Source organism: Cibotium barometz, chromosome 20, assembly GCF_041138505.1.
Source record: "Cibotium barometz isolate CiBa-2024 chromosome 20, ASM4113850v1, whole genome shotgun sequence".
Taxonomy (NCBI): domain Eukaryota; kingdom Viridiplantae; phylum Streptophyta; class Polypodiopsida; order Cyatheales; family Cibotiaceae; genus Cibotium; species Cibotium barometz.
In genome coordinates, this window is record NC_141065.1 from 22986372 (window position 1) to 23058460 (window position 72089).

At 38.7% G+C, this 72089-nt stretch overlaps 1 protein-coding gene across 1 annotated transcript; it reads left to right on the forward strand.

Annotated features, from left to right (window-relative positions):
• The first annotated feature begins 11662 nt into the window (after nucleotides 1–11662).
• LOC147627672 (uncharacterized) lies at nucleotides 11663–53541 on the forward strand. Its single transcript, XM_086814258.1, has 3 exons — nucleotides 11663–11901; nucleotides 11996–12094; nucleotides 53483–53541. The coding sequence occupies exons 1-3, from the start codon at nucleotides 11736–11738 to the stop codon at nucleotides 53539–53541; spliced, it is 324 nt and encodes a 107-aa protein (XP_086670384.1). The 5' UTR covers nucleotides 11663–11735.
• Nucleotides 53542–72089: the final 18548 nt, after the last annotated feature.

The window sequence follows — 72089 nt, forward strand, 5'->3', positions numbered from 1 at the left end:
GGATGAGAGTGTCATTAATTCTCTTGAAGCTAATGTGCATGTGAACTTGCCACAAGCAAGTTCTAGTTCTACTTCTATGTCTGGGCTAGCAGAGTCAGAGTAGCACTGTACGTCAATGGTCAGGACGCTTGAGGCATGACAATGTGAGCACTGGGAGTAGTGCTGTGGATAAAGGGAAAAAGAAAGTCGAAGGAATTGGAATTACAGGTTATGAGTCGTCAAGTTCAGACAGTTTTGGATGAGGAACTTGGCATACCTATTTTACGCACACATGGTGCTAGGCAGGATAGATATGTGCCACCACATGCTAGAGTGATAGGTGTTCAGAGTGATCCGCATGCATTATTGTAGAGATCCCAAAGGGTCAGGTATCTAGTTGACAGGTTGACATATCGTGATTTTGCTATGCATTATGCATATATGACTTCTTTGGTGAAGCATGTGAAACCTACATGCTATACAGAAGCTATTGGAAAGCATGTATGGGAGAAAGCAATGGATGTTGCGATGGATGCATTAGTTCATAAATGACACATGGGATTTGGTTGCATTACCACAAGACAAAAATGTTATTGGTTGCAAATGGGTTTACAAAGTGAAATGCAAGTCAGATGGTTCCATTGAACGACATAAAGCGAGATTGGTAGCTAAGGGTTATGCACAAACCCAAGGCTTGGACTATGATGAAACATTTAGTCCAGTGGCAAAGATGGAAACAGTGAGAGCAGTCATTGCTATGGCTGCAGCAAATGGTTGGGAAATGCATCAAATGGATGTGAAAAATGCATTTCTAAATGGTGATCTACAAGAAGAAGTTTATATGGCACAGCCAGAAGGGTATGTACACCCAAACTACCACTCATGTATGTAGATTGAAGAAGGGTATGTACACCCAAAGTATCCCACTCATGTATGCAGAAGGGTATGTACACCCAAAGTATCCCACTCATGTATGCAGATTGAAGAAGGCATTATATGGTTTGAAGCAAGCACCTCATGCTTGGAGTGAGATGAGCAGACATCTTATCTCCCTTGGATTTCAGGTTTCTACAACAGATTCTTCACTCTATGTGAAGAAAACAGATCATGGGATTGTTTTACTTGTCATCTATGTGGATGACTTGATTATCACAGAAGATCATGGTACAGATGTGATGCATGTCAAGAAAGCATTGAGTGGGCAGTTTGACATGAAAGACTTGGGTGAGTTGAGATACTTTCTTGGAATTGAAGTGATCAAAGACCATGCAGGTACATGGTTAGTGCAACGCCAATATGCATTGGATATGTTGGCAAAATATGGAATGACAGGGTGTAAGCCAATGAGTACACCTTTGGAGCAGAATGTGAAGTTGTGGGCTGAAGTTGGTGAGGAGTTGGATGACCCATCTATGTACAGAAAGATGGTTGGTAGTCTCGTTTACATGACTATTGTTGAGATTCAAGCTCGATGTCAGTGTGAGCCAGCTATGCTATGTGCTGGCATGTTAGGTAGGAACATGTGTGAGACATAAATGACCGCGTGTCCACCTGGTCATAGTGTGTGGACATTAGCTAGGGTTAGAGGTGTGTGGACACAACTCATAGTGTGTTGTGTGGATTATGGATTATGGCATTATGCTTTGTGTGAGAGTGGAGATGGCTTCCCTCTATGGTTAGGGTTTGCAATATACATTAGGGTTTGCTCCTGTGTGTGTGTCTCCTCCCCCTCTACCATTCTTTCAACATGGTATCAGAGCCTTGTGCCGTTTATTAGGGTTTATGAAAGAATGAAGAGAAGAGGGAGAAGAAGCTGTGAAGAGAAGCTGTGAAGCTTGCCATTGGAGCTATGAAGCTTGGAGCACACCAAATACTATTAGATTTGAGAGCTTGGCCTATCGGGTAAGGTCTTCTAAACATCCTTGAGCGGATTGCAGGTGATACAGGCAAAAACAAAGCAAATCAAAGCAAAGAGAAATTCTGGTTTTTGGAAGCTTTCCATTAAAGCTTGGAAAAAGCATTGATGTGATGAAATGTTATCCTGCTCCTTCAAACTATGTGTATAGAAGGTTAAATAAGGATTGGGTTCGTATTTTGACCCAAGACTTTATTGAGGACCCAAAGCAAGAGGAGATACTTGCAATTTTGATGCCTTGTAATCGTGCTACAAAACAACCCCTTGATAAACTCGCAAAAGAAGATATTCACAAAGTTGAATATTAGATTATCTCTGGTCAACACTCCATTAGTGCTGCAAAAAGCTTCCAAGCTCTAAATATGGCTAAAGTGACCCCTCCACTGCGTCAGCAATTCAGGTTCAGGAGATCTAAGATAATTGTAAATTGTCCGCCCAAGATTTCTCGTGACATTTCCAAGGATGCGAATTTATCTGTTGCAAAGTCAATGCAAAAGGAGCCATTCCTCGATCAACTTCTACAAGCTCGAGCACAATGGCATGCAAACGGTCGTCCTAGTAAACCTTTGCCTGGTGTCAATCAACCCAAGATGGACGAGTCTTGGAAGGTACTCTTTTGATTCTTTGCTATATCTTGGTAAATCATAGACCTACATTACTTCTTATTTACTTCTTCATAGATCTATAGTTTTAAGTATAGCAGTAGCATAAGAAAGATGCATGTAAGGCTTCTTCTCAAACTACATAAACTTAATAGTTTCGTTTGAAATTGAACTTCAAGCCTCACCTCTCTGTGATGGTGTAGCACTTGCATATCTAATTATGGCTCGAACTTAAGTTGGAGCCTCACTTGCAAGTGCTAGATTTGCATACGGAGGTGATGCTCAAACCTAAGATCGAGCATCACCATTATATACTAGTTTAGCACTGCAAGTGAGGCTCAAACTCAAGTTTGAGCATAAGCTCCAAATGATTGAAAACCCATAGATGCATAATTCCTCCTAATATTTTGTGATATCTATAGTGAGGGGGCTAACTTCTTACTTTGCAACTTTGCAGGCCTTTGTGGAGACCACGGAGCACACATTACATAAGAACTTTGTCAAAAATGATTTACACTTGCTTCTATGTGATGATGATGTATGGCAGAACTGGGTTGAGATCATGAGGCTTTATGCAAAAGGCTTGCTACCAAATACAAAGGGCGAAACTCAAACTAAAGGTCTTGATCAAAATCCCAGATTTCCAACTTTGAAGAGTGGGCAAATTCAGCAGGCACCAGGAACAGTCCAACTAGGCCCAACGTTGTTTAGGTGCATTTTAGGCCTTCAGAAGAGTGAAGTTTTGGACATTCAAACATCACTTCTTGACAAGAGAATATTGCTTAAAAAGGGAAAGCAAACCCATCAAAGAATGGATATGGAGGAGATGGCTTGGAAGCTAAAAACAGATCGAGTTCTCAAAGATGCAATAACCGCCTTCTATTTTGATCTGACAAGGGAAAAGATGACTTGGGAACAGGTGTGTGAGACATATAAGCTAGGGGAGTATGAGTATAATCAATTGAGGAGCTACAGCTAGTCCTTTGTTAGGGATGCTCTCAATCGTTAAAAAAAAAATCCTTCACTTCCAAAAAGTGTAGTAACTTTACTGAATCACCTATATAGAGCTCTATGGGTATTGTATCTCAACAAGAGTCTATTCCTTGGAAAATTAGGGGGGTGGGTTTTGATATGACAAAGATTATAGCCTTCTGTAGTGAAGAGCATGTACCATTTCAGCTGGCAATCATGGACCTACATGGTACAAAGGAGCAGCTCTCGTCAAAATTTTTCTCCAAGTTGGCACTTGCTTTGAACACACTAAACTCACAATATGAATATATTCTTGTGTGTTTTGGTGATTTCATCACCATTGGAATGCTTATCGAAGGGATTTCTAGCCAGTCAACAAAGGTGCACTATGAATTTGGTGTGATCCACACACAAAAAGATGATTCCTGGACATCTGGAACAGTTGAGATTGCAACTGTTATTCTTTTCATCAGCAAGGTTGACAAGTTTGAGGCCATTGATAAGGTTCTCACAAAAAATGTATTCATCTCAGGATCTAGTGCCAAAATAGAGAATTCATCGACAAAGGCTTTATTAATGGTCTCATCACAAGGTTTTGTCCTGAACAGAGCTATGTTGTAGAGATATATTGTGGTGGAGTTGTGCTAGAGGAGAGCTTGCTAAAGAATGTTGAAATGTCAAGCTCGTATACAGCTGGAGGATAGCACATGGGTGCTGACAGAGTGACAAACAGATTGACAGTATGGTAGATAGATATCGTGTGGTGTGTTTATGACCACGTCCAGCTGGTCATGTGTGGTGTGGACATTACATTAGGTTTATTTTGTAGTGTGGACATAACACTATGTTGTGTTTTTTTCTCTAAGCTTTCATGGAAAGCTTGAAGTGAATGTACTCTTGGCAAATGTATACACAAAGGCACGTGTATTTGAACTAGCACATGTATTAGCAAAGTGGGCACAAGCAACATACTAAATCTTGAAGCAGATTGATGCATACAGATTTGAGCAAAATCAAGTGGAAGTGAATTTTTGCAAAAAGTTCTGGTTTTTCACAAAAACAGTGGACATACCCTCCGTGGAGGATTGATTGCAGGAGCTAGAGAGAAAATTGAGCTAAACCCTTCATACCCAAGGTAGATTAGGTCATTGCTAAGAAGCCTATCACTTCAATTGTGATTTCCCCTCTCTCTACAGCCCACAGGAGCAGGCGGCGCATATCTGTGCAGAAATCTGGAAAGTTTGATTTGATTTCATGCAATTCACTCATTTCTAAGCTATTTGATGCCATTCAAAGATTGGAGAGTTTAGCAAAGACATTGCTAAGGCCTTGTGATTCTTGGTTGCAGCTCATTTGATGTATTTGGAGCTCATTGAAGTGATTTATCAGAGGTGTGCAGGTTTGCAGAAAGTCTATCCAGAAATAGAGCATTTTTAATCAAGGCATTAATCCTTGTCTATATCAAATTGGCCTAATTCCTTTGGTACAAGTAAAGTCCTATGAGTTGCTAAACTTTTGATTCAAAAAGTTTTGAATTTGGATGAGGTTTGAAGGAGATAGAGCACTTTTAGTGAGAGGTGGTACCTGACAGATGCAGAAAAAAGCAAACCAGGGAGCTACAAAATTTGGTGGTTCTCATTCACCTTGAAGAATTTGATCAAACCCTTCTAGGATATGTTGGAGAAATGTGTTGGGAAGCTAATGCAAGTTGAATCATTGAATTTGGACAAGATTTGAAGGATTTAGAGCATAATCTTGACTGGTTACTGGCGAGAAATTACTGGCGAGAAAAAAACCAGAAATTTTTTTGTGAAGGAGTATCATTTGGTTTCAACTTTGATCAAGTGTACATTGTTGGTGAATCATTGTGGGATGTTAATGTACACAATTTGCAAGCATTTGATGTGATTTGGAGAAATTTGAAACTTTACAAGTCCGGCATACAACTTGTCAAAGGGGTACATCTACTATATTTTTTGCAACAATGGGAGATGGTCCGATACAGATTGTTGGAGAGAAGCTTGATCGCACTAACTTTCAAGTGTGGAAGTTTCGAATGAAGAGTTTTTTGAAAGGCAAAGGTTTATGGAGTCTCGTCTCGGAGGAAGACCCGGAGCCATATCTACCTCCTCAACCAAATAATGCTCAGTTACTGGCTCACAAGCAATGGGTAGAGCGGTCTTCGAAGGTGTTGCATTATTTTTCCATATGTGTAACAGATGCCTTGCTTATTCACATCCAAGATGCAGATACACCGAAAGAAGCATGGGGTATCTTGTGCCGAATGTATGAGACAGACACTGGTGCAAGGAAGATACAACTAAAGCAACAGATTCACAGTGTAACACGAAGGAATCGGAGTATACATGAGTATGTACAGGAAATCAAGGGTTATGCAGATTCCTTGTCATCAATCCATGCCCCAATGGATGATGATGATTTGGTTGCTCTCACATTGCATGGTTTAGGCAAAGAATACAAATCTTTTGACACTTCCATCTCAGTAAGGTTGGGAGGAATGCCAGACTTTAATGAGCTTGTGTCATTGCTCATTGTGGAAGAATTGAAGCTTGGCCTTGGTGGTCTGAGTGTTACAGGTGGTGCATCCTCGTCAAGCAATGATGAGCATGCAAGGAATCAGGCTTTTTACTCATCTAGAGGCTTTCGAGGTAGGGGGAGATTTACCCCTCGAGGCCGTGGAGGCCGTGGTTGGAATGACAGGTCTACTCAACCACAATCAAATCAGAATTTTCCGAATTCACAGTCATCATTTGGATCACGTGGAGGTCGTGGATTTCAATCCCATAGGGGGAGATTTGTGAACAGGTGCTCGTGGTAGAGGACGATGGCAAGGTCCTCAACAAAATTTGAATGGCATTGAATGTCACTATTGTGGCAAACTTGGACATATGGCAAAAGATTGTTACAAAAAGCAGAATGATATGAGGAATGGAAGACCACAACATGGAAATTATGCATCTACTAGTAACAATGATGGGAGTTCAAATCACCTTTTTGCAATGAAGCACATTATGGGGACAATGGATTCTCAGAATGCAGGAGATGAGTCATGGTATATGGATTCAGGTGCCTCAAACCACATGACATGTCATGGGGAGTGGTTTGAGAAGATGCAACCATTGGATACAAATGGTTATGTAGTCACAGGAGATGATACTCAGCATCTTATAACACATGTTGGTAGTGTGCCTTTGAGGATGCATGATGGAAATGTGAAGAATATGTCAGAAGTGTTATATGTACCATCCATCACAAAGAATTTGGCATCAGGAGGCCAAATGGTTGAGCAGGGACTACAAGTAAGATTCAATGAGAATGGCTGTTTTGTGGAAGACTTTAAGCATGGCTGTAGATTGATTGCCAAGGGCAAGAAGGAAGGAAGGTTGTTCAAATTGGATGCAGGCATACCAGAATTGAGCTCAGCCATGTTTTCAAGAGCAATGGGATTGTGCAGGATATTGACATGTGGCACAAGAGGATTGGCCATGTCAATATACAGAGATTAAAGAACATGCAAACAAGAGGCATTGTCAGTGGATTGCCTCGATTCAAATATGATGGACATATGCATGTGTGTGAAGCCTGTCAGTTTGGAAAGCAGGCAAGGTTGAGGTTTCCTAGAGAAGGAAACATGAGTAATAGACCACTTGAGATAGTGCACAGTGATGTATGGGGCCCAGCACAAAACCCATCTATCAAAGGAAGTCTATACTATGTGACATTTATAGACGATTTCAGTAGGATGACATGGATATATTTTCTGAGAGAGAAGAGTGAAGTGCTGGAAAAATTCATGGATTTCAAAGCTCTTGTAGAAAAACAATATGGCTGTTGGATTAAGTGTCTGAGAACAGATGGAGGTGGTGAATACACCTCAAAAGCTTTTGAGCATTTCTTGCGGAAGCATGGGATAAGGAGACAGTTGACATGCAGGTATACACCTCAGCAGAATGGTGTGGCTGAGAGAAAGAATCGAGTCATATGTGAAGTGGCAAGGGCAATGCTCAATGAAAAGAGCATGCCAGATTACTATTGGGCAGAAGCATGTGCTAGTGCAGTGTATATCCTGAACAAAACACCTACAGCAGCCATTCATGGAAGCACGCCAGAGATGCGGCTTACAGGTTACAGGCCAGACATTGGACATCTCAAAGTCTTTGGTGGATGCGTAGCTTATGTCCATGTGCCTGATGAAAGAAGACGGAAGTTGGATCCTAAGGCAGAGAAATGTGTATTTGTTGGATATGCACAGGATCGAAAGGCCTACAAATGTTATAACCCTCAAACTAGACAAGTAGTCATCTCACGTGATGTGGTGTTTGATGAGCTTGCTAGTTGGTACAAAGCAAGAGATGAGGGAGTCATTGACACACTTGAGGCTAATGTGCCTGTGAACTTGCCATCACAAGCAAGTTCTAGTTCTACTACTATGTCTGGGCCAACAGCAGAAGCTGAGAGTAGCAGTGTACGTCCATGGTCAGGACGTCTGAGGCATGAGAGTGTGAGCACTGGGAGCAGTGCTATGGATAAAGGCAAGAAGAAAGTTGAAGGAATTGGGATCACAGGCTATGAGTCCTCTAGTTCAGAAAGTTTGGATGAGGAGCTCGGAATACCTGTTTTACGCACACCTGGTGCTAGGCAGGACAGATATGTGCCACCACATGCTCGTGTTACAGGTGTACAAAGTGACCCGCATGCATTGCGGAGATCCCAGAGAGTCAGATATCCAGTTGAAAGATTGACATATAGAGATTTTGCTATGCACTATGCATACATGACATCTATGGTAAAGCATGTGGAGCCTACATGCTATACAGAGGCTATTGGAGAGCATGTATGGGAGAAAGCCATGGATGAAGAGATGAATGCTTTGGACAAAAATGATACATGGGAATTGGCTGAGTTACCGCAAGGAAAGAATGCAATTGGTTGCAAATGGGTGTATAAGGTAAAGTGCAAGTCAGATGGCAGCCTAGAGAGACATAAGGCAAGGCTGGTCGCCAAAGCATATGCACAAACTTATGGTCTTGATTATGATGAAACTTTCAGCCCAGTGGCTAAGATGGCTACAGTGAGGTCTATCATTGCACTAGCAGCACAAAAAGGTTGGGCTTTACATCAAATGGATGTAAAAAATGCTTTCTTGAATGGTGAACTACAAGAAGAGGTGTACATGGAACAGCCTGAAGGATTTTTTACATCAAATGGATGTAAAAAATGCTTTCTTGAATGGTGAACTACAAGAAGAGGTGTACATGGAACAGCCTGAAGGATATGTACATCCAAAATATCCGACTTTTGTTTGCAGGTTAAAGAAAGCAATCTATGGTTTGAAGCAAGCACCTCGTGCTTGGAGTGACAAGATCAGCAGATATCTTGTCAGTATTGGATTTGTGGTTGGAAATGCAGACTCTTCACTTTATGTGAAGAAGACACATGATGGTATCGTGATGATAGTCATTTATGTTGATGATTTGATTATCACAGGTGATTGTGGGAAAGGCATTGATGAGGTTAAGGCCTCTTTATGCAAAGAGTTTGATATGAAAGACCTTGGTGATTTAAGGTTCTTTCTTGGCATTGAGGTGATTAGAACAAGCAAGGGTATATGGTTGGTGCAAAGGCAATATGCACTTGACATGCTGGCAAAGTATGGTATGACAGCATGCAAACCAATGTTGACACCATTAGAGCAAAACATGAAGCTTAGGGCTGATTTGGGTGATGAGCTTGATGATATCACCATGTACAGGAAAATGGTTGGTAGCCTTATCTACATGACCATTACGAGGCCAGATCTCAGTTATGCAGTTGGTTTGGTGAGTCAGTTTATGCAGAGTCCTCGTAAACCTCACTTGGATGCTGTGAGACGGATTCTGAGATATGTCAAAACTACCGTGCATTATGGTCTTTTCTATGAGGCAGGTAAAGACATGCATGTCTATGGATATACAGATGCAGATTGGGCCGGTAGTGCATATGACAGGAGGTCTACCAGTGGCTATGTTTTCAGCCTTGGTAGTGGAGCTGTGAGTTGGAGCAGTAAAAAGCAACCTACAGTTGCTTTATCTACCACAGAGGCAGAGTATCGTGGAGCAGCCATAGCTGCATGTGAGGCTATGTGGTTGAAGAAGTTGCTAGATGATGTCAGGTTACAGAGTGATATGAGAGTTGTCATTCATTGTGACAACATGAGTAGTATTCAGCTTGCTAGCAACCCAGTTTATCATGCCAGGACCAAACATATTAAGGTCCACTATCATTTCATCAGAGAGAAGGTGCTAGATGGGCATGTTGATTTGACATATGTGCAGACAGATGAGCAGGTTGCAGATATCTTTACCAAAGCACTTGGTAAGGATAAGTTCGAGTATTTCCGTACTAGATTGGGAGTCCTAGAGATGGACATGTCGAGCTTGAGGGGGAGTGTTGAAATGTCAAGCTCGTATACAGCTGGAGGATAGCACATGGGTGCTGACAGAGTGACTGACAGATTGACAGTATGGTAGATAGATATCGTGTGGTGTGTTTATGACCGCGTCTAGCTGGTCATGTGTGGTGTGGACATTACATTAAGTTTACTTTGTAGTGTGGACATAACACTATGTTGTGTTCTCTTTTGTGTGTGTGAGAGAGATGGTGACTATGGCTTCTCTCCTTCTTTATGATTGATGGTTATGGATTAGGGTTTGCTTCTCTTGTGTGTGTTCCCTCCTGCTTCTGTTTTTTATCAAAGAAGAGACGATGTATTGCTTTATGCAAAGATGATTTGGAAGCGATGGCATTAGAATAAAAGTGCTCTGCTCTTTTAGATGGTCACCCATCCTTGCAAGAGTGGTGTGGTGCAAGTGGCGGCACAAAAAAGCAAACACAAGATGATGCAGAAAAAGAGAACCTTCAAAATCTTCACATTGATGACCCACCAAGTACAGAGGACAAAGAGGAAGGTGATGATATTGACAACAAAAATGACACAGATGATGATAAAGAAGTTGGGATGCTATAGACTTTGAAGATGCAGGGCAAAGGAATGAAGAGGACCAAGGGAATGATGCTCTATTCAATGAGGATGCCGAAGACAATTTTGAAGATATTGGAAGGCATGAAAATGATGATGAAGGTGGGAATGGTGATGATATATTGGATTCTGCAAAAGCCATGGAAGCTACAAATGTTGGGGTTGCTATGGCCGTTGAGAAGATTGGGGATACAGATGTCAACAAGGCTTTCCATGCTCATAGCCCATCAAGCTCTCAACCAAAGAAAGGTAGAAAAGTGCATTGATAGTGCTTATTATAAATGTACAACGAATGGTGATCATTGAAAGGAGCTTATCAACAACTAATATTAGCATAGGTTTTGTTCAAAGTGTGGATTTGTTGAAATAATTATTTGTCTTTTGATTAATACATTGGCTTTTTTGGATTCACTTTTAACATTTTTCTATTAAAGTGAATATTTCTATTCTATTTATCCTTTATTTCATGCCAACGTCTAGTACAAATGATGATGCACACTTACTATTAAGAAATTACTCCATATCCTAGTGTAGCAGTGAGGCTCAAAATTAAGTTTGAGTCTAATACAAATGATGACGCACACTTACTATTAAGAAATTACACTTACTCCATATCGTAGTGTAGCGGTGAGGCTCAAACTTATGTCAAACTTATGTCCAACCTTGGGGATGTCTTCCAACACAAGGCACAATCTCAAGTTGAGCGATCTTTACGTTGCCCTTGTAAGTGAGGCTCAAACTCAAGTTTGACTCTTATGTTATGGCTCCTAATTCATTATGGTACATCAGTCGAAGTTTAGTAATCTAAGTTTGGATACAAAGTATATGTGTAGATATAAAAATGACTAGTATTGTATTAGCCTTGGTGTATTATTTAAATCCTAAAAGTAATAGCATTTTATTTTAATCTTACAGATATATACAAAGAAGGGAAAGACGAAGATAACATTGCTCAACTAGAACATCATCACATGAAAGCCCTACTAGAGAGATCAACTCTCATGATTTAAATGCTAGAAATAATGAAGACAACATGGTGGCGGTAGATCACATCGATGATTCAGCTTTGCAAACATCTTCAAGGCCTTCAAGTGATAGGACTAAAGAGACTAAGGACATTCCTAATTTGCAAGTTAATGTTGAGGTTAGTGAGAATAAAGATAAAGTTAATGAAGAGCTTCAAGAGACTTCTGCAACCAAGGAGAGACAAGAAGAGATTGTTGAACAAATGGATGAGGCTACATATGCTACAAATAAAGGGAAAATAGTTGAAATCAAGGACTCTGTGGCAGAGGGTGTTGAAGAAATTGATGAGGCTACATATGCTACGAATAAAGAGAGAATAGTTGAAATCAAGGACTCTGTGGTGGCAGAGGGTGCCAAGAAAACTAAAGGTATATCTTTTTCAATAGGATGTTATTTAAGATGATTTATTCAGCAATTTTGTGTGTTAAAAAGTATGTTTCTCAGCGAGAGTTGTTTTTGCAGGTATAGCTACTTCTAACAATCACAAGTTAAGTACGCAAGAAATAGAGCAACGTGTTGAGGAGCTACGTTCCGATACACAAAAGAGTAGGCCTCTAGGAAGTTTATATTCTTTTGAGAGAGATGGAGATAGATTAGTATTTCAATCTTCACCAATCAATAGGAAAATGCAATCAAGTCTAGCAGCCATCATCATAGATGAATATGGGAGCATGAAATGAAAGTAAACTTGTGGATGTTTTGTTGTAATTAGCTCTCATTGATAGTATAGGATCACTTGTTTTAATATTGTTAAGTATGTAAACACATTAAAGTGTTATCATTCTCCTGTATTGTATGCAAAAAATATTCCTCGTGCAATCACCATAAAGAAACATGCACTTATACTTGATCTTAATGGAGTTTTACTCAACAAGGAAGAGAAGAGGCATCCACAAACAAATTGTATTCGAATTGATATTGGTCGCACCACAGTTGTTATTCGCCCCGGGTGTTTTGAATTTTTGGATGAGATTTGCCAGTATTTGGTCCACCATGCTACACAAGAATGTTTGTGCCTATGTAAACACTCTTGAATAGTATGCACATAAGAAATATCATTTCTTTATGGTGTGGGGACAAGAAGAATATTATATCCATAATCTTCAAAAAGTGTATAGGCTAGATAAGCCTACTGTTGAGGCTATGTTTAAACCTTTACTCAAGGTTTGGAATCAGTTCCAAGATATTTGCAATAAGAAGAATACATTGCTTATTGATGATAGCCCTTTCAAGGGATGTGTTAATCCAAAAGACAACTGTCTCTTCCCTGAAAGTTTTCAAGGAGAGCATGACTACGTACTGTGCAATGACCTTCTACCCTACCTTTTAAATCTAAATAATACAAATGACATTAGGTCTATTATTTTGCTTAATCGGCTAGATCAATCTTCTATCACACATGGCTATAATTTATTTATCGATTTTCAAGATGTACTGGAAGAATGGCTCCAATTCACCTCCCTATTTTGGCGAGAAGAAGTGGAAAACTCATCTTCTGCATCTTCACACTTACCATTATATGGTGATAAGCTAAAGTATGTCCAATCAAGAGGGGGAAAAAGAGAAGTAGAATCTATAAGCAAGGATCTAGCAATGTTGGCATCCAAAGCTGGAGTACCATTACTATCCAAAGACCAGCTAAGCTTGTTAAAAGTGTGTTACAAAAAAAGGATTTTGAGTGATCAACACGCTATTCCTTATGCTACTCGCTTGGGATATGATCGTGGTCATCTCATAAGTGGAGTTGCAGCAAAAGCATACATATCAAGGCTACAAAAGGCTTACTTGAGCTTATGGGTAGGATAATGTCTGGTTTCATTAAACATTGAGTGACAGTATAATCAGATTCCAACCTAACCCAAACTAGTTGTTGCTGCAGGTCGAAGGAAACCATTTCTGAGGTCTAAACGTGCAGTTTGAAGTATGGGATCTGCACAAATATCAAGACTTGTTGGGTGCAGAATGTTTGGAGCCATTTTGTATCTAAAAGCCCATAAGATAGACTATGTTTTGGCCAAAACAATGTGCTTAGATGGGTTTAATTTTTGGATTGTACGAGCCAAATCTTTACACTATTGTATCAAGAAATCAAATGCCTTCAAACTTACTGTCATTTTATTATCTCTTTTGTCAATATTTGCAATTCGATTGCAATAAAGATGTGTTTGTTTTTTATTGAATATATTGCCTTGTCAAGGTGTAAGGCTATGAATATCATAATAATTTAATTTGGATAGACTCAATTATCTCAATAGTGAAAATCTTTATACATCATATTCAATAAATTTGATGAAATTTAGCATTGACAATATACTCGCTCTTTTATTTTTTTGGTTGAACTAATGAGGTATTGGAGCATTTGTCTATGAAGGTTTAAGACCATCCATATCATGGATGAATTTATGTTGTTGGCACATAATATATTTATTCAAAATTCTGAATGTACATTAACCAAACATTTTGTTTTCAACAGGATATGTTGAAGCATATAGCTTTGATTTCAAGTGTACAGAAAACTTACTATTGAGGTGGCACCAATCATTGGTGACTTATGTACCTAGAGGCAAAAGAGTTCCACCACCCCCAGATACAATAAGGAAACAAAGAAGAGTATTGATACTTGAACTCAATCATGGTGTTTTACTTAAGACCATTGAGATGCAACATGGTGATGTATGTCTAGACTGGGCCAAACATATGCATCTTATGGAAGAGAATACAAGTGTTTGGCATTTGATTCGCAAAGATGCATTCACTTTCCTTGATTTTTGTATGCAATGCTTTGAGGTATGGATCTGGAGTACTAATAGACTACAAAGGACTCGACGCATTCTTGAGTTGTGCTTTCCTCGGCACCATCAAAAGTTTAAGGTCGTAGCAGAGCATGCAGCATGTCAAAAGATGGATCTTCTTATTGGATATCGATTTGTATACCACAAAAACTTAGATGTAGCATGGAGAATTTTTCATGACCTGGATGGAAATAACACACTAATTTTTGATGATACCCTCTACAATGTAATGTGGAATATGCCCGGAATCTACTTGATTTTTCCAAAGATGTGGAATCAAAATATAGAGGAGCTTCAAAGTTTTTTGGAGACAACAATCAGCGCATGGTTACTTGGTTGGATTTATGCAAAGAACAAACGGGAGTATACTTGCAACACTTTAGTAAATGAAGCAGCTTATGATAGAGAAACTTTGTATGTATTGGATCAATACATGAGAAAATGCTATGTTTGAGATACAATTTGTACTCAATTATTATCTTGATGAAGGGTTTTTGTCTTCGGATAAATTGTAAACTTGAATGTAACAATCTCATTGAATGTAACAAGTGTTCTTTGGCATTATCATCCCATGTTTTTACTTCAATGTCCCTCAAATTTGAGCATATATATCATGATTTATAATCTTGATATAGTGTCTAAGATGGGTTTTTATCTGTGGATCAATTGTAAACTTAGCATATTGTTACTGTCATTGAGATTTACTTTTTGTTTTGTTGTTTCTAACACCACACCCTTTAGAGATCTCTCATTTCTAAGGTTCCTTTTTATAATGATATTTAGAATTCTTTTGGCAAATTAAATAAACCCCATGTTTTTACTTCAATGTCTCAAAGTGGAGATAGTATTTAGCATTATCTTCTTCATATGAAAGGTGTTGTATAATCTCAATTAAGTTTAGTGTCACGTATGTATCTATACAACTACAAACAAATACGCCAAATAGTTGTGTCAAGATATAATCTATTGGCACAAAGAGTGCACCAACAAATAGATGTTAGCTCAAACTACACAAAAATACCGAGTTTCCAACCAATCCTATAAGAAATGGGACTCGAATAATTCCCAAAATTCCTAAATTTGTCTTTTATAGGCATTTTATGGGATTTTTGACAAAACAGCTTCAAATTTCAAGTTAGAGTTTTTGGTCAAATTTCTAATATAGCTTGTGTTTTGACATCATGAAAAATCTCCCTTTTTTTGACTTTTAACTGACCTATGGTTGAAACAAGGTGTAGAAATGTTGTTTCTAGGTTCCCCAAAAAATTCCAAAGTTTTGGTGAGAAACAGGACACTAAAGTGTCCTCGGGACACTTTAGTGTCCAATTACAGAACTAGTGTTAAGGGATAAACACTCAAAAATCCTCAAGATACATGGAACTAGACTTGAAAACTCTACCCCATAGTAGGAGAGAGCTATAAGTAATGTGGAAAGATCACTATCATCATAGTATTCTCACAAACATGACCTATATAGAGGTGTTGAATGCCTACACATGCACTAGCATAACTTTAGCTATTAATTATTTACCACCCTTGTGTGATTGGTATGGATCCAAACACATGTATAGAGACTAGTATTTGTAGGTGAAATCAAAACAAACTTGATAACAAAGCTAAAAGTAGTTTTTTGGGTCCAATTCCAAAGATTTAGGTTGAGGCAAGTCTGACTTATGGAAACTAATTTGGTTTTTGGAATATACGACGTGATTTGTTTCTTTTCTCCCTGTTTTCTACGTAGAATTTCATTTCAATATTTTATACCTCTTCCTTTATAAACTTCAGGGGGTTATCAAGGAAGTAGAAAAAAAAATCAAACTCACAATAGGTGAAAGAATATGCCATGACCTAAAAAGTGGCTAAAGACAAGCAAGCTACAAAAGGTTCTATATCAAGAGTAAAAGGGCTACAAACCTACTCGTCCACTTTGGCCTTAAAAGAGACTAAGACCAAACAAGATATGGAAGCTTTGTCCCTTAGTGATGCAAAAGGTAAACAAAGTTGACCAGAAAAAACCAAAAATATTGTGGAACCTTCAAACTTCAAAGAGGAAAAGGGGAAAGAAAAAGAAAAAAACCTCCGATAGGTAGTAAACAAAAGCCATAGTCTTCACACATAGGAAGTTGTAAGAAGAGGGTAAAAATCTATAATGGATTTAAGATTGAGATAACCATGATTAGCTTATCTAAAACCTCTAGCAAAAAAACTCAAGATTCATTTTGTGGTGAGCCTATCATTGTGAGTGGAGCATAAAAGGAGTCTCCTTCAACATATCAAGACCTAGGTGAGAAATTTTCCCTATGATTAAGTGAGAAGAAGGAATATGTCACCTTGAAGAGGCCACAAAATTAGTCGATTAAGGCTAAGGAAATTTTCAATAGAGAAATAACACCGACCAAATAATTCCTCTAACCACAATGCCTATTGAACCAACCACAATGCCTATTGAACCAACCAACCTTGGACCTAAAAATATTAGAAGCTATTCAAAGAACGAAAGGAAACTTTTGAGGATGAGTCCACGAGTGTAAGGCCCCTGCCGACCCGTAGGGCGGGGGAATCCTTTTGATAGGCGGTCAAGTCTCGTGTTATTTTTCGATTGACGACACCTCGATCTCGTAGAAATACGAGGTTACGAGCAAACGGACGGACCTAACTCTATCTCGTAGGGGAAGCGTAGTCATCCTAAAGGAAATTCTAATCCCCAGTACCAAATGTGCGTGGAGATGGAACAAGACCCACACTTGGTTCAAGGAAGCCAACGCCTTTTTCCCCCGTATTTCATGAGGCACGGCCGCTGGCTCGGTCCCCTAGAACAAGTCTTGTTTGTGACTCTACTATTCCCTAAGTATCGTAAGTTACGACTAGTAGAAAGCTACCCGACTGATCGGGTCCACCCATCCTTAGAATGGTACCGTCAGGGCATCCATTCTCCCACTTTCCACACACTCACCCGTTCAATTGTTTTCTAATTAAGTCCTACCACACTGTGAAAACACTTAAAAACAAATTCCTTTGTTAATTAATTATACTTGATTCCTTAAAGAAAATCTTCCTTAGCACAACATTAAAATCAACGAACATACTTACAGTGAAAAATATTTACAAAGACCCTGAAACCGAGTCGATATTCCAATCCAAACTTCATGTCCAAACCATAACCATAACCACAACCACAATCCAATCACAACCACAACCACAACCACAACCACACCGATGATCTAGAATTTGATCTTCCAGCCTCAACCAGCTGGGTAAACCTCACGGACCGTCTCCCCTCATCGTCAGCCAGCCGATGAGGGCCAAGCCGTCCTGTCACCCCCTCAGGTCCTGACGCTTGTACCAAAGTCTCTCGCTCTTCGGAGGGGACGTCTCCTCATGAGGTGGGGGTTAAGTCACCGCACTAGCCTGGACCCACAGAACTAGGCAGCATATCATTAGGAACTCAATGGAGTCTTCTTGGGCCCTTTTATTTGGCAGTTTAAGGGAGTCAAACCTTTTCTCTTAAGAAGAAATGTTTTCTAATTTGAAGCTTCAAAACGGCTACTTTATTCGAATTTGAATTTTGGGGGGAAAATGGAATTTAAAATCTAGCGGATAAAACCATATCATGTAACATAGCTATGGAAAGCTCTTGATGCGTAGAACACGGATCTGTAATCTCCGCTCAAATCGGAGCTTGTATGTAGAAGTTATGGAGGTCCGGAAATTGTAAAATTGCCCCCTCCCCTTTTTGGGGGAAAAAGTGCACCCTTTGACCACTCTTACACCTCTCTTACAAACCATTGGTTTTTGCTTACATGGCGGGCTCCTATTTGTCAAAAAGTTAAACGTTTCCATAACCTCATGGCAAATTAAAGGGCCCAAAAAGACTCCATTGAGTTCCTAATGATACATCACCCTGGTGGTGAAAACCAATTCCCAGTGGCATAGGAGGGGATTGCCCTGGGCCGACTCCCGGCCTCGCTATATCCTCCGCCCGGCTACACAGGCAAGCACGGAGTTAGCTAAGGGGGGGAGAAGCTGTACCTGCATGTTAGCAATAAACCAACAGTATATCCAATAAAAAGAGACATAGCCTTTATTTAATGAATTCACACATTAACAAAAACCATCGTTTCGGAAGACAATGATTCAAAAGCAAGATTATTTTCCTATAACTTTACTTAAGAGTAACCATAAGGTACTTTAGGCCATCTATACTAGGGGTTTAACCTTGGTTCCTTTCCTATTATTTCGAATCTTTGCATTAAGCTTCATAAGAGAGAATTTTACTTAAACTTGTTAAATGACCAACCTGGTTATCGTTTTCGTGCCTATTCGCTTCAAGAGGGGCGAAGTCAATTACAGAGACGCGATTCGCTTCATTCCCTCCTTGGGCAGTGCGTGGTTCTTCAATTCGGCGACGTTTCGGTGCCATAGGAGCACTAGAGTTTTAAGAGGATAGAGAGAAAACGAGGTGAATATAAGAGGTTGGGAGCGTGGAGAGAAAAGAGAGAACTCTACTGGTTCAAACGGATTTGAAAACGGAGTCCGTTTGGGGTAGGAAAAGCTTGTTGGGCTTATGGGTAAGAACGACCTCTTAGCCAAAGTTTAAGTCGCCGCATATGGGGGGGGATTGAGAGGGTGTCCTTAACTTGGAGAGCTCTTGAGAAGAGTGTACGTCTAGGGAGGCCTAGGGAAGAGTAAGGCAAGGGTTAGAGGAGAAGCACACTTTAAGTCTATTCACACGGGGGGGAGAAGAGTGTAGGACATGTCCTAGAGCTTGAGAGAGGGCTTGCGCGTAGGGGCTTGCTGGGGGCTTGTCTGGAGAAGGGGGCTGGGAGGGTCCTTTTATAGGTGCTGGAGGGTGGACGTTCGGGTGCGGGAAGGTGACACCTGGGTGGTGTAGGTGTCCAGGAGAGAGTGTGGGCGTGAGACACCTGGGGGTGGAGGTGTCTCGAGGAGAGAGAAAGTGTGACACATGGGGGTAGAGGTGTCCCCAAGAGAGAGAGAGCGCGACACCTATGGATAGAGGGTTCTGGGAGGAGGGGTACGTGTAGGGGTGTGCTGGAGGGTGCGTCTAGGTCGTGTACATGCTTGGGTGTCCCAGGCGGATTGTCGGTTTTTTTCACGGGCGGCGCCCGTGGTGGGGCCCACGCCGGCCGCCCGGCGTTGTCCCGAGGGGTCAATTTTTTTTTTGACGGAAATGTCCGGCCTTGCCCCGTGACCATGGGGGCGTGTTCCGTTCGTTGATTAGACGCCTGAATAGTTACTATATTTGGTCGGAAGTTCGCAGATTAAAGGCTTAAAAGCTTAATTAAACCCATTCCGGGTACCCGTTTTTAGTTCAGAAAAAACTATTTTAAGCGTAAAATTATGCGTAGATTCCAAATTTGGATTCAGAATTACAAATTTCTAAGCAAAAATGGCTCATTTTCCAAAAATAGAAGTTTTTTATCGTAAAAATGACAAACTAAGTTATATTTTTCAACTCTGAAGCAAGTACATTGTTATTTACAATGGGTATGTTACATCCTTCCCTACTAAAAAGAACTCGAGATGTCCTCATCTCGGCACAAACTCTGGGTAATTCTTTTGGAGGGTTGACTCTTCCTCCCAAGTGGCATTCTCCTCAGGGTAATCTTTCCATTCCACTAAATGTTCCCTAAAGATTCTATTACGAAGCACTCTTTCCCTAGAAAGAGTCGATGATTCTATTAGGTCTCATTTCAAGGACTCCCTGAGTTGACATTACAATTTTTTCATCATCAAGAACATGATCAGGATGAGGCACATATGGCTTTAGTAAGCTTACATGGAATACATCATGGATTTTGAGGTGGGTTGGGAGGCGAAGTTTGTAGGCATGTTTTCCCAAACATTTGATGACTTCATAAGGCCCACAATACCTTGGACTCAGCCTCCTAAATTTTCCAAGAGATAAAGAACTTCTCTTTGGCCGCACTCGAAGAAAAACTTTGTCTCCTTGCTGGAAAATTCTTTCAGATCTTTTGGTATCAGCATAATGCTTCTGTCGATCCTGGGCGGCGGCTTTAATATCCTTACGAATAGCTTTGGTTTGTTCTTCCATTTCTTCAAGCATTATCCTGGAGGCTTCAACCTTTAGTGTGGGGTCAGAGAAATTTAAGGGAGACAAACATTCTTGACCATAAAGAGCTTTGAATGGTGACATCCCTATGCTTTGGTGATAGGATGTATTGTAAGAGAATTCCACTAGAGGGAGATACTGAATCCACTTCTTTGGTTCACGCCCACAATAGGCTCTCAGGATGTCTTCTATAACCTGATTAACTCTCTCAGTTTGACCATCTGTTTCTAGATGGTAAGCTGTACTGAAACAAAGTTGTGTTCCAATAGCCTGGAATAATGATGTCCAGAACTTTGAAGTGAAGTTAGAGTCCGGTCACTGACTATACTTTTTGGCAATCCATGAAGCCTAAAGATTTCCTTGATGAAAAGGCGGGCAATATCAGAAGATTTAAATGTCTTCTTTACTGGGATAATATGGGTCACTTTGGTAAGCATATCCACAACTACTAAAATAGAATCATACCCTCCTTGTGTTGTGGGGAGACTTGTGACAAAATCCATACTGATACATTCCCACTTCTTCTGAGGAATGTCCAGAGGTTGGAGTTTCCCGGGCATTTTGATTCTTTCAGCTTTAATCCTTTGACATGAAAGGCATTGTCTGATGTATTGAAGGATATCTCTCTTCATTCCAGGCCAAAAGTAACTTCTCCTTAAGGCATTCAAGGTTTTTGCATAACCTGGGTGTCCTGCTACTACGGGGCTATCATGAGCTTCATACAAGATCATCTTCTTCACTGTAAGATCTTTGGGAATACATAACCTATGCATGAAGTAGAGGCATTCATCATCGAGGGTGTATCCCTTGATCAATACATTTTCCTTTTCTGTGGGTGCCTCCTTGTGAACTAGGCTTATTAGCTTTTGGTAATCAGGGTCATGAGGTGAAACCTACTTTACCTTCTCTAGGATGGGGTTATTTGGTATAGAAATTGCACTTAGGAAGGATTTGCGACTGAGGGCATCTGCTACAACATTATCCTTTCCAGGATGAAATTTGATATCAAAATCAAACTCTTGTAGAATCTCAATCCACCTCCTTTGCCTCATGTCGAGATTGGTGAAGATCCACTTTAAACTCTGGTGGTCGGTTACAAGCAGAAACTTACGGCCTAGGAGATAGTGTCTCCATAACTTGAAACAATGAACAACTGCAAGGAGTTCCAAATCATGGGTGGCATAATTGACTTCATAGGATTTAAGCTTACGAGAAGTGTAAGCCACAGGCCTTCCTTCTTGAATTAAGACACCAAGTGCAAGGCCACTAGCATCAGTGACAACCTCAAACTCTTTGGTGAAGTCAGGGAGCTTCAGAACTGGTGCTGAGGTGAGGATAGTCTTAAGTTGGCTAAAACTGATTTGGTGGATTGGTAACCATACTATCTTACATTCCTTCTTGAGGAGATCAGTTAAGGGTGCGGCTATCTTGGCATAATCCTTGATGAAGATCCTATACCATCCTATGATGCCTAGAAGCCCACGGATTTCTTTGATTGTCCTAGGGGGTGGCCATTCCAATATATCCTCGACTTTGGCAGGGTCTACTGAGATGCCCTTTGAGGAGACAATGAACCCTAGATATTCAATTTGGGAAGTGAAGAAGGTACATTTGATTTTTTTGGCATAGAGCTTATGTTCGCGTAGTATTTGCAATACTTTGCATACATGCTCCTCATGTTCCTCTTTTGACTGAGAATAGACCAAGATGTTGGAGGAATACTACTCAAAATTTGTCACACTTGGCAAATATGCCCCACCTATGTCGATCACTCAACAAGTGGCCCGATTTTGCCAAGGGCTGAATGAACCTTTGGATTCTCGCCTTGAAGCAATGAGGCCAACTACCTTACAAGATGCTCTTACCCGAGCCAAACCTCTGGCTAAAGAAGTAAAGAGTGGTCAAGCAAAGAAGAGAGTCTATCCTGAGTCTAACCCAAGGGGGCGCCTTCAGAGGAATTATCAATCGAATTTCCGCCACAACACTATTGGTCAGTACCCCAATAATTTTATCCCCCACAGTTATGCTAATTCCACTTCAGAATCCTATGGGGACCAAAGGTGCTTTTATTGCAATGAAGTTGGCACTTCCGGAATGAATGCCCCAAACTTGCAAGACCCTCTCTCAATCCTAGTGTCACTGCTGCTCCACAAGCGGCCGGGTAGTTCAAGGTCGTGGGATTCCTAATAACCGCCAGGCTGGACGAGGTGGTGGTGGACGTGGTAGAGGTCGTGGAGTGACTGCCCATGTCTGCTCTATGATTGGTGAACCAACTTTAGAGATGGAATAAGAAGAGCAAGCCACCATTCATGCAGCTGTAGAACATCAAGGACCTAATCAGCAGTTTTCTGTTATCCAAACTCCAGCTACTTATCAAGGTAGATCTTTCTAGCTCTTAATTGATTGTGGTAGTACGCATTCATTTCTTTCTCCAAAATGCTTGTGTAAGTTACAGTTAGATCAAAAACCAGCCCAAGCAATGATTGTTGAGTTAGCTAGTGGAAAAGAAGAAGTATCCCGACATTGTGTGGGAGATCTTGAATTTGAATTGGGTGGTGAATCAACCCATGGGTATTTCAGAAGCTTACCATTAAGGATTTATGATGGAATCCTTGGTATGGACTGGTTAATTGCAAACAATGCTGACATTCACTGTGCTGAAGGAAGCATCACCTTTAAGAATAGTCAAGGGCAGGTAGTATCAGCCCAGGGAAAAACAGGTAAACCCAAATTTCATTTGGTCAAAGCTAATCGCCTTCTTAAGGGAGTGCACAAGGGCCAACAGATCTTCCTTGTCAAACTCAACAAGGTAGAAGAATGCAACCCAGATTTAGAACCCTCTTGGCTCCAGGAGTTTTCAGATATCTTTCTAGAGGAACTTACAAAACTACCCCCATCTCGAGAAGTAGATCATGGGATTGAGTTAATCCCTGGTGCTGAATCAGTTTCAAGGAGACCTTACAAAATGTCTCTTCCTGAAGCCATAGAGCTCAAGGAACAACTTAGGCAGCTCATTGAGCAAGGATTCATTTGCCCTAGTAATTCCCCATGGGGAGCGCCTGTTCTTTTCCAGAGAAAGAAGGATGGCACGCTTCGTCTTTGTATTGACTACCGAGGCCTAAACAAGGTCACTGTCAAAAACAAATACCCCATTCCTCGCATCGACGAACTTCTTGATAGACTTTATGGATCCAAAGTTTTCTCTAAGATGGATTTAAGGTCTGGCTACTATCAAATTAGGATCAAGGAATCAGATATCTCCAAAACCGCTTTCAATACCCGCTATGGCCACTATGAATTTACAGTCATGCCATTCGGATTAACCAATGCTCCCGCCACCTTCAACTGCCTGATGCAGGATATCTTCCGACCCTACTTGGATGAATTTGTCCTTGTCTTCTTTGAATAGATTCATGAGATGGGGGAAGATAACGGCCCTTCACAGCTTGCTTAATGTCACTCCAGGTTTGGGTATCTTCAGTGACGCCCTTATCTCGGCACCATTGCTTCCACCAAAGTTTGGCGTCCCCGGTAAGACGGAATCTGGCAAGCATGGATTGATTCGCAATTCCTGTACCAGCAGCCGAAAAGTAATCGTCCATGGCTTCTATCCAAACTTCTGCATCCCTTTCAATCTTTGAACCTGCCCCATTAAATGAGGGAGGTTGCATTTGTTTGAGGAGAAGCTTCTTCTCCTGTGTATCTGTATATAATGCATTGGGAGCAAGAAGTTGACGATCCTGGTTATCAATATGAAGGTAAATTTAGAATCATGTCACTTAGGCGGTTTAATACACATAAGACAATGAGTGTGAAAATCAAAACCTTTTATTCCAAGCTTTAATATTTACAAGTAAACCAAGCCATTTACAAGGATTGGACTAAATCCAATCTTATTTATTTACATGGTAGTCCTCTAGGGAACCTAATAAAGATCTGCGGTGGTAGCATTGAAAAAGTAGGGGGGTTCTCCCATGGTTTCAAGAACTCGATAAGTCTCTGGTAGGGGAGGTAAACCTCGTCTAGAAAGACGGGTAACGGCTACTCTATTAGGGGATACAACTTAAGTCACCCTATCATAAACCCATCGATTCTGCAATATGCGATTTCCATCGATAGTGACATAGGTGTTACGAGGAGTGCCAATAAACCAGAACAGGAGAACCATCCGCAACATCTCGGCATATCGGATCCGCCTCAAGTCGTTGGTGAGATTGCCGACGTGCTCAGCTCAAATGATGAAATAGGTAGATCGACGATGCCAATACTCAGCTCTGTTCCATCCCCTTTCGATGCGAGTGTAAAGAGGAAGGGTTAGCTTGTCTACAATGTGCATCATAGTGTCACGGAACTCAAATTCGGAAGAGCGACAAGCAGTCATGAACATGCATTGGAATACCAGGAAGCGAGAATAGGGATCCATCTCGTCCTCCTACGTCCAGCCGTAACTAGATTAGTTTAACAAGAATTCCTAGAGCAACAAGAGAATACAATATGAAATCACCCAAGTCTAAACCCGCTCTGATACCACGTGTAAGGCCCCCGACCCGTAGGGCAGGGAAATCCTTTTGATAGGCGGTCAAGTCTCGTGTTATTTTCCGATTGACGACACCTCGATCTCGTAGAAATACGATGTTACGAGCAAACGGACGGACCTAACTCTATCTCGCAGGGGAAGCGTAGTCATCCTAAAGGAAATTCTAATCCCCAGCATGAAATGTGCGTGGAGATGGAACAAGACCCACACTTGGTTCAAGGAAGCCAATGCCTTTTTCCCTCGTATTTCATGAGGCACGGTCGTTGGCTCGGTCCCCTAAAACAAGTCTTGTTCGTGACTCTACTATTCCCTAAGTATCATAAGTTACGACTAGTAGAAAGCTACCCGACTGATCGGGTCCACCCATCCTTAGAATGGTACCGTCAGGGCATCCATTCTCCCACTTTCCACACACTCACCCGTTCAATTGTTTTCTAATTAAGTCCTACCACACTGTGAAAACACTTAAAAATAAATTCCTTTGTTAATTAATTACACTTGATTCCTTAAAGAAAATCTTCCTTAGCACAACATTGAAATCAACGAACATACTTACAGTGAAAAATATTTACAAAGACCCTGAAACCGGGTCGATATTCCAATCCAAACTTCATGTCCAAACCATAACCATAACCACAACCACAATCCATACTTACAGTGAAAAATATTTACAAAGATCCTGAAACCGGGTCGATATTCCAATCCAAACTTCATGTCCAAACCATAACCATAACCACAACCACAATCCAATCACAACCACAACCACAACCACAACCACACCGATGATCTAGAATTCGATCTTCCAGCCTCAACTAGCTGGGTAAACCTCACGGACCGTCTCCCCTCATCGTCAGCCAGCCGATGAGGGCCAAGCCGTCCTGTCACCCCCTCAGGTACTGAGGCTTGTACCAAACCCTCTCGCTCTTCGGAGGGGACGTATCCTCATGAGGTGGGGGTTAAGTCACCGCACTAGCCTGGACCCACAGAACTAGGCAGCATATATACATCACCCTGGTGGTGAAAACCCATTCCCAGTGTGGCAGAGGAGGGGATTGCCCTAGGCCGACTCCCGACCTCGCTATATCCTCCGCCCGGCTACACAGGCAAGCACGGAGTTAGCTAAGGGGGGGAGAAGCTGTACCTGCAATAAACCAGCAGTATATCCAATAAAAAGAGACATAGTCTTTATTTAATGAATTCACACATCAACAAAAACCATCGTTTCGGAAAGACAATGATTCAAAAGCAAGATTATTTTCCTATAACTTTACTTAAGAGTAACCATAAGGTACTTTAGGCCATAAGTTACTTTAGGCCATAAGGTACTTTACTTAAGAGTAACCATAAGGTACTTTAGGCCATCTATACTAGGGGTTTAACCTTGGTTCCTTTCCTATTATTTCGAATCTTTGCATTAAGCTTCATAAGAGAGAATTTTACTTAAACTTGTTAAATGACCAACCTGGTTATCGTTTTCGTGCCTATTCGCTTCAAGAGGGGCGAAGTCGATTGCAGGGACACGATTCGCTTCATTTCCTCCTTGGGCAGCGCGTGGTTCTTCAATTCGGCAGCGTTTCGGCGCCATAGGAGCACTAGAGTTTTAAGAGGATAGAGAGAAAACGAGGTGAATATAAGAGGTTGGGAGCGTGGAGAGAAAAGAGAGAATTCTACTGGTTCAAACGGATTCGAAAATGGAGTCCGTTTTTGGGGTAGGAAAAGCTTGTTGGGCTTATGGGTAGGAACGACCTCTTAGCCTAAGTTTAAGTCGCCGCATATGGGGGGGGATTGAGAGGGTGTCCTTAACTTGGAGAGCTCTTGAGAAGAGTGTACGTCTAGGGAGGCCTAGGGAAGAGTAAGGCAAGGGTTAGAGGAGAAGCACACTTTAAGTCTATTCACACGGGGGGGAGAAGAGTGTAGGACATGTCCTAGAGCTTGAGAGAGGGCTTGCGCGTAGGGGCTTGCTGGGGGCTTGTCTGGAGAAGGGGGCTGGGAGGGTCCTTTTATAGGTGCTGGAGGGTGGACGTCCGAGTGCGGGAAGGTGACACCTGGGTGGTGTAGGTGTCCGGGAGAGAGTGTGGGCGTGAGACACCTGGGGGTGGAGGAGAGGAGAAAGTGTGACATATGGGGGTAGAGGTGTCCCCAAGAGAGAGAGAGCGTGACACCTGTGGATAGAGGGTTCTGGGAGGAGGGGGTACGTGTAGGGGTGTGCTGGAGGGTGCGTCTAGGTCGTGTACATGCTTGGGTGTCCCTGGCAGATTGTCGGTTTTTTTCACGGGCGACGCCCGTGGTGGTGGGGCCCACGCCGGCGGGGTCAAAATTTTTTTTTTGACGAAAATGTCCGACCTTGCCCGTGACCATGGGGGCGTGTTCCGTTCGTTGATTAGACGCCTGAATAGTTACTATTTTTGGTCGGAAGTTCGCAGATTAAAGGCTTAAAAGCTTAATTAAACCCATTCCGGGTACCCGTTTTTAGTTCAAAAAAACTATTTTAAGCGTAAAATTATGCGTAGATTCCAAATTTGGATTCAGAATTACAAATTTCTAAGCAAAAATGGCTCATTTTCCAAAAATAGAAGTTTTTTATCTTAAAAATGACGAACTAAGTTATATTTTTCAACTCTGAAGCAAGTACATTGTTATTTACAATGGGTATGTTACAACGAGTATACAAATTTTGGATGTTTGGTGACCCCTAGCCCCTAGCAAGATCAAGCATTAGCCTAGATATATTGGCTTCTCATTCCCATCTACTAAAATCAAAATTCCCATAGGTTCATTTATGTAAAATAGTCCAAGCCTATGGCAAGATCTTAAGACTAGATAGAATGAGAGCTGTAGAGGAGAGTTGAAGAACTTTAAGAGACATTAATAGCCCAAGCCAAAAGTCCCATTATTCCACAAAGCACTAAATACACTAAATTCCCCAAAGTATCCAGTAATAAATTAGGGCATTATTTTGAGGGAGATGAGATAAACATTGAGCTACCCGTGTGTTTTTTTTTGCAATTTCAACTGGAGCAGCTAGTATCCTCACATTAGTAGGTTCGATGGGTCAAATGACCATTGGAAAAAACTATTAAATCAATTGATGTAAGATATCCAGGAAATGTGCATAATTTGAAAATTAATTTTGTTGCCTTAGCCTTTAAACCGAAATTCATTGTAATGGACTTATAAAGTTTGTGTGAAACTTTTAATTCTATTCTGAGAGATGCAAGATTGGTCCATAATTGGGACATCCAAACCATGGACCACACTATGAAAGTCAACCTCCACACATGGAAACTCAAACCATGCGTAGAGAGGTGTTTGCAAACAAGACTAACGCTATAGGTGGAAGCAACAATCTAATGAAAATATGTCATACTTGTAAAATGAATACCTTGAATATGGGCACACATGACCAAGTTTTGTGCCACTTAGTAATCTAGAAGATTCATAATTGGTATTAATAGATTCTTCCACTCCCACTGCTATTATATGCATTGGGTTTGTAGATTCAAACCACAACCCAATTGCTTTACTTTACATGATGAGCATCATCCTCCAAGAAATGAGTGGGACAAGACCGCTTGAGTATTGATCTATGGCTTGGTTACCCAATCAAAAATGACATAGAGGTAAAGAAATCTCTATGTGAGCCCATACCATAACCTTATGAGTTTGGATGCTAAAAAGTATCTAGGCCAAACACTAATTGTGACCCATCATTATTTGAACATGTCATATGAAATGAGGTGGATATTTTGAGCAAAATGTATATATTAGCAATAAACCCATGGAGTGTAGATTCTTTATGCTTGATGTATTTACACCCCAATAAGAGGTAATTCTTAGATAAGGTTGGATCAAGGCCACCCAATGCACCTTGTATTTGCTGCACATAGAAAATTTAAAGCTCCATACAAGAAAGGTAGTATTAACCCCTACCACCACTCCATACAAGAAAGGTAGTATTAACCCCTACCACCACTCCTTTGAAAGAAAAAACCTTATCAGAGACTACCCCCTTTGCAATTTAGGCTAATCCTCATCATTAATAGCTAAAAAATATCTAGGCCATTAAACATTTTGACCCATGATTATTTGAGCATGTCTTACGAAATGAGGTGGATATTTTTAGTGAAATGTGTATATTAGCATAAAACCCGATGGAGTGTAGATTCTTTATTATTGATGGAATTGCGCCCCAATAAGAGGTAATGCTTAGGTAAGATTGAATCAAGGCCACCCAATGCACCATGTATTAGCTACACATAGCAAATATAAAGCTCCATACAAGAAAGGTCATATTAACCCATACCACCACTCCATTGAAAGAAAAAACCTTATCATAGACTACCCTTTGTAATTGAGGCATATATCAATAATCTTCTCAAATTGTGAAGTTTCTACTCTTAAAGGTCCTATCCCCAGACCTTGCCATTGGGGAACTAATGCTTCTATCTCTCAAGGACCTCACCCCAGATTATGAAGTTTCTACTCTTGCAGGTCCTAGCTCCAAACCTTGCCATCGGGAACCGAGGGGGAACTAATGCTCCTATCTCTCAAGGACCTCAGCCCACCTTTATGCCGACCTTACTTCAATGCACTAAATCTAGCCTTTCCACACTGATAGGTTTAGCAACATCCAAGGTCTCTAATTTAAAAGATTTGTCCCAAAATAGTCTTTCCAATTGACACCAAACTCAAATGTAGCATGACCTTATAGAATACGAGCCTCGAGGAATCAAAAGTCATCCGCCCACCTGCTCTTTTCTAATTCTTCTTAAATTTTATTAAGATTGAGACAACGACTTGACGAGTCATATCAGTATTCAATTTCTTTTAAAATTCTTATTTTTCGATTCGTCTGCACTCTAATGCTGAACACGAGGCCACCGCTCTTCTTTTGTGAGACACCGCCCTCATGGGAGACTAGGTCCTACTTGGGATCTGGTCTCAACAAAGCATTTTACAATTTTTTGTCCAATTTTAAACTTTTTATAATTAGCAGCCGATTTCATATATCTTGATTTACATTACAATATACCGGGAAAATGTGAATCCAACCAACCACTCGGTCCTTGGGATGGACTTAATGTGCATGATACATACACATGTCCATTGAAACTCAGAAAATGAAATAAAAAATCAAGTTCATCTTGATGCACTCATGTAATCTCCCATCACTCTACACGTTCATTGGTTACCCATATTGGATTCACCCCCAGATACTGCGGTTCTCAACCTTTGGGAGTATTGATGGCTATTTTCAGTATATCTTGATCATTGATCCTGATCTAGTAATACTTGGATTTGAGATCTATCTTTGTGAAGATCTCGGCTCCATTTAGCCTGTCCAGAAGCTCATGAATTCTTGGGCTAGGATACCTATTCTTAACTGTCAGCTGATTCAGACCTCTGTAGTCCACACAAAGTCTAAGCGTTCCATCTTTCTTTTTCTGAAACTTACAAACCCTTGTTCTAACAGCTGTCTAAGCTGTTCCTTGAGTTCAATGGCTTCAGGAACTGGCATTTTGTACGTGCGCAAGGCTATGGCTGAGCTCCGGGGGTCAATTCAATCACATGATCTACGTCTTGAATTGGAGGCATTTTAGTTAGTTCTGTTGGGAATAAATCATCAAATTCATTTAACCATTCTGGTTCTTTAGCCTTAAGCTTTGAGTCTGCTGGGTTCATTTTGACAACATAAATTTGCTGCTTCTTTCTAAGTCCTTTCGGCAACCTAGAAGAAGGTCTGGGGATCTGGAAACTCCAGTTTCTTGAACTTTGTTCCCGTGAAGGTCATGGAAGGAAATGGTTCCATTGTGACAGTGTATGTCAGCTTGATTTTTGTGGAGCCGATCCCGTCAAAAACTCCCAGAGGTAAGACTGAACTGACAGTCAGTTACATTACCATCTAGATTGAACTGAATAAGATCTGTCATAGTGAGTGAAAAGAGTCTTCCCACTAGCCAATTCAACTTGCATAGGTTTCCCTGATTTCTGTTATAAGACTAGCTTATGCAAGCGTCCAAGGGAAATGAATGAATGAGAACTGCTTGAATCAATCAAAAGCTTAAAAGGCTTGCCCTGATACTCTGCTAGAGTATGGATGACTGAGAACTGACGATTAGGCCCTTGGTTTTCAATTGCAGCAAAGATCTGTCCTCTTTCCTCTTCTACTACATCTGAAATTGTCCTCTTTCCTCTTCTACTACATCTGAAATTGTGACTGCTCTGGATGCTGCAGTCTGAGGTGGAACTCTTTCTCTTTGGTTGCCCCAGTTCTGAGAAGGAGTTCTGAGGTTACTCTGGACAGAGGCGGATGGCTGAGCTGGAGTCCTTTTGGGGTTTCCCTGGTTTGGGTGAGACGGACCCTGATTAGATTGGTATGAAGGAGTTGGTCTCTGAACTCGGGGTCCTTGACTTCCCTGTCCCCTTGACATGGCAGGAGTTGGGCTGTCTTTTAACTGGTAACCAAAACCCTGGCATCCAAAACATCGGTTTTCAGTTCCTAAGCTCATCCCTCTGATTTCTTGAAAGAGGTGGGGCTCTTGAGAAAGTATTCTGGGGGAAGGGTCTTCCTTCACTTCGGAACCTTCCTTCACTTCCTTCACTTCCTTCACTTCCTTCACGTCGGAACCTTCCTGCATCCTGATTATGATTCGGGCCTTGCTGCCTCTTCGAGGGTGGAAAGTTTGAAGTACTTCCTTGGGCTTGGAATCTTTTAAAGTTAGAGGGTGCAGGCTTTGGCGGGACCTTTACTACAAAGGCTTTGGCAAAATCCTTTGCCATTCTTACTGCTTCAACCATGGACACTGGCTTGGCATTTTTGACCAGTGTGTCCAAGGATTCGTTCATTCCTCGAATGAACTTGGCCATGAGTTGTTCTTCATCTAGCGGTGGTGAATATTTGAGTAAAAGAGCAAAGGCCTGGTGATATTCCTCGATGGTTTTTCTCTCCTGCTTTAGCTCTAAGAATTCGTTCATTTTGGCTTCCAAAAATCCAGGGGGACAAAATCTCTTTCTTAAATAGGTTTTTAGGTCATTCCAAGACTGAGTATTTCTGTCCAGACGGTTGGTGTCACAGTGGTTCCTCCATGCTACCTCATACAATATCTTCCTCGACATACGCATGGGTGTCCTCGGCACCCCGAGTCTGTGCATCGCCTGGTCAGAACCCCCCAGGATCCTCCTTAGGTGTCCTGGCACTTCACTCAGGGACCGCTTTGTTGGCCCTCGCCCATCGTACCGGAAGCGCACCATTTTGACCATACCGAGGCTAGTCAAGTCCTCGGCAGGCTTTGCCGCGTGAGCTGTCCTTTGAACACTCCCCGCCCAGCTATTGCAACCAAACTTCCCTTAGAACACACATATACCAAATACTCCTTGCAGCATTCTAGTGTAAGACAGTCTTTTAAGAAAACAGGGTTTCTATGCAAGTTTTCAGTTTTGATTTTGTTTGAAAACCATGAATAATCTTAAATCCGTATCTCAATACTTCTAGATCTAGGACAGAATTCCAAACAGAATTCCTCGAATTCTGTTAACTTGATCCTCAGATCAAAATCAAAAGTCTTAACTTAGTTTCAGATTCGGTGGGTATTTTGAGTGCATTTTTCCTGAAGTGAGCACATCGTCATTGACGAAGGAATTAGGTCTTGGTCAATAGTCTAAATCAGAGTTTGGGTTTGGAAGGGTTCTTCCTAAAATATCTTTCTCGAAAGGTACTAATTCAATTTCTCTTTTTCTAAATTTTGTTCGACGAATATTTGCTTACAGATTTCTAAAACATGAATTTCTTAGGAGGAATAAAATAATCATTTATCTCGATCTCCGACTTTGATAGTTTAATTGAATTTTCTCATTACCATCTTAGTGAATATGAAACAGTAAAATCTTGACCCTTAGGCTAAGGTCTTTTGTGCACATTATAATTTATTTCTAATGCACCTTAGAAATTTCTTTTTAAACTTCTATTTCAGGGGAATTTATTTTAATAATAAGGGATATTTTTCCATCCAAAGATATCTAAAAACTAAATTACCTCTCTCTAGAACATTTTTACTCTCTAAAAACAAGATGTCTTATTATTCTGAAAAGGGGATTGATTACAGGGGAAGAAACTGGAAATCTTGAGGTGTTGGGGAGGAACCTTACAATGATGAAGATCACTTGGAATCCGATGAGGATTCTCGGTAGACACCTCTTCATACCTCTTCGTTGTAAAAACTTTATGTATATATGGCCAAAGGCCCAACAATTTCTAAAATATAATAACTTTTTGGGCTCAATTGCATTCTCCGCAATGTATGTGTTTCCTATATTTTTGTTTGTGTTATGAATTTGAAAAGTGACTATTTTAATTTTTTGAAAAAGAGCTAGGACAGACTAGGGAGTCTTGTGCAGACTCCCCGGTCTTCCACAACTCTTTTTTTGCTATGTAAAGCGTTCGCTGCTCTGTAAGATTCCTCCTAAACCTTAATAATAATGAATAAGCTTTACTTCAATCCCCTGTAATTATTCCCTATTTCTAAATACAAGAAAATATTATTATTCCTTGATATTGTCTAGAGAGAGGTAATTCAATATTAAGATATTTTTGGATAAACAAACTCTCCTAATATCAAAAATATATTTCCTTGAAATAGAAGTTCAAAATAAATTCTCTAAGGTGCATTAGGAATCAATTAAAAATGATTTAAAAGACCTTAGCCTAAGGGTCAAGATTTGTTGGAATTTTTAGATTATGGTCCAATTAAGGTTCCTATGAGCCAATAAGATTAATCCAAGTGTTGAGATGAGATAAATCCAATGAATAAAAGAAAACACCCAAAAATGAGTAAATTCTCACATAAGATGAAGAGTTGACTGAGTACAATGTTTATTAGTTAAAAACTATGAGATATTACTAAAAAAATGAGATATTTTAGAATAATGATACATTTTTGACACCTTGGTAAGAAGGGGGGGAAACTTTAAGGAGGCGCCTATTTCACACATGTGGATGAGTTTTTAAATAAAAAATATTAAGATATTTTTGATGCAATTTTATGGTTTTTCTCTAATATTCTCAATGTTTTCACTTCTCAACCCCTCTCAAGCTTTAGAAGTTTCAAATGAATGGTTTTTCAATGCAAATTAAGCCTTTGATCCGTTAGATTAACTCTCCCGTTTGAAGATTTTTGGGCTCGATTTTGGAGGAGCCACCGGACTAGTCTCTTGTCCGGATATCCACGAGCGAGGCCCCGAGTGTGGATCCCTGCCCCGTGCGAGAGGCTGACGCTGCTTCCGCCACTAGCGCCCTCCTCGGAGGGGGCACCACCGCGGAGGGGGCGGGGGTCTCACAGCTAGTATCAGAGCTTTGTTGAAAGCTAATAAGGACAATGAATTTTTATCAAAAATTTGTAGTAAAAACTCACAAAGGGCATTTACATTGTGTATTTTCATTCCTTAAGCTTCATTAATGAAGAATTTTAATCTAAGAATTTGGTTTTATAGATGGAAGTTCCACATTTATCTGGTGTTCTTGACCTCACCCACTCACTTATCACAAGACATGACTGCGTTCGCCTTCGAGCATCTCATCTCTTTCGCTACAACTCGAACACAAGCCAAGCCAAACTCGCAGGCCATTTCGAGGATCTGTATTTCCCTGACGACCCAGCGGAGAGACAGCAGCACAAGTGGTTTGCAGGGTAGTATGTCCATGCCTCTTGCGACCAACGTGCGATGCTGAGGTAGAATCTCTCATTAACCATGATTTTGTGATGATGAGGCTGAAAGTGATACATGGTGTTATTTTATATCACTCAAGGCCTCAAAATTTCAGACTTTCCTGCCAAATCTATAGACTCCTTAGTCGCTTTATTCCTAAAAGGAGAAGATAGTAGCTCCCTTGTGGCAGTAAGGGAACATTTGTATCAGGGCATGTCTATAGCCTAGTATCGCTGTCTTATGCGTCTTGAGGAGATTTTGACTTCTGGAGCCGAGCTTCTCTATGTACATATTTCAACCTTTCTATAAATAAAGAAATGTTTTGTGAAAAAATTCCCTATTGTATAAGTGATTGTATATTGACGAATTGATGAAGTAAAATCTATTACCGGACATATGTCATAGATCTCCAATAAGATCATTTATCTTGTTTAAGAAATTATTTTTTGAACCTCTTAAGTCTTAGGATCTCGTGGTGGACGAAATCAAAATAAAAATTTAATAATATATCATTTTTGGCAGAATCATGAGGCAAGGGAACCGTGGTGGCCGCCGTTAGCCAGATCCTCTCACTAATGAAGAAGAACTTGACCTCGAGGTTCGTAAGGCTCTTCACAGAACTCAGCCAAGACCCTTCAAAGGTGAAGGGGAGAACTTGGGTGAAGCTGTAGAGAAATGGGTTGAAGCAATGGAGGAGTATTTTGATGTCACTGGCGAAACTTCTCATGAGGAAGCGCCTTTGTGAAAAGATTGGCGAGGTTGTCCTGTGTTGGCACATATGCCAAGCTGATCTCTCCTGCTGAGAGTCTCTCCCTGACATAGTGATAATGCACCTCAATGTGCTTTGTGCGAGCATGAAAAACTGGGTTTCTCGCAACTGCCAATGCGCTTTGACTGTGAGTGTAGATAGAGGTGGCCGACTCCTGTCCAACACCCAAGTCAGCCATAAGCCGTCTGAGCCACACACACTCAACCGTAGCTGTGAAAGCTGCCCTGTACTCAGCTTCACAACTAGAAGTGGCCACAGTAGGTTGCTTCTTGCTCAACCAAGATATGCGTGAGCTACCGAGCATGAAACAAAAACCACTTGTGGACACTCTTGTGTCATAGCAACCAGCCCAATCTGAGTCCGAAAAAGCATGTAAATCTAGCGGCAACAATCTCCCCTTGGGATAAAACAACCCAAGATGTATGGTGCCACTCAAGTAGCAAAAGATACGTTTAACTGCCTTCCAATGCTGAGATCCTGGGCTATGCATAAACATGCTCACCTGTGAGACTGCAAACTGAATGTCTGGCCTCGTAATGCATACATAAATGAGGCAACCAACAGCTGTCTGATAGAGTGTGACATCAAAGTGATCTCCAGCATCATGAAGACTCAACTTCAAACCTATCTCCATTGGAGTAGCAATAGGCTTGCAGTCTTCACGGCCAAATCTCCGCAACAATGTCTCAATATACTTTGTCTGACACAAAGCAATACCTCCATCACACTGCTTAAATTGTATCCCCAAATAATGATGCAAATGCCCCAAATCTGACATCTCAAAAGAGGCATTCAAATCAGCCTTAAAATCAGCAATATGACTCTCATTTGGTCCTGTGAGCAGTATGTCATCGACATAGAGAGCAATGATTAGATGTACATCATCCACACGTTTAACATACAAAGTGCTTTCTGTTGGACTATTCTAAAAACCATGTGCAGTCAAATATGCATGTATCTTTTCATACCAAGCTCGTGGAGCTTGCTTTAGACCATACAAAGCCTGTTTCAACCTGCACACTTTGTTTTCCTGCCCTCTTTGAACAAAACCACGAGGCTGATACATACACCTCCTCATGCAAATCTCCATTCAAGAACGTAGTCTTTATGTCCAACTGATGTACATTCCAGCCATTATGAGCTACCAATGCACAAATGCTACGAATGGTAATCATACGACAAGTGGGAGCAAAAGTCTCATCAAAATCAATGCCCTTTTCTTGAGCATAACCCTTTGCAACAAGTCTAGCCTTATAGCGATCAACAGTGCCATCTGGGTTTCGTTTCAACTTAAAAACCCACTTACATCCAATGACCTTTTTACCAATAGGCAAATCACACAAAGACCATGTACCATTCTTCATTATAGCATCATATTCACTTTGCATTGCAGCCAACCAATTTTCTGATTTTTGTGCCTCATCAAATGAAAGAGGTTCTTCCTCTTCACACATACTAGACACAGCCAAAGCATAACAATCTAATGCATAAGAGGCATGCTGAAAACCTGAACGCGTACGACTAGAAATAGGTGCATCAATTTTACTATCATGCAAGGTTTGCACCAGCCATTTAGGCATACCTCTAGCCTGCTCATTTTCAGCCCTATCCTCATAAATTACATCATGTAAATGTGCATTAGAAATAGGCTGATCTATGATGTCGTTTGAAATCTGCATAGGCTGAATATTTGCCTCATTAGGACTTACATTTGAATTCCCACCTGTAAACATAGGCAACAATGCATCAAATACATCCATTGAGCTTACACCAGTCTCTTTGGTACATGATAACAAAGGCTGCAGAGCATCTTCCACAAAAACAACATCTCGACTAATCAAGATACGCTTTGACTGTGGATAATACAATCTGCTATAACCCTTGCTCTTAGCACTGTAACCAACAAAAATGCATTTGACAGCCTTATCATCCAATTTTCTACGTTGTTGCACAGGCACTAAAGCGCATAGGCCAAGCAACCAAAGACACGCAAGTGACCAATAGAAGACTTCCTGCCATCATACCAAGCTTCATATGGAGTAATAGACTGCAAGGCCTTAGTGGGACACCTGTGGAGTACATATGCAGTACACATGATAGCCTCAAGCCAAAACGCATGTGGCAAAGCTTGGCTCTTGACCATACATCGTGCCATCTCCATAAGTGACCTGTTTTTCCTCTCAGCAACACCATTTTGCTGAGGGGTATACGACGGCACTGTACATTGGTGTTTTATCCCACGACTAGCTAGAAATGCATCAAACTCTTTAGACATGTACTCCCCCCCTCGATCAAAACAGAGGGTGCCCATAGTACAATTGTGTAAGATTCCTCCCCAGCCTCTCAAGATGTCTAGCATCTTTCCCTGTAATCAAATCCCTCTTCAAAAATATAAAAGATCTTGTTTTTACCAGTTTTGGCCTAGAGAGAGAAAATGTTCTAGAGAGAGAATATTCAGTTTTTAAATATTTTTGGTGGATAGAAAAATATCTCACCTTATTAAAATAAGTTTCCCTAAAATAGAAGTTCAAAAAGATTTTCAGAAGGTGCATTAGAAATTAAGTATAATCTGTTTAAGAGGCATTATCCTGGGGGTCAAGATTTTTTTGAAATTTTAAATTAAGGTTCCTATGGACCGATAAGATTCATCCAAATGTAGGGAGGAGATAAATAGAAGAATAAAATGAAAATCTCCCAAAAATGAGTAAATACTCACATAAGATGAAGAGTTTACTAAGGACAAGGTGAATAGTTAAAAAAGAGAGATATTTAGGTGACATGATGCATTTTTGATGCCTCTGTAGGGAATTTTCCTCATGAAGGAGGCACCTATGTCACATGCTTGAATGAGTTTTAAACTCCCAAATAATGAGATATTTTTATCTCTCCTCTCTCCTGTTTCAACTAGATCCAAAAAGTGAGCAAAACTGGCCCAAAAATGGTCAAAAATTGACCAAACTGATCTGGAAAATTCTAGAATCAATTGGCTTGGTAAGAAGCTCACTTTTTCCTATAAATAGAAGCTTTCCCCTTTGTTGAAACTCAATAGTGTTTTGCACTGTTACCCTGCCTCTCCCAAGTGCCAAAAACAGTGAATTTTACTCATAATTAATTAGTTTTTGACCTTCCCTCTTCCAAAAGATTGGTGGCCACTCTTGTTTCAAACAAGAGTTGAACCCTCAAACCATCAAGCCAAAGGAAAGCTCTCAAATTATCTATGTAAGTTGGAGATTCTTCTCTTTTCTATTCTTTTTATGGTTTTTATGGTTTTTTATGATTTTTGTCTTCTCTAAATTAAAAATGATGTTATGCCTCAATGCAAAAAGGCATTCCCCTTTCTTCTCTAGTAAATCCAACCATTCTTTATCCTAGATGAATGATTAATGAATAAAATCAAGTTTTTCATAATGTTTCTCTTAATTAAGTAGAAAAATGTTTACTTTAGAATGATTTAAATACTCTTGGTGCACTTTGAATTAATTTTAGAGACTTAAAAATTAAAAATTGGTCAGCCATACAAAAGAGGTTATGGCAAAACTTTTCAAAAATTTGGAAATAAGTATTATCTTTTATTATTCTAAAAGAGTAATCCTTATGGTTTCTATATTCTAAAAGTGTCATTTTCTTGCATAGAAGATGTATTTTGATTATTTGTATAAAAGAAATTTATTTTTATTTTAAAAGTGTTATTTTTACCATATTAATTTTTATGCATAAAATAATGCATAAAAGATTATTTTTATGCATAAAAGAATTTTTTTAATATAAAAGTGTTACTTTTATCATTATTGATTTTTATGCATAGAAGATATTTTTTAAATATTGAAAGTGTGATTTTCATCATAAAAGATTTTTATGCATAAACATATGCATAGAAGATATTTTTTTATAATAAAAGTGTGATTTTCATCATAAAAGATTTTTATGCATAAACATATGTATAGAAGATATTTTTTTTATATTAAAAGTGTGATTTTCATCATAAATGATTTTTATGCATAAACATATGCATAAAAGATATTTTTTTATATTAAAAGTGTGATTTTCATCATAAATGATTTTATGCATAAACCTATGCATAAAAGATATTTTTTAATATTAAAAGTGTGATTTTCATCATAAATGATTTTTATGCATAAAAGATATTTTTTTATATTAAAAGTGTGATTTTCATCATAAATGATTTTATGCATAAACCTATGCATAAAAGATATTTTTTATATTAAAAGTGTGATTTTCATCATAAATGATTTTTATGCATAGACCTATGCAGCATAAAAGATATTTTTTTATATTAAAAGTGTAATTTGCATCATAGATGATTTTTATGCATAAACATATGCATAAAAGATATTTTTTAATATTAAAAGTGTGATTTTCATCATAAATGATTTTATGCATAAACCTATGCATAAAAGATATTTTTATATTAAAAGTGTGATTTTCATCATAAATGATTTTTATGCATAAACATATGCATAAATGAAATTCTTTCATGATAAAAGAGTGACTTTCAACATAAATGATTTTTATGATGATAAAAGTGTGACTTTCATCAAAATTGGATTTTATGCATAATAAGATGCATATAGAATCTTTATAATTAAATAAGGGTTCTCCTTAATCCTCTGTTTAATTTCCACAAAAATTAGAAAAATAAATAAGTAGATAATCTGTGCCCCCCACCCCCCAAACTCCCTACTACACCATCGTCATGGTGAAGATAGACATGAGGGAGCGGGGGTGGGTCTAGTAGAGAAAGGTGGTGTAGGCTCATCACAACTATATCATGATGGGCTTGCACCACTCGGCCATGCGCCTATCAAAGGCATGGTCTGCCTTGACTAAGCAAGTGGCCCCATGGTGTCGACTGGCCCACCGACTGTAAGCCCAACTGCATATAAGATTAAAATATAAGACAAATAGAATACATAAAAGATTAACTTTGTGTATGTGAAAAGGTTTGATGGAGCCATACCTCTGTCTATGTAAACTGCGACCAAGCTAGTTGTCCATATCGTTCATTTATAATTGATAGCAGATTGGTCACATCAGGATCTTGTGAGTGACGGGTCGATTAACATTGCTGCTACATACATGCATAGGCAACAAAATAGGATTGCTCTAACCCAAGCCATACTTAAAGCTTAGATAAAGAATACAACATGTGATATTAGAACATTGTTAAGAAACCCTATAATACTGCTTAAACAAGCAAGGTGGATAGTGCCCCTTTCGAATGATAGCTTCTAAGGACTTTCCACACGCTCCCCACTATGAAAGCCAAAGGCAACTCCTCTTTTTCAAGATAAGGATAGTGAGAAGACCAAGGACTCCCCACCCACTATAACCACCTACTCGCGGATAACCACTCCTAACTTGACATAAGCAGCATTCTACATAGCATGTAACAATGCCCCATATCTCTATACATAAGTCCATTTCCTAAACCCGGCACCCAAGGGTGCAATAAACATGAGGTTGAATGAATTAGGCCACTTACCTCAACAATGTCAAGCCAACGAAGAGTGCCGTATGCCTATGTGTAGGCCGTATGCATAGGCCATATGCTATATACATAGATTGTATGCATAGGCCGTATGCGTAGGCCGTATATACATAGGCCATATGCCATAAGCATAGGTCATATGCATAGGCTGTATGCATACAGCCTATGTGTATGGCCTATGTGTATGGCCTATGCATAGGCCATATGCATAAGTCCTGTTCATATGGCCTATACGTAGGCTTTATGCATAGGCCGTATGGACAGGCCTTATGCATAGACCATATTCCCTATGCATACGCTATGCATAAGGCCTATAGGCTCTTGACCTAAACCTAATCCCTGACAGCCAAGGGTGTAAAAATACAAAGAGAAGAAGCATAAACAAAGAGGGCTTACCTCTACTAGGTGAATCCGTATGGGTTTTTACGTGGCCTATGCCCTTGGTGGTTATTCGCTTGAATAGACCTACAAAAGGTTATCATAATAAATCAAAACATTAGTTCACTAGTTCATAGACCTATTACATAAGAGGTCTATGCATAAGGCCTATGTATAATCCCTATTGCATATTCCCTATCCATAAGGATATGCATAAGCCCTATTGCATAAGAGGCTATTCATATCGCTTATGCACACCCTATGCATAAACCCTATGCATAAACCTATGCATAAACCCTATGCATAAGGCTATGCATAAGCCCTATTGCATAAGGCCTATGCATAAATCCCATTGCATAAGAGGGCTATGCATAGGGCTTATGCATAGCCTATGCATAGCCCTATGCATAAGGCCATGCATAAGCCCTATTGCATAAGGCCTATGCATAAGCCCTATTGCATAAGAGGGCTATGCATAGGGCTTATGCATACCCTATGCATAGCCTATGCATAAGGTTATGCATAAGCCCTATGCATAAGGCCTATGTATAAGCCCTATTGCATAAGAGGGCTATGCATAGGGCTTATTCATACCCTATGCATAGCCTATGCATAAGGCTATGCATAAGCCCTATGCATAGCCCTGTGCATAAGCCCTATTGCATAAGGCTATGCATAAGCCCTATGCATAAGAGGGCTATGCATAAAAAGGGCTATGCATAAAGAAGCCTATTGCCTATTGACCTAACCCTAATTCCCGGCACCCAAGGGTGAAAAAACACAAAGACAAGAAGCACAAATGAAGAAAGATGGCTTACCGTATGAGAGGCTATGCCCAAAACCTTGCTCACTTGAATAATCCTACAAAAAACAAACATAATAAATAAAAAAGTTAGTCATCATTAACACATTAGTAAGCAAGAAGAACAAGAGAAAAAAGAGATGAGTATCCTAAACCCTGCTCTTAATGCATAAGTGAATGGAAAAACTAGTTTGTGTTAAACCTAAACCCTAGCATAATGCATAGAATGCTTAATAGAAAGCTTTGATGGAGAGCTCCCTATCAAATCTCTCTATTATATCTCTATGCATTAGGCTCGGGTTAGGGAAAGAGAGAGGAAAGAGAATGGAAGGGAGAAAAGGAGAGAGGGGAAGGGAGAGAAGCTCATATAAAACTATGTCCAAGCTTTCCATGAAAGCTTAGAAGAAGACATGAAACCATGAAGAAAGCAAGAAAGTGCTTACCTTGGAGAGGGGGCTTGATTGATCCAGCACCCTTGAAGGATGAGTTGAGGTGGGAGAAAAACTCAGGCTGGCAGGCATACGATGTGCATGTGCAGAATAGGAGAAGTAGGTAGGTATTGACACACGCCGGTAGGCGATTTAGGTGGGAGTCACAATTTCACAAGTCACTGCTGAGCAACGAAATTTCATTGTCGAGCAGCGCAGTAGTGGATTTTTGTTGTTGGGCAGTGAAAAAATGTTGCTGTGGTCATTTTCTGGCAGCGAAAACCTAGGTAAATTTTTGTTTACAGTACTGGATGTTGTTGTGTGTTTTGTATGAACCCTAAATCAGTTTTAGCTAGGTTAAAGATGTTTGACAGTGATCATCAAGGGACGGAAGTTAGATCCAAGGCATGGTTAAGAGAAAAAAATTGATGTGTGTGTGTGATCAATGCAAGGTCCAGTATATACGATAATGTTGTATAACAATTGAGCGTGTCTAAACATATGGTCTTCATGAGGTAGTGGCATGACCAAGTACAGATGATAACATGGAGGAAAACCATAGGAGAGTTCTAGGTAACATGCCACACCATTCGATGACATTGAGTAGAGTGCAAAAGGTGGCAAGGCTTTATATGGAAAGCATGGCTGAGACTCGTCTTCCCCAACCAATGAATGAGATGCCTCGACCATTACCACATGAGGAGGAAGAGAATTTTATCATAGACGACACGGTGAGTGACTTGTTTGGACGGGAGATTATAGATAATAGTGAGCAAGCTCCAATGTCACAAGAGGAGGAAACCTTGCATAGAGAGTCAAGCACACCTTTGTATGAGGGATGTTTGTACTCCACACTTGGAGCTATTGAACTTGCAAACAACTTATAGATGGAGTGTGCAAGTGTCACAAGTCTTCTTCCGTAATACCACCTCATTCTATTGAAAATATTTCATGTTCTATATACTCTCCTTTTTCTAATATTTTGACATATGATTTCTTGCCCTATGTTGTAGGCTTCTAAAAAAGATTCTTCCCCCTTAAAATCTATTACTGAACTCACGAGATGGGTGTCGTAAAATGCTCTCTATGCTACGTATAGATTATACAAAAATACTTGCATGTCCCAATGATTGCATGCTATTTAGAGCGGTTAATAAAGATGCAACACAATGTCTACAATGTGGGGAGAGACACTATAGGGATGATTTGCAACAAGGAGGTAAAGTTCCTCGAAAGGTTTTGAGACACTTCCCTATCATTCCTCGCATCCAACACATGTTTAAATGTAAGGGGATTGTAGAAGTCATGACATGGTATACTACTCATCGGTCAACTGATAGCATCATGAGAATCGCTGATTCAATTGCATGGCAACATGTAGAGTATCAATGGCCAGAGTTTAAAGATGAGCCTCATCACTTATGTCTTGGCTTGGACATGGATGGTGCTTACCCAAATTCTTTATCTCAAACTTTTGGTTCAAAAGCCTCCTGACATCATGTATGTCAGCATCACTATCACCAATGATAATCAAGTCATCCACATAGATGACTAATTTCATGATCTCTCTATCTGTCTTTTTCACATAAAGTGAAAAATCTCCATTGGATATCTGAAATCCAATGGTAACGAGATACTCCTTGGACCATGCTCTAGGTGCCTGCTTCAAGCCATACAAGGCTTTGCATAACCTGCACACAACATCTGGGTGTGTATCACTCTCATAACCTGGTGGCTGCATTATGTATACTTCTTGCAAATCACCATGCAAGAAGACATTCTTTACATCCATCTGATGTAAAGACCAACCCTTTGTTGTAGCCATAGTAGTGACAACTCTCACGGCTGTCATTCTTACAACCGAGCTGAATGTGTCCTCATAGTCAATGCCATAATTCTGCGCATAACCCTTGGCAACCAATCAAGCCTTACACCTACTCAATTTTGCACAAACCCTTGGCAACTAATCAAGCCTTATACCTACTCACTGAACCATCAATATTATGCTTGACTTTATACACCCACTTACATCCAATTGTCTTCTTTTCCTTAGGCAAAGGCACTAATTCCCATGTTGTATTTGCATCCATTGCTACCATCTCCTCATTCATGACATCTTTCCATTTCTTGTTTTCAAGTACTTGCTCAAAACAAGTGGGCTCCAACTCTTGTATTGATTTAACCATGTAAGCATAATGATGGGATTTATATCCATTATATCTCAACCTATCACAATAGGGTACCTAACCCTCATAGATCTACATACACCTGGATCATTGTCAAGTGTCCTCAAAATAGCCCTCGTTCTCCTTACACCAAGAGTAACTACAAACAGAATACCAAGCTCCTTATCAAGGCCCTGCTAAGAGTCGCTAGAGTAGTTATCCACATATGAGTGACCTGCTTATAGACAAGGCACAAAAGGTTGATCTACCTTTTCCTTTACTTTGCATGAGACATGTGTACCTACATCTGTGTTTAACCTATCTGACCATGGACTAACATTGGATCCACTACTAGAGAACTCTCCAAGTCCACTAAGCATCTATGATTGCTGCTCTACATGTGGTACAACATCAACACTTCTTACTTCTGCATCTTCTGTTGCCTTCACTGTTGGTCCATACTAGCTACTCATCTTGTCAAAGACAATATCTCTGCTTGCTCACATCTCACAAGTGGTCGGGTTATAACATCTTTACCCCTTCTACTCTATAGCATAACCAATAAAGATGCATTTCTCTACAACACTATATTGGGGAATATTGGGGAATATGGGAATTTTTCACAAGTTTGGGACACATGGTCCGGTTATAACATCTTTACCCCTTCTACTCTATAGCATAACCAATAAAGATGCATTTCTCTACAACACTATATTGGGGAATATGGGAATTTCCCACAAGTTTGGGACACATGGTCAAAACTTTGGATCTTCCATAACTTGAACATCACTACTCCAAATTGAGCGCACTATAGCTCACTAGATCTCATTTTTCAAGCGCTTTAGCAATGATAGGTCACATGATAGGATTTTGAGAAACTTATAGGCATGTTAATCGGGTTCCACTTTTCTAGTATTCAAAAATGGGAATTGGGAGATTCCCAAATTCACTAATATGGTGTTCTACCTTTGTATCCAACTTTTTTCTTACTTCATCTCGAACATGCACATATGTAATACACCCAAACACTTTTAGGTGAGACACAACCGGTCTTATGTTTATAAACTTCTATTCATGTGTTATACCATGAACAACTGCAGTGGGTGTCTTGTTTGTAATGTACACAATAGTTGCCACTGCTTCTATCCAAAAATCATGTGGCATATTCTTTTTAGCCATTAAGGCACGCACCACTTCTGCAATGTGCCTATTCTTTCTTTCTACAACACCATTGTTGAGTTACCTACATTTGAATTATCTCTTGGTTCCTTTCTTTCTTTACGAAATCGTTGAACTCATTGGAGAAATATTATCTCCCACCATCTGATCTTAGGCATTTTATTTACATGTGTTTTTCCTTCTTGACCAAGGTTTTAAATCTTTGAAAGTGAGAAAGCATCTCACTTTTCTCCTTCATGAAGTAAACCCACACTTTCTTAGTATGGTCATCAATGAATGTAACATAATACTTTCAACCAATAATTGTTGTAGTCTTGGTTGGTCCCCATACATTTGAATGTATAACATCTAATGGCCTTGCATTGATATGCTTTTCATGTGAGAAAGCATGTTTGTCCTGCTTACCAAGATGGCATGCTTCATGTACTTTATGCATACCATCAACCTTAAACTTTGGCAAACCTCCAAAAAATTTTTGGGTCTGCATAGACTTCAGTATTGTATATTCATATGACCAATGCGCTTGTGCCATATGTCAATATCTGCAATGACACTTATTTCATATGCAAAAACTGTTGAAAAACAGGTAGAGGTAGAGGAGACACACACACAGGAGCAAACCCTAATGTATATTACAAACCCTAATGTATATTACAAACTTTATGCATACCATCAACCTTAAACTTTGGCAAACCTCCAAAAATATTTTGGGTCTGCATAGACTTCAGTATTGTATATTCATATGACCAATGCGCTTGTGCCATATGTCAATATCTGCAATGACACTTATTTCATGTGCAAAAACTGTTGAAAAACAGGTAGAGGTAGAGGAGACACACACACAGGAGCAAACCCTAATGTATATTACAAACCCTAACCATGGAGGGAAGCCATCTCCCTTCTCACAATTCATAAAGCCATAATCCATAATACACTAGACACACTATGAGTTGTGTCCACACACATCTAACCCTAGCTAATGTCCACACACTATGACCAGCTGGATGCGATCATTTATGTCTCACACATGTTCCTACCTAACATGCCAGCACATAGCATAGCTGGCACACACTGATATCAAGCTTGAATCTCAACCGCCCCTCTCAAGCTCATGATGTACTACCATAGATGAAGATGTAGATGAGCTTGGGATATCAAAGCTCTCAACACTCCCCCTCAAGCTCATCCCACGTACTCCCAACATAGTATTATGGAAGTACTCAAACTTCTCCCTGCTAAGTCGCTTTGTAAAGATGTCGGCCACCTGCTCTTCAGTCTTCACATATTGTAGATCCACTGTACCATCCAGCACCTTCTCTCTGACAAAGTGATAATGGACCTCTATGTGTTTGGTCCTCGCATGAAACACTAGATTCTTGGCCAACTATATGCTACTCATGTTGTCACAATGAATGACAACTTTGCCATCAATAGGCTCACCCAAATTAGCCAAGCGATTCTTTAACCATATTCCTTCACAAGTAGCAATGACTGCACCCCTGTATTCAGCCTCTGTACTGGATAAAGAAACAGTAGGTTTCTTCTTGCTACTCCAACTCACCACGGCAAGTGTAAAGGCATAACCACTAGTAGACCTTGTGTCATATGAGCTACCTGCCCAATCAACATCTATGTAGCCATGTATATCCAAGCCTTTACCATGCTCATAAAGAAGACCATAATGTGCAGTGGTCTTTACATATCGCATAATGCGTCTCACTGCATCCAAATGAGGTTTTCTGGCGCTCTACATAAATTGGCTTACTAGCTCCACATCATAACTCAAATCCGGGTGTGTGATAGTTGTTGAAAGAACGGTAGAGGGGGAGGAGACACACACACAGGAGCAAACCCTAATGTATATTGCAAACCCTAACCATAGAGGGAAGCCATCTCCACTCTCACACAAAGCATAATGCCATAATCCATAATCCACACAACACACTATGAGTTGTGTCCACACACCTCTAACCCTAGCTAATGTCCACACACTATGACCAGCTGGACACGCGGTCAGTTATGTCTCACACATGTTCCTACCTAACATGCCAGCACATAGCATAGCTGGCTCACACTGACATCGAGCTTGAATCTCAACAGTCCCTCTCAAGCTTATGATGTACTGCCGATGAAGATGTAGATGAGCTTGGGATATCAAAACTCTCAACACTCCCCCTCAAGCTCATCCCATGTACTCCCAACATAGTCCGGAAGTACTCAAACTTCTCCCTGCTAAGTGGCTTTGTGAAGATGTCTGCCACCTGCTCATGAGTCTTCACATACTGTAGATCAACTGTACCATCCAGCACCTTCTCTCTGACAAAGTAGGTCTTGGTCAATAGTCAGAAAAAGAGTTTGGGTCTGGAAAGGTTCTTCCTAAACTATCTTTCTCGAAAGGTACTATTTTAATTTCTCTTTTTCTAAATTTCCTTTGACGAATATTTGCTTACAGATTTCTAAAACATGAATTTCTTATGAGAAATAAAATAATCATTTTTCTCGATCTCCGGCTTCAATAATTTAATTCAATTTCTCCTTACCATCTTAGTGAATATGAAACGGTAGAATTTCCTCTCACATATTATCTACTTATTCCTTTTTCCAATTTTTATAAAAATTAATAGAGGATTAAAGAGAATCTTTATTTAATTATAAAGATTCTATATGCATCTAATTATACATAAAATCTAATTCTGATGAAAGTCACACTTTTATCATCATAAAAATCATTGATGATGATGAAAATCACTCTTTTAACATGAAAGAATTTCTTTTATGCATATATTTATGCATACAAATCATTTATGATGAAAATCACTATTTTTTAAAAAAATATCTTTTATGCACCCATTTATGCATAAAAAACCATTTATGATGAAAATCACACTTTTAATATAAAAAAATATCTTTTATGCATATGTTCATGCATAAAAATCATTTATGATGAAAACCACATTTTAATATAAAAAAATATCTTTTATGCATATATTTATGCATAAAAATCATTTTTGATAAAAATCACACTTTTAATATAAAAAAATATCTTTTATGCACATGTTCATGCATAAAAATCATTTATGATGAAAGTCACACTTTCAATATATAAAAAAATATCTTTTATGCATATGTTCATGCATAAAAATCATTTATGATGAAAATCACACTTTTAATATAAAAAATATCTTCTATGCATATGTTTATGCATAAAAATCTTTTATGATGAAAATCATACTTTTAATATAAAAAATATATTTTATGCATAAAAACCATTTATGATGAAAATCACACTTTTAATATAAAAAAATATCTTTTATACACCCATTTATGCATAAAAACCATTTATGATAAAAATCACACTTTTAATATTAAAAAAATATGTTTTATGCACCAATTTATGCATAAAAATCATTTATGATAAAAATCACACTTCAATATAAAAATTTATCTTTTATGCTTATGTTTATGCATAAAAATCATTTATGATGAAAGTAACACTTTTATAATAGAAAAAATCTTTTATGCATAAAAATCAAATATGATAAAAGTAACACTTTTATCATTAAAAAATAATCTTTTATGCATAAAAATCAAATATGATAAAAGTAACACTTTTATAATAATAAAAAAATCTTTTATGCATAAAAATTAATTATGATAAAAGTAACACTTTTATAATAATTAAAAAAATCTTTTATGCATACTTCTATGCATGAAAATCAAATATGATAAAAGTAACACTTTTATATTAAAAAAATATTTTATGCATACTTCTATGCATGAAAATCAAATATGATAAAGTTAACACTTTTATATAAAAAAAATCTTTTATGCATACTTTTATGCAAAAAAATCAATAATAATGAAAGTAATTCTTTTATAATAAAACTAAATTTCTTTTATACAAATAATCAAAATGCATCTTCTATGCATGAAAATGACACTTTAGAATATAGAAATCATAAGGATTACTCTTTTAGAATAATGAAAGATAATACTTATTTCCAAATTTTTGAAAAATTTCGCCATAACCTCCTTGATATGGCTAACCATTGTTTAATTTTTAAGTCTCTAAAATTAATTAGAAATGCACCAAGAGTATTTAAATCATTCTAAAGTAACATTTTTCTACTTATTTAAGAGAAACATTATGAAAAACTTAATTTTATTAATCATTCACCTAGGATAAAGAATGGTTGGATTTACTAGAGAAGAGAGGGGAATGCCTTTTGCAATGAGGCATAACATCATTTGCAATGTAGAGAAGACAAAAATCATAAAAAACCATAAAAAGAATATAAAAGAGAAGAATCTCCAACTTACATTGATAATTTCAGAGCTTTCCTTTGGCTTGATGGTTTGAGGGTTCTACTCTTGTTTGAGACAAGAGTGGCCACCAATCTTTTAGAAGAGGGAGGTCAAAAACTAATGAATTATGAGTACAATTCACTATTTTTGGCACTTGGGAGAGACAGGGTAACAGTGCAAAACACTTGAGTTTCAACAAAGGAGAGGGCTTCTATTTATAGGAAAAAGTGAGCTTCTAACCAAGCCAACTGATTCTAGAATTTTTCAAATCAGTTTGGTCAATTTTTGACCATTTTTAGGTCAGTTTTGCTCACTTTTTGGATCTAGTAGAAACAGGAGAGAGGAGAGATAAAGTATCCCATTATTTGGGCGTTTAAAACTCATTCAAGCATGTGAAATAGGTGCCTCCTTCATGAGGGGAATTCCCCCATGTAGAGGTGTCAAAAATGCATCATTACTTCTAAATATCTCCCTTTTTTAACTATTAACCTTGTCCTTAGTCAACTCTTTTGTGTGAGTGAAGTGAGGTGAAAGGAGGGAGGAGTACACATAGTGCAATGCGACGGGGTGACATCGCACGTGGGAGGCTACACTGTAATTGCTACTTAGGTGGAGCTTGGACGAACTCGACCATCGAAAAGATCCCCACGATATTTACAGTTTGCTAGAGAATCTTCTTGTTACATGTGTTTTGACGTGCTTTTGGGCAAACCATAACATTTTTGGCACCGATGCCGAGGAGCCATCCCTTGTCTTTTTCCATCGTATTTCTTTAATTTATGCATTATCCATTGCCCATTGTCTTTAGTAATGGTTTACCATGAAAAAGATGTGGTTTTGATGTTGATTTGTGTGATTTGGTGAGGAATAGCTCTCTTTTGTTTAAAATGTTTTTTTGCCTAATTTTTAGCTAAAATCGTTGTTTTTTAATGTTGTTAATTCGGTTTTTAATATTTGTAGGTCTTCCACATAGAGTGTATTAGGCTTTCTTTTCTTCCATTGCATTAAAAAATGCAATATAATGCATTTTTAGTGATTTTTAGCTTTCTTTTTTAGTTTAACGTAGAGTGAAAATCGTTAATTTTTGCTTGTTTTTCGTGTTTTTTGTTAGATTCGTTTGCATACGTGTGTTAGCAATCCATTAGGGTAGCTAGATATCTCAAACTAATTTATCAAAAACATTAAAAGAATCTTGGAATTGACTAATCTTCATTAATGGATTGGTTTTTCTCGTTTAAGAGCGATTAATCCATTCCAAGAGTTAAAAATTTCATAAATATGTTGTTTGGAGTCCATTTCGATCATGTAAGAGGTCAGAATTAGTGTTCTTGAGTGTTTTGAGGGTATCTAGATGCATCAAAACATCTAATTACATCAATTTATTCATTAATGGAAGGAATTTCACTCTCTTCTGCTTACTTTTTCATAAAGTGAAGAGACTAAAATTAATAGTTTAACTAGTCTCTAATTATGGATTAATTTACACATTTGTTGATGCACATAGCTTATCACTTTCATAACCTATCCAATGATATGCTGAATGGTGTGAATTAATTAGTGATGATTAGTGGTTAATTAGAGTCCTTAATTAGTCCAAATTAATTTCTCATTACATTTTTACTTAACTCATGTGTTGGCTAACAAGCATTTAATGTAAAGATGCCAATGATTTGTCAACTTGTCGATTTTGGGGATCATTTATGAAGGGTGTAAGGAGGTGTTATAAAAGTGCACTTTTTTAATTCCCACTTACCTTTTTGGGAAAATTCCCATATCTCCCCAATTTCAAATTTAAAAAATATTCCCTCCACACAAGAAAACTCGAATTTTCCTATAGAAAAAAAAAATCTACCTCACAAGAACTACTTCACGATGTGAGATAGGTCCGTGAAGTTTTTTATTTATTTTTTTGACCTCGCGCGAGCTACTTTATGGCCTGACATAGCATCTACTTCATGGCATGAGATAGGTCCGTGAATTTTTTTAAAAAAATAAAATCAACCTCACGCAAGCTACTTCATGGCGTGAGAAAGGTCTGTGAAACAAGAAACAAAAAAATTGACCTCACATGTGCTACTTCACAGTGTGAGATAGCCTCTAGTTCATGATGATGTGAGATGGGTCCGTGAATTTATTTTTATAAAAAAAAATCTACCTCATGCGAGATACTTCACGATGTGAGAAAGCCTTAACCTGATGGCGTGAGATAGGACCCTGAAGTTTTTTTTAAAAAAAAAATCCTACCTCATGCACTTCACGGCATGAGATAGGTCCCATGAGCTACTCCACGGTGTGAGACAGTGTAAGATTCCTCCCTCTAGCTTTGGAGATGTAAAGGTGTAAGAACCTCCCCTTCAGTTTCTGTAATCATCCCCTATTTCATAATACAAGAAAACATTGTTTTCCCTTGTTTTTAGCCTAGAGAGAGAAAATGTTCAAGAGAGAGGTAATACAAATTAAGATATTTTTGAATTACCTTGAAATAGAAGTTCAAAAATAATTTTCGAATGTGCATAAGAAATTAACTAAATATGTGTATTGGAGACCTTAGCCTAAGGGTCCACATTTTCATAAATTTTTGATTAAGGTCCAAATAAGGTTCTAAAGGGCCAAGTTCTAAAGGGCCAATAGGATTAATCCAAGTGTTGGGATGAGAAAAATACAAACAATAAAAGATAGTACCCCAAAAATGAGTAAATGTTCACATAAGATGAAGAGTTGACCAAGTACTGGGTTTATGAGTTTAAAAAATGGGATATTTTGGTAAAATAATGATTTTTTGACACCTCACTAAGGAGGGAAAGGGCTCATGAAGGAGGCACATTTTTTTCATCATTGCTTTACATTTATAATTCAAAAAAACGAGATATTTTTATCTCTCCTATCTCCTCCTGCAAACTGGATCAAAAAGGGAGCCAAGCTGGTCCAAAACTTGTCCAAATTGGGTCAACAAACTAAAGCTGGAAGCCTCTAGAACCTAGTTGGACTTGGTTAGTGGCCTCCCTCACCTATAAATATACCCTCATTCCTTTGTATTTTCATCTTTGGAGTAATTACATGCTAGTATTATCTTCCTTTTAGTGTAATTCTATTATCCCTCTATTTTGCCTCTACTTTTGGAAGCTTTGGAGCTTCACAATTCTCGACTTCCCAATTTTTAATGTGATGTGATCCTTGATTCCTATCATGCCCGTGGTCTTGGCTTAATAGAACTAAAGCATCCTTGATGTCTTCCTATCTTACCATTGTAAGTGTAGCTTTAATGATATTGTGACACTTTTCCTCCATGTAGTTGCTTATGCCGACATCGTGGCCTTTTGTGTTGTTGATGTGGATCGAGCGCAAACCTGATCACTTGCTTTTGTACTGACTTGGCTTTGATTAGTTATGAAAATATGAGCTTTTGTACCCTTGTGTACTTGCCACCCTTACACGGCTTTGTGGTTTTTTGAAATTTTTGCATCAGCCCCACTAGTGAGATCATGCCATAGTAGTGGATGCTCTGGACCGGCGGCTCCTAGTCCTCCGCTTGTCCTTTTTTTGGCATAATCACCATCGCTTGGACCTTTTATTTTCTCATCCTGAAGCCAATTACTATTTTGGAAAAGGTGTACCATCCAAGTTTTCTAAGGTAAAGGCATTCTAGCTGAAGGGTTTTTTTACTATGAATGGTCCTATCCACTGGATTTTGAACTTTCCGGGGTGAGATCCTAGGTTGCAATAAAAGGTCTCCTTTTTATGCTTGAGATGTCTGTCAGTGTTGAGATGTCAAGATCAACATGAGCTGACACTCACGAGGCACCTACATGACTGTTCAACATTTATATCACTGGTGGGTTTGGTAGCTGGCACCAACATATCTTTGCATGCTAGAGATTCTACAACTGGACTACACCAACTAGTCCACATCTACCCACTCCTCTTAGTGCGTTCACATTATGGACTGCTTGTACATACTCTATTATGTGTGTTAGTGACTTTATCTTCTTTGTAGACCTCTTCTGTTGTGTGAAGAAGAAGAACTTCTTTTAGCCTCTCACCTTGTGTGTTCTCTTCCAGGGCTTGTGTGTGTGTGTGTGTGTGTGTGTGTGTGTGTGCTTGCAAGAGCTCAAGCTCTCTTCTCCCATGCATCTTTTCATGGTATCAGAGCCTAGTTCATGCTAAGGGCTGTGAGCAGCAAGCAAGAGAAGCACAGGAAGCAGTACGAGGGTAAGAGCTTCATCTACTCTTCCCCCTTTGTGTTGGCTACTACACCCTTGTCGGGAGCTCTTGGGAGGCACCGGCAAACGAACTCCGATTGAGGAGCTTTCTTAGTGGAAGGAAAGCTATAGGGAAACTATAATATCTTATTGGATGGAATTTTTGGGTCAAAAATGCGTTTTGGGTGCATCTAGACCTCATTTTTTCAGTTTGCAGGCGTTCACCAGCACTACGGGTAAGTTTCGATTCTCTGCATAGCTCTATTTTTGGAACTGCAAGAAGGGCATTTGGTTGTGCAGACATCGTGCATGCTACTCAAATTTGTCATTGGGTGTATGTATGTAAAGTAAGGTCAGTGGTTGTGACACTTTGGGTGCAGTATAGTACTGCTACAGAGAATACAACAGTTTGTGTACGTCAAGCAAGAGTGCTATTGCTAGTAAATTTGTGTTGCAGAAAAGATGTCAAATGATGGAATAAACTACATTGTTGTAGAGAAGCTTGACAAGAACGAATTCCATGCTTGGAGGTTTAGATTGACCAATTTCTTGATGGGAAAAGGTTACTCAGACCGCATTGAAGGTGAACATGAGCAGGCACCAGAGATTAATCCAACTATTGTAGATATAAAAGAGTTCAAGGATTGGAATTAAGGAGAAAGAAAATTCATGTATTGGATTTCTATAAGCATACAAGACACTATGATTGGGCATTTACAGGATGCCAAGTCACCTAAGGAGGCATGGGACACCTTGGTGAAGCTGTATGAAACCAACACCAAGGCACGAACAATTCAGTTGAAGAATGAGCTTCATACTGTGGAAAAGAAGAATATGTTTGTAAATGATTATGCTTTGAAGATCAAGGGCATTGTGGAATCCCTTTGCATCAATTGGTGTCTTTGTTGATGGATGATGATAAGGTGGAAGTCTGTCTGTGTGGTCTCGGGCCACAATACAAGGCATTCAAGACGTCTATTGAGACTTAGGAGAACATTCCTAACTTCACAGATTTGGTGTCAATGTTGATTATTGAAGAGAAGAACTTGGGTGAAGATCAACAATCTTCACAAAATAGAAATAGTTCAGAGTAGCAAGCCTTCTACACAAGTGTAGGTAGAGGATAAGGTAGAGGTTATGGATGTGGCCAAGGTGGTGGCTTAATAGGGAATCAAAATTATGGTCAGTAGCAGCAGCAATAGTCCTAGGATTCACAACAACAACATATAGGTGGAAGAGGCCAGTTTAGAGGCAAGGGGAGTCAAAGAGGTTGTGGTAATTGGCAAAGGCAACATAATAATACATGAGGGTGTTTCTATTGTGGTAAGCCTGGACATGTGTAGGCAGATTGCTACTATAAGAAACAGAGGGACATGCGACATGGAAAAGTGCAACAAAACAACTATGCATCCTCTAGCAGAAATAATGAGGATAATGAGAGGTTGTTTTTTATGCAACATGTGGTTAATGCTGCGTTTGGGAATGATGTAGCAGCATGTAAGGATGATGTATGGTATGTTGATTCAAGTGCTTTGAACCACATAACAAGCCATGGTGATGAGTGGTTCAAGGAAATGAAGAGTCTTGAAAGACCAAGTTTTGTTGAAACAGGAGGAAATGAAGAGTCTTGAAAGACCAAGTTTTGTTGAAACAGGAGGATGACATGGTGATGAGTGGTTAAAGGAAATGAAGAGTCTTGAAAGACCAAGTTTTGTTGAAACAGGAGGATGACATTGCTCATCCGATTGCCCATGTTGGGGATGTGCCATTGTCTATGCAGGATGGTAAGGTGAAGTACCTTATAGATGTACTTCATACTCCAAACATTAAAAGAATCTGGTTTGTGTTGGCTAGATGATTGAGGAGGGTTTGCAGGTTTGGTTTAACCCTGATGGGCTATTATATAGAAGACTTTAAAGATAAGTGCAGGTTGGTTTGCAAAAGGCAACAGAGTGGGAAGAATGTTTACATTGAATGTAAATATGCCTAAATTAAGTATTGAAATGTGGTTTAGGATTTATTACAGATACAGACATTTGGGATAAGATAATTGGGCATGTCAAAGATAAGTGCAGGTTGGTTGCAAAAGGCAACAGAGTGGGAAGAATGTTTACATTTAATGTAAATATGCCTAAATTAAGTACTGAAATGTGGTTTAGGATTTATTACAGATACAGACATTTGGGATAAGATAATTGGGCATGTCAATGTGCAAAGAATGAATTGTATGCAAACTAAACAAATTGTGACAGGGCTGCCTAAGTTTAAAGTTAAAGGTATGCATAAAGTTTGTGAAGCATGTCAATTTGGAAAGCAAACAAAACATGTATTTCCACATGACAGAAATGTGAGCAGGAATGTACTAGATGTTGTGCATTCAGATGTATGGGGTCCTACGAGCAAAGTCTATGTCTATGGGTGGTTGCACTTACTACGTATCATTCATTGATGACCACATGAGGAAAGTGTGGGTTTACTTCATGAAGGAGAAGAGTGAAGTGTTCACTCATTTTCACAATTTCAGAGTTATGGCTGAAAAACAGACAGGAAAGTATGTGAAGTGCCTAAGGTCAGATGGAGGGGGAAAATACTTCCCTAATGAGTTCTCTAAATTCTTGTGAAAGAATGGCATTCACAGACAATTTACGTGTAGATACACTCCGTAGAAAAATTGAGTTGTTAAGCGAAAAAAGAGGCACATTGCAGAGATAGCACAAGCATTGATGGTGGCTGAGGAAGAATATGCCACATAGCTATTAGACTAAGAATAAGTTTACTAGCAAGAAACTTGATTTGTCTCACTTGAAAGTTTTTGGATGTATTGCATATGTGTATCTGCTAGATGAGTTACGTACCAAGATGGATCCAAGAGCAAAAAAATGTGTGTTTATTAGGTATTCCCTTGAGCAAAAGGGATATAGATGTTATAATCCTGCTACATGTGAATTGAGGGTACGAAGGGATGTTGTATTAAATGAGATGAGTAGTTGGTATGCTATTAAAAAGGATGCTATTGGGGCTGATGTAAGTGGAAATGTGGTTGCACAGAATGCAAGTTAGCAATCACAGTCATTGAGTGGACCAGGACACTCCTCATCCAACAGTTCTGTCGATAGACCATGGAGTGGTAGGCTGCGTTATAATACCAGTCTTGAAAATGTAGTTGGTACATCACATAAAGGTAAACAGAAAGTGGTTGAGCCCCTTGGTATGCCTGATATTTTTGTAAACATTCTCTTGTCGATGGAGATTCTAGTTGCTCAGAGATGAGACTTGATGAGGAGTGCCTTGATGAGGAGCTTGGGATTCTAGCAACAATGAGGACACCTGGTGTGAAAAAGGCTATGGAAGCCATGAATGCAAAGTTGCAAAGATTTGGAAGACTAAAAAATCCTGTGTAGAGGTTGACTTGTGATGGATATGTGGCACATCACTATGCGTATATGGAAAAAGTTGTGCAGGTTGTAGAACCCACATGATTTGATAAGGCTATTGGAAATGTGTGTTGGGAGAAAGCTATGGATGAGGAGATGGATGCATTGTATGGAAATGAGACTTGGGATTTGGTGCCATTGCTTGAAGGCAAGAAAGTTATTGGCTGTAAGTGGGTGTATAAGGCTGGTTTTTATATCAGGTGGATGTAAAAAATGTGTTCTTGCATGGTGACTTTGCAAGAAGAGGTGTATATGGATTAGCCAGTAGGTTCTGAGGATATAGGTCACCCAGCGTATGTGTGTAAGCTTCATAAGGCCTTGTATGGGCTGAAGCAAGCTCCACGAGCATGGCATGAAAAGCTTGCTGAGTATCTTGTCACTATTGGTTTTCATATAGCAAATGCAAATCACTCTTTGTATTTGTGCAAGAGTGATAATTGAAGATTCCTCCCTCCAGATTTTGAGATGTAAAGGTGTAAGAAACTCCCCTTCAGTTTTTGTAATCATCCCCTAATTCAAAATGCAAGAAAACATTGTTTTCTCTTGTTTTAGAGAGAGAAAATATTCTAGAGAGAGATAATACAAATTTGAGATATTTTTGTATACAGAGTTTCTCCTAATATCTAAGATGAATTCCCCTAAAACAAAAGCTCGGAAAGAATTTTCCAATGTGCATTAGAAATTAATTGAATATGTGTATTAAAAGATCTTAGCCTAAGGGTCCACATTTTCAAAAAAAATTGACTAAGGTCCAAATAAGTTTCTAAAGGGCCAATAGGATTAATCCAAGTTTTAGGATGACAAAAATACAAAGAATAAAAGAAAATAGCCCAAAAATGAGTAAATGCTCACATAAGATGAAGAGTTGACCAAGTATTGGGTTTATTAGTTAAAAATTAAGGTTTATTAGTAAAAAAAATTAATTTTTGACACCTCAATAAGGAGGGAGAAGGCTCATGAAGGAGGGGCATTTTTTTCATCATTACCTTACACTTTTAATTAAAAAATTGATATATTTTTATCTCTCCTCCAGCAAGCTGGATCAAAAAGTGAGCTAAACTGGCCCAAATCTTGTCCAAATTTGGTCAAAATAAAGCTAGAAGCCTCTAGAACCTAGTTAGACTTGGTTAGTGGTCCAAATCTTGTCCAAATTTGGTCAAAATAAAGCTAGAAGCCTCTAGAACCTAGTTAGACTTGGTTAGTGGCTTCCTTCACCTATAAATAGACCCTCATTCCTTTGTATTTTCATCTTTGTGTATTTACATGCCAGTACTATCTTCATTTTAGTGTAATTCTATTATCCCTCTATTGTTGTCTCTACTTTGGGAAGCTTTGGAGCTTCAAAAAAATCTCCATCCTCTCTTGGAGATTACCCTCTACATCTTGGTGGCCAAGTTCTCCCTTGTGGGCTTCAATTCTCTCCAAAGAATCAAGCCACAAATCAAGGATAAGCCTTAATCAATGATGTTTTTCTATCTTTCTTAATGGTAATCTTCTTCCCAACCTCTCTACTGCTTGGGAAGCTTTTTAATCATTGGTTTTTTCTTGAAATCAATCTTTTTAGTGACTCATAATGTTAAATTAGATTAATGCTAATCTTTATGCTTAATTATAATACTTTTGATTAGTAAATCTATCTTTTTGAAAGTTTAATCATCTTTATGGTTGGATCCTTGTTTTTAGAAGAATGGATCCTTGTTTTTTGAAAGTTTAATCATCTTTATGGTTGGATCCTTGTTTTTAGAAGGATGGATCCTAATGTTAATCTCATTATCTTAATTAAAACTCTAGGTTTGACAAGCTAGAGAAGAAGATTAAGTATTTTTATGATTTTAATATAGTTAAAAATGATGATAAAATTCTTTAAGCTTGTTTATGATTAAGAAAAATCATATTAATTCATTTTAAAATTTAAAAAGAGTTATGCTAACATTTTTGTAAGTATTCTCATATAGGAATGATAAATGGATATTTTCTAAAAGATTAATCAAGAGGTTTAATTATAATTATGCTTATAATTATGTGATGTATGCATAATAAAAGTTTAGTTTAAAAGAGGAGTTCCTATCACATTTCAATTATGAGTATTTATTTAAGATTAGAAAATTGAACATTCTCTTAAATTGTAGCAAAGCTATGGCAAAATTTTTCAGAAAAAAAGATGAATCTTAATTCTATGCAAAAATTTAATAAAGCAAAAAGAGGAATTTCCATCATATTCTAGGCATAGATTCTTTTATGCTAAAAGAATGATAGTGGGATCCCATTGCCCCCTCTGTGCACCAGATTCCTGGATGGTAGCAGCGGAAGTAGCTTCCTCTTGCGCGGGGTAGGGTTTCTCACTCGGGGCCTCGCCCTCAAAGGTCTGGGCATGAGACTAAGTTGGTGGTCATTCCGAAATCGAAAACCGAGAAAATTTCCCATGCCCGGAAAGCGGGAAAAATTCCACCATTTTTATTTTCTTAACCAATTCTTTTAACGAGGTCAAGATACTGAACTACCTTCATCTGATAAAACTAGATAGAAGGGAAACTATTTCAAACTTAACTTTGAAGGAATCAACGCTTTTTTCCTAATTAAATCAAGCACAGTCGTTGATTTATTCTTTAGAGAAGTCTTCAGGATTCTAATTAACTACTCGAGCTCTAAGCATATTCCTATTAATCAATTTTATTATTAAAACTCTACTGATTCTAGCCTATCATCTGGCCCATGGGCTAGCCACCACCCAACCATTGGAATAGTAGAACTTGACAAGTACTCACCCACCCATAATTGAAAGCCTTTCTTAACTTTTTCTTTAGAATATAGATACTCACACACTCCTCTTTAAACTTTAATTTATAAAACAATCCATTGACAAATGGGTATAGATGTCACAACTCAAAATTTCCATTCAATCCTTGTTTCTCACAAAACAGTATCACTCTGGACTCTCTGTTGAGACCAGCAGGTTAGCAATGAGATCCAGTAAAAGATTACAATAAGTTTCTCATCATCATACATATATATCTTCCACGACATATGCATGGGTGTCCTCAGCACCGTGAGCCCTGGCATCTCCTGGTCAGAATCCTCCAGGATCCTCCTTAGGTGTCCTGGCACTTCACTTAGAGGGATCGCTTCATCAGCCCTCTCCCATTGTACCGGAAGCACACCATTATATACCATACCCAGGCTGGTCAAGGCCTGGGCAGGTTTTTATCGCACGAGCCATCCTTTGAGCTGTTGCAAACAGAACTTCCCTTAGAAAAAACACATATACCAAATGCTCCCTCCAGCATTCTGGCGTAAGACAGTCCTTTAAGAAAACAGGGTCACAAATTCCTATGAGGAATAAATTAATCAGTTATCTAAAATTTTGACTTTGATAGTTTTTTTGAATTTTCTCATTACCATCCTAGAGAATATGAAATGGTATAATTTTCCTTCACTGAGTATTTACTTATTCATTTTCCAATATTCATGGGATTTAAACATAGGATTAAAGAGAACTCTTATTTTGATATAAAATTCTGTATGCATCTATTTATGCATAAAAAATCAATTTTCATTTATAATTAAAAAAATCTTTTATGCATCATTTTATGCATAAAAATCAATATTGATGAAAGTAATACATTTAAAATTAAAAAAATTCTTTTATGCATCATTTTATGCATAAAAATCAATATTGATGAAAGTAATACTTTTATAATTAAAAAAATATTCTTTTATGCATCATTTCATGCATAAAAATCTATTTTGATGAAAGTAACACTTTTATAATAAAAAATATTCTTTTATGCATGAAAATCAATATTGATCAAAGTAACACTTTTGTAATAAAAAAAATTAACCAATATGCATCTTTCTATGCAAAGAATTTATATCTAATGAAAATCACTCTTTTATAATTAAAAAATAACCAATATGCATATTTCTATGCAAAGAATTTATATCTAATGAAAATCACTCTTTTATAATAGTAAAAAATAGACAATACGCATCTTTCTATGCATAGAATTTAAATCTAATGAAAATCACTCTTTTATAATAATAATAAAAAATAACCAATATGCATCTTTCTATGCATACAATTTAAATCTAATGAAAATCACTCTTTTATAATAATAATAAAAATAACTAATATGCATCTTTCTATGCATAAAATTTATATCAAATGAAAATCACTCTTTTATATTTAAAAAAATAACCAATATGCATCTTTCTATGCATAGAATTTATATCTAATGAAAATCACTCTTTTATTTAAAAAAAACCAATATGCATCTTTCTATGCATAGAAATTAAATCTAATGAAAATAACACTTTTAGAATAAATATATTTCTACCATGCATTTTTCTATGCATAGAATGAAAATGACACTTTTAGAATACACAAACGATAGGGATTATTCTTTTAGAATAATGAAAGATGAAACTTATTTCACAAAATTCTCAAAAATTTTGCCATAACCTCCTTTGTATGGCTGACCATTTTTTAAATTTTCTTACTTTAATTTACTTAAAAATTAGCATCAGATTATCATTTTAAAGATAACAAAAATTAGAAAACCATCAAAAGAATAAGAAAAAGTAGGATTTCTAACTTACATGAAATTTTGGGAGCTTTCCTTTGGCTTGATGGTTTGAGGGATCTACTCTTGTTTGCAACAAGAGTGGCCACCAATGCTTTAGAAGAGGGAAAGGTCAAAAACTAATGAATTATTAAAAAATTCACAGTTTTTGGCTCTAGGGAGGAGTAGAGTAACAGTGCATAAAACACTATTAAGCTTCAACAAAGGGGGAGGCTTCTATTTATAGGAAAAATTGAGCTTTTAACCAAGCAACAAACTGATTCTAGAATTTTCCAGATCAGTTTGGTCAAATTTTGACCATTTTTGGGTCAGTTTAGCTTACTTTTTGGAACTAGACTTGAATTAGGAGAGAGAAGAGATGAAATATCTCAATTTTTTATAATTTAAAACTCCACCACACATGTGAAATAGGCACCTCCTTCATGAGGGGAAAATTCCCATTGTGAGGTGTCAAAATTTCATTTTTTTAGTATTTCCTTTGGCCCTTAGCCCACTCTTCATCTTATGTGAGTATTTACTCATTTTTGGGAGAATTTTCTTTATTTCTTCTATTTATCTTCTCCACACATTTGGATGAATTTGATTGGCCCCTCAAAACCTTAATTTAAAATTTTCAAAAAATCTGGACCCCTAGGATAAGGCCTCTTGAAGAGATTATACTTGATTTCTAATGCACCTTCTAAAACTCTTTTTGAACTTTTGTTTCGGGGGAACTTATTTTAATAAGAAGAGATATTTTTCCATCCAAAAATATTCAAAATATGAATAATCTCTCTCTACAATATTTTCTCTCTCTAGGCCTAAAAATGCATAAGCCTATACGCATAAGGATTATTGCATAAGCCTATATATATAAAAGAGTTATGCATAACGGCTATGCATAACCCTTACGCATAAGCCTATTTTATAACCCTATCCATAAGGGCTATGTATAACCCTATGCATAAGGGCTATGCATAGCCCTATGCATAAGGCTATGCATAATCTCTATGCATAAGGTTATGTATAAGGCCTATGCATAAGCCTATTGACATAAGGTTATGCATAAGCCTATACTTATAAAAGGCTATGCATAAGGGCTATTGCATAATCCTATATGCATAAAAGTGTGAGACCCGTGTCCCCTCCGCGCACCGGAATCCAAGGAGCTAGCAGCGAAAGTAGCAACCTCTCGTGTGGGGCAGGGTTTCCCACTCGGGGCCTCGCCCCCATGAATGTTCGGACAAGAGACTAATCCCTCGGTTCTTCCAAAATCGAATCCGAAAAAAACTTCCCTCACCCAGAAAGCATAGGCGATTCCTCCAGGAAAAATCTTCTAACATAGTCAACAGCCTTAACTATCCTTTGTATTGTGACCAAACCTGCGGTCACATGGCCGAATCAAAGGAGGAACTTGCACTTGGATCATAGAGACCAATGCTTTTTCCCTCGTCAAAGAGGCACAGCCGTTGATTCTTTTTTCCATAGAACAAGGATTATCCATGATTTACTTTAACTATCATAACTTGACCATAATTGAATTTTAATTATAGGGATTCATCAGTCCAGCCTAACCCCATCCAGTCCCATGGGTAAGCCAACCGCCCACACCAACCACTATATTGATAGGATCCATTATGAAAATTCACTATATTGATAGGATCCATCAGTCCAGCCTAACCCCATCCAGTCCCATGGGTAAGCCAACCGCCCACACCAACCACTATATTGATAGGATCCACTATATTAATAGGATCCATTATGAAAATTTGTGGTTCTGTTTTGTCCCATGTACTAGGGAAAGGAGTTCCCAAGCCCCCTAGCCAGCTCTCATGCAAAACTTAAATAGACACACCACTTACGCACCTAATATGAAATTACCTTTTCTTAGACTCAACTATTTCCAAAACAGCATTGCAATAAAACCACAGTATCTCCATCACAATCCTCAAGATTCAAGTTCCATGTCCAATTTCCAATCATTCCTTCCTCGGCATGCCTATGGCAACATTGGCAACCAGAACGCTCACCACTTGCTCACTCAGGAGTCTTTTCAATAGTTCCTAGCCCATAGTACCCAGGAATATAATCAAGTATTCTATTCATCCCTTCCTCAACATACCTATGGCATCATTGGCAACAAGAATGCTCACGACCTGCTCACTCAAGGGCCTTTTTAATAGTTCCTAGTCCATAGAACCTAGGAATATAATCACATAAAAATCATATGGACTCTTAGTTGAAGATCAGCAAGATCAACCAAACAAGATCCATGTAAAAGAGCCATGAACTCGTTCGTTGAAGACCAGCAAGTCCAATCAACCAGATTCATGCTCGTGTTCACAAAACAAACTCCAACTCATTTTCTTCCTAGACGCATGTGTGGGTATCCTGGGCAAGACCCAAAGCCTGAGTACCGTATGGTTAGCACCCTCTAGGTCGTAGGTGACCTAGCGCTTAATCAAACATATCCAAATAATAAGTTTGTACAAACTTATCCAAATTAAACTTATTGTGATCATTCAAGGTTGATCCAAATAGGCTGTGCCATTCATTACATTATCAACAAAAAAGAGAAAAGTTGGTTTCCAACAAATTTTTTTTACATTGACATTACCCAATTACACTCTTAATTGCAATTCCACAACCCTTTCCCTCCAAGAATCATGAACCATGAAAGATGTCACCATATGTCTCCCAATCTACACAAATACATATGAACAAATATCACCAGAGCATGGATGGTTAAGAAAAATCAATGAGGGAAAAGCTAATACCTTTCGATGCTATATCTTAAAGCTTGCATCTTGTAGTTCATTAAATCCCATAATTAGTAGGTGTTTTAGAATGTCTGTTAATCTCCATTCTTTGCTAGCCTTGACAAGGTCAATGGTGCCATTGGGTAGTTTGACCAGTAGTTCTATTGGTGAATCAACACCCTCACATGAATGCAACGGTATCCACTCCACCTTTTTCTTCATCCATCGCTCGTAGAGTGAAATCAGATGTATAAATTTGAGTGTGCTTTCAAGTATCAAAGTGTGATACTTGAAATCACAACTCTGCAAGAATATACATATCCCTTATGCACCCCTTCCACTATATCCCATGTATTTCCAAATAAACCATTCATTTGCTCAGATTGCAATTTCTTGCAAATAAACATTGCTGGAGTGGCTTGTGGCAAGAGCTTACAAAATATTTGCACAAAATTATGAATGGACCAACTAAGACCTACTGATCAAGAGGGCTTTGTAAATTTTAAAGAGGATTGGATATCACTAATCATATTTTGTTTGAAGGCATCTACACTCCATTTGTCTGGGATTGGCCACTCTATACTTCCTATTGAGGAAAATGGAAGCTTTTCAAGTCTTCCATATTCTTTAGGCCTAGAGGAAACTATGTAAGAGTGTGTGAAAAAGAATATTCTACTTCCAAGATGTGTCCTAGGGTTCTTGTTGGGAAATAAAACCTCACCTATGGTTGAATGGAAAGCACTGAAGGTCCCTATTATGGTCTTCAATGGTTGTTCCTCTATATAACTTGATGGGAATATGTCTGCATACACAAAACCACCCAAAAAAAAAGAAGTGAACAACAAGGGTATAACAAAATGATTTTAATAGAACCACCTTAGTGACAAAATACTTATAATTACAAGGAAACTTGGTTTTTGCCATTTGAGGAGGAAGATGAATGTCTGAAGCCATGTAGACATGTTGAACCGTTGCCACCATGCCTTCATTTTAAAATTTCTTGAAAGCTAGCAATCTTCCCTTCCAAGGACATTCCAAAAAACAACAATCTTTGACTTTGTGTGGCCCTCTTAAGCTTGGTTGTAAGTAAACCCTAAATCTCTCTCCAACCCAAATACCTTGCTCATTCCTAGAGTTGTTAAGAACATACTCAGAGATGGAATCACTCAATCTCCTATTCGATGTTTCCATGGCTGAGAGCTTTATTACAAGAGGAGAAAGTGACTTAAGTAGTATAGAGAAGGAATAGGGAGGTTACAAGGCTCCTAGAGGATTAGACAAGAGCTTAGAGAGCCATTAAACCTTGCAACAAGATTTACAAGTGGTTAGACAATGATTAAAGAGGTTATTGCAAGATTTACACAAGTGGTTAGACAAGGATTAAAGAGGTTATAGAAAGATTAGTAGAGATATGGAAGCTTGCAAGGGTTAGAAACTTGCTGCAAGGTTAAGGAGAGATTAAAGACATACAAGAGGATTGGAGAGAGATTACAATCTCACAACAAAGATTAGAAAGAGAATAGAAGGTTGTAGGCAAGATTAGAGAGGGATTAAAGAGGTTATAGCAAGATTAGTAGAGATATGGAAGCTTGCAAGATTAAGGAGAGATTAAAGACATACAAGAGGATTGAAGAGAGACTACAAGCTTACAACAAATATTAGAAAGAGATTAGAAGGTTGCAGGCAAGATTAGAGAGGGATTAGAGAGCTCTAGGACTATTGGTTTTCATGTGTAATTAGTTTAAGAGCATAGAAAGGGTCTAGGAAGCTTCGAGAATCCTTCTTTCACTATAGAAAATTATGGAAGTAGTTTTTTGGGGATAAAATCACATTTTTGGAGCGAAAAAATCAAATTTTAAGGTTACTTTTTGGCTATGCAAGTCTGGTGGGGCCCAAGGGAGATGAAGTGACACTAGTGGGGCAAGGTGATGGGATTGGGATTACTAGGGAGACAATCCTAAAGTATATCAATAAATACCCCTACTTTAGGTCCTGAAGCTAGTGGATATAATGTGCACTCCCCCCCTCCCATTGGTCCAAACTTGATTAAAATTTCTTTAAAATTAATCCTTAAGAGCCCTTTTAGTAGTGCATATTTCCCCTAATGGAGGGTTGTTGTCCCATAGGCTGAGGATAAAAACATTCACAATATGTAGCAGAGAGTGGGCTGCTATCCCAACGTATGGTGCTGAAGGAAAATGCTGCAGATATGCTATCAATGAAGAAGATGTGGTGATGTAGAGGAGGTGTCAGGAGCAAGCAGCACCAAGAGATAGATGATGTGGTACCAAATATGTCTATGAAGTGGGCAATGCTATATATAGTAAAGGGGGCTCCTACTAGTTGGCCAATGAAAGGGCAGTCGGCCAGCAAGACACAAAAAAGATGGATAAAATCTAATAAATCCAGAATAATCCAGATAAAAAATGCAGCAGACTCAACTATAAAAATGTAGGCATATCATTCATACTAAGCAACTCTCCGTCATTTTAGTGTTCTTCAGCCCAAACCCCTGGAGTTTAGCATTCAGCAGTTCAACCTTCATAAGTCAGCATTCAATCAAATTTAGCATCATCATCATCATAGATCTTATTAGATCTCACTTGTAACCTTCTCATTGAATGTAGTTGCATTGCAATTCTCTATCTCTTAAGTATATTTCTAAGTGCAGTTTAGTTAAGACTAAGGTTGTTTTACTATGATCAATCCCTCACATGTCACAGATGATATGTGTTTCTGGTTTGCAACTGGATGCATGACTTCTATAGTGCATGTAGGTTTGCATGTAGAAAAGTTGGCCAGCCCATAGGGCTACCCCAGAGCAGAGCCTAAGGCTCTTGCAGTGGGCATGGGGCTTAGAGCTACCCCAATGGGCCAAGAAGGCCCCAAGCTATGCCCACTTGCCCTTGCATGAGTTGGGTAGGCTATTGTCAAGCCTTAGGAGTCCGGGCTAAGCAGCCGACAGGGCCAAGGCCCTTTGCCAAGCTAGTTGGCTGAGTGTGGGGTAGTCCCACACCATTTGTGCATGGCTACCTAGCATCCTGGACACCTATCTCTCTCTCTCTCTGTCTCTCTACACATCTACTTCAGTCTTTCAAAAAAGGTTGCATACCTTCCACTGCCCACCACTACCACCTCAGAGTGCCTCTACATCCATTGATCAAAGCCATCAACATGGATTACTACCTCATGGAGTGCTTTGCCTCACATCAATATGAGCCTTCGTCATTGACCGTGCTTCAACTCCAACATCATCTCTGCTTTTGCATTGTTCTTTACTCAGCGTTTCCTCACATCAGAGGACCTCTTGTACATATTTTTGCTCACCATCATATATATAGTCACTCACCCATTTCATGCTATGTTTGTTTCTTTAATCTCTTGTACATCTGGTCCTTTCTTCCATTTTCTCGCACATTCTCCTCTCTCATAATGATCTTAGCAGTCCCATACTCCCAGATTTGGGAAAGCTCACTAACCATAAAGATCTTCTTATGAATGATGTAAATCTAGCAGTCACCATTCCCCCACACCACTTGAAAATTGCTCCAATCTCTATGCCCTCTACCTTGATCAAAACAAGCTAGAAGTCCATATCCCCTTGGAAATTGGGAACATGAACCTTATCACCAATCTAAGACTCTTCGTGAACTCTATAACTGGCCATGTTCCCACCTCCCTATATAATTTCACGGACCTTGTGACACTATAGCTTCAAGTGAATCAACTTACTGGCACCTTGTTACCGGAGATGAGAGTATTCAAGAGTCTCGATTATTTTTTTGATTTCAGAAACTGTCTAATTGGAAGCATTCCCACTAAGATTGGAGCTTATGAAAGCCTTTAATTCCTGTACTTCCAACCAAATAACTTGACTCTGCTAGCACTACACCAAGCAACTTGGGCTCATTGACCTTGTGGCTCAAGTGCTAGGTCTAGGGGAAAATGCACTCAGTGGGCCCTTGCCCAACACCATAGCTAGGCTCAATAACCTCATTTGGTTGTCTTTGCCAGTCAACAACCTTGATGGTGGTATATCATAGCTTTGTCTAAGTTACAGTACCTTAATCTAGGTCATAATCAATTCATAGGCAAGATACTTGAAGGTATCAACAACTGCAAGACTCTAATATTGCTTCGCCTCATTCAAAATCTTCTTATCATAATTGTACCTTCAGAGAGAAGATTTTGGTTGGTTACAAGCTGAGGGCATTAGGTAAAATATGAACTCTCATTTTGCCCCTTAAGGATGTCCACACCTCCTCTCTCTAGAGAAATGGGCTCATGGTGAAATTTTTGCAAATCAAATCAAAAGTTGGCAGAGATTGCACATTTGGAATCTACTCATCGAGACCTTTCCAATGATGTATAATATGATGAAAATTTTTGATTGTTCAAGAAGTCCCCAAATTGGTGATGATGTGGCATGTTACATGGCACATCATCACCAATTTGGGGACCTCTTGAATATTCAAAATTGCTTATCATGCTATATATCATTGGAAAGGTCTCAAAGAGTAGATTCCAAATGTCCAAACTCCGGACACTTTTGAGTTGATTAGCAAAAATTTCACCATGATCCCATTTTTCTAGAGAGAGGAGGTATGGGAATCTTGCAGGGCAAAAATGAGACTCCATACTTTGCCTAATGGGTGTTAGCATTCATCTCTTGTCTGTACATATTACTCAGTTAGGGAGTGAGGGCCATTGTTGTGGGTGTGCCCACCTGTGTAAGAGTTTCTCTATTTTTCCCAGTTTTGCTCCACGTGGGGGTGCTGTAGTTTTTTCCCTAGTTGACTGTAGTAGCTTATAACTAGGAGGGCCTTTTGTTTTGCACATGCACACCTAGTTGTGTATAGGTGACATGGCATTCTAGGTATTCAAGTATTAATCTAGCAATTAAATCAATGTTAACACGTTTAGATCACAGTAGTTACAGCATGTATAACATTGTATGGGGTTGTTGCAGCACCTACACTAGTACACAAGGCATCAACAACATTTAGGACATACATCACATCAAGTCAAGGCATGGGAAACTAGCTTGACAGCAGCCATGGGGCATATATGAAGTCATGAAGATCCATACATGTAGGCCGATAACATAAGCTTGGCCGACCAGCAGCTTCATTCCATATGTATAGAAAAGTGCATCATTCATTTCAGTTATCTCCTTTTTCTCAGCTTTTCTAGCCTAAGGAGTAAGGGAATCAGCAGCATAGTCAACAAATAGTCAACATTCAGCATTCAGTTTACCATTTGCCTCCTATATAGAGGAAAACCAACATCCAAAGGGTGGACCTTGGGTGGTTGTAGGGTCAAGGTGCCCGGTTTTGTCCACTTAGGCTCCGTGAAAATAGTAAAAAAATTGGCATTTGTTTACCTTTAGTAGCCAATCTCTCCTAGCTAACGAAGGAATTTCCTTTCAAGTTCTTTTGTTGGAACACCACATGCAAAGTTTGGAATATAGTTGCATAATCTGATTAAGCATTAGATAGTTGAAAGTCTTCATTTCTCTAGGTACAAGGTCAATGTATGGCATGATGTCCCAAATTTGGACTAATTCCATAAAATGCTAATATCTTTTACATATAAACTCATATCCAATTCCCACTTTGGACCTTAGATGTTCACATAATATAGAGCTTAACATGATGTTTTGAGAAACTTTTAAGCTATTTGTCTAATTTCTTTAAATATTTCAAAGTCTTTAAAGTGTTATAATATATGCCACTTTTGGTACCCACAATAACTTACCACTTAAAATGCTCAATCTTGTAGATCAAAAGAGTGTTAGATAGTGAGACATTAGTAGAATGCGGTGGTTAGTTGAAATTGAATATCCAATGGTTGAATTTTTAATGATATCTTTTTCAAAATTCTTCCAGGCTATCAAAAGGCCTATAAATATTAATAATTCAATTAGTAAAATTACATTTCATATGTAAATCATCTAAAACCTATATGGACTAGTGTACTTGTAATGGTGCATCTATGGAAAAAAAAGGATCACTCTAAATATAGAAAGATCATTTTTTATCATTTCATCATATGTTTTTAAATTTTGATTAATTATTAGACTAATTTATATTAATTAAGTCATATTGGGTTAATTTGAGTGCATGTATATTTTCTATAAGTTTCTTGATCTCATTTGAGGTACCTTGCCTCCCAAATTTTCTCTCCAAGTATTGCTGGATAAAACTAGACAACCTGATCTTGCAACAACCCCCTCAAAGCATTGGAGAAAGGAACAGTCAGTCATTATCATCATTCAACATATCTCTCTTTCTGATAAGGATACTGATTAAGACATGCATATATCTTAGTATAACCATCACATTTAATATGGCTCCATTGCATTTGCATCAAAACCATTCTCTTTCTATTGCATTTGCATCAAAACCATTCTCTTTCTATTGCATTTGCATCAAAACCATTCTCTTTCTATTAAGCATTTTTAAGTGAAGTTTAGTTCATCCTAAGGTTGTTTTACTATGATCAATCCCTCGCATGTCACATTGGGATCAGAGAATTACACAGTAACCAGTCTTAGTTCATCCCTTATGTCATTCAGTAAGGTATCACAGTTGCTTCCTCTTAAATCGATTTCTCAAAACCTTGGAGGCCATCCTTATGGTTTTTCCCTTAGGCATGCATCAATAACCCATTTAGTTGCATTCTTTCATAGCATATAGGATAGCACATGGCTTTCATCAGCATAGTAGTCATCCTAGTAGTCCAATAAAGATAGTCAATCTAAGTATCTTGCTTCTACAAGGCATACATAATTTATCCATGAGTTTCTGGGGTTGTCAAGTGTACCACCTTTTGCAACAATTTAGCAAAGGGAAATGTCACATGCACACCTAGTTTGTGTATAGGTGACATGGCATTCTAGGCATTCAAGCATTAATCCAACATTTACCAAGGAGTTAAATCAATGTT

Coding starts and splice junctions, on each gene's coding strand:
- LOC147627672 (XM_086814258.1), top strand. CDS start 11,736: ATGGATGAGGCTACATATGCTACAAATAAAGGGAAAATAGTTGAAATC. Junction 11,902..11,995: donor GGGTGCCAAGAAAACTAAAG/GTATATCTTTTT, acceptor TTGTTTTTGCAG/GTATAGCTACTTCTAACAAT. Junction 12,095..53,482: donor AAAGAGTAGGCCTCTAGGAA/GTTTATATTCTT, acceptor TCCTCCATGTAG/TTGCTTATGCCGACATCGTG.